The sequence below is a fragment of the Miscanthus floridulus genome, chromosome 3 (assembly GCF_019320115.1).
Source record: "Miscanthus floridulus cultivar M001 chromosome 3, ASM1932011v1, whole genome shotgun sequence".
NCBI classification, from domain to species: Eukaryota; Viridiplantae; Streptophyta; class Magnoliopsida; order Poales; family Poaceae; genus Miscanthus; species Miscanthus floridulus.
In genome coordinates, this window is record NC_089582.1 from 77,347,263 (window position 1) to 77,411,531 (window position 64,269).

At 47.5% G+C, this 64,269-nt stretch overlaps 1 protein-coding gene and 1 pseudogene across 1 annotated transcript; both read right to left on the reverse strand.

Annotated features, from left to right (window-relative positions):
* Positions 1 to 18,762: 18,762 nt before the first annotated feature.
* On the reverse strand, positions 18,763 to 43,334 carry LOC136543918 (uncharacterized). Its single transcript, XM_066536235.1, has 11 exons — positions 43,233 to 43,334; positions 41,434 to 41,580; positions 41,090 to 41,317; positions 40,861 to 41,007; positions 40,614 to 40,706; positions 28,112 to 28,150; positions 24,905 to 25,045; positions 24,711 to 24,793; positions 24,488 to 24,603; positions 24,343 to 24,397; positions 18,763 to 18,999 (listed from the first exon to the last, which is right to left on the reverse strand). The coding sequence occupies exons 2-11, from the start codon at positions 41,537 to 41,539 to the stop codon at positions 18,763 to 18,765; spliced, it is 1,245 nt and encodes a 414-aa protein (XP_066392332.1). The 5' UTR covers positions 41,540 to 41,580; positions 43,233 to 43,334.
* Positions 43,335 to 58,430: 15,096 nt separating this feature from the next.
* LOC136543919 (uncharacterized) lies at positions 58,431 to 59,720 on the reverse strand (annotated as a pseudogene).
* Positions 59,721 to 64,269: the final 4,549 nt, after the last annotated feature.

The following is a 64,269-nucleotide window of genomic DNA, read 5'->3' on the forward strand; positions in this document are numbered from 1 at the left end:
AAATGCGCACTCTAACAGAGCGGGGCCCGGCCTGAGTTGAGCTACTCGGCTTCACGGTCGGAACGAGTTATCCGGCCAGCTAAGTGATAGGCATGCGTTCAATCTTATCAGAAGGTCCAACAACGGTATGGTCCTTAATCGGCGTAGACGGAATCACATGAGTCAACCTACACATAGACTCTGCCCGACCTCTATTTACATTACCCAAAGTTCTTTTCCACGACAGCAAATATAGCCAACCGTGCTTTGGTATCCACCTATATCTCGCAGGTGATAGAAAATTACCCAACTTCTAACGGTCTAAGCATGGCTAAACATATATTCGATCCTGGACCTACATAGGGTTAAATGTATATTTCTGGACAAGGAAATTATATGCATCAAGTGGTTCTAATAAACTATTATAACTTAATGCATCAAACATAAAAGGACTCAAGTGATATTTTTAAAAACATAGGAGGCGTATAATGCTCCGAGGCTTGCCTGTGATCCAACACTAGGTTAGTGTTTGTTAGAAGACACTTGCTTGGTGAGCATCTCCTGTTCAGGCATGTACTCCAGTCCTTCCATCTTCGGGATAGGTCCACCATATACCGTCTTCGGGTTCAGCTCCAACATCACGTTCTTCACGTGGCTCATATAGCGTACCTAGATAAAATGCAAGATGCAAGTGCATGAATATGAAGAATGGTAATATGAGATGCATCACATAATAGCATTGAAGGCAAACATAAGATCATGAAAGACATAGGCACCTAGAGTTATTTAACTAAACATCACACAACTTATTATAGAGGGATAACAAGCATATTAGACATGGCACATAAGTGAACTTAAGTTCAGATATTGCACCCATGCATCGATCAAGAACTAACCAACATGTTTAGCCAAAACAAGAGCAAGCTAAAGCAATCACCTAGCACAAGTATAGAAATCTAAACAGCAGCACAACAGTCATTTGCTTTAACCATAACTAGAGATATAAGAATCCAACAAGGGTGACCCTAGACTTTCTGTAAAACTAATAAAATTTCCAACAACATTGTTATTATCATCACCAGATGATTCGACAATTAACAAGGTCAATCAAGCACAATTGAGCACCTCTATCTAGACTTGGACAGATTCTGCCATGCAACTTCACAAGCTTATAACTGAAGATTTAGACCACCAAAATGTGCGATCTTTAATAATTTGGAAAGCTCATGGCAATCACTACACTTCTTATATTATCTCCAAGACATGATTCAAAGCTTAGCTAAGTCAAACTATACAATCATTCAGATCTATACAGAGAGCATTCGAAATCTAACAATGAATTTATAAAATCCATAGGTCCTAAATTATCAGGCCTATGGTCATGAAAATGTATAACGAGCTATATTATGAAATTATCTACAACTTTGGTATTCACTACAACCACAGAAAACATCATTTACACCATAAAAATAATTGCACAAGCAAAACTGCACATGCACTCCAAACAGCTGTGGTACAGAAAACTGATAGGAACTTCAGAGAAGCATAACTGGAGTTCTAGAACTCCTATAAATATGAATCATAACTTTTTCAAAAGCTTATTAAGTTACCTACAACTTTATTATTATAATCTTAAGATTATTCTACAGCTAATAAGGTTAATTAATCTAATAAATGCATCTCTGTCCAAAACATGGACAGAATCTGACATGCCACTTTAAACAGCTATAAATAGAGTTCTACATGTCCAATAAATATGGTTCTAGACTTTTTAGAAATCTTAGCAAATTCTAAACAACTTTGTTATAAACACCTAGCAGCTAATTATACTATTAACAAGGTCCAACAGTACCAGCAAGGCAACCCTGTCTGGGTTTGGACAGAAACAACCACATAAATTTAAGCAACTATAACTAAAAATCTACATAACAAAAAATTATGCTATTTAGATTTTTGAAAATCTTAAGAAAATTACTCCAACTCCTTTATTGTCATCAAGACATGATTCATAACTTAACTAATCCAATTAATACAAACATGCGGGCCTATTCAGAATAGGAGCAAAGCAACACAGGACATTTGTTATTTTTATACCTCTTAAAATATCAAGCCTAATCTCCTGAACTTTTTACCACAGCATAAACATAGCATCAGTAGCCTATCCTAAAAATTTCACATTTATTTGAGCCGAACAATTGTAGTTATGAAAAAGACAAGACATAACTAGTATTAAAAACCTAACTGCATAAATTGATTTTTACAGAAAAAGCTTTAAACTAAATCATGCCATATTATAGATCTACTCATAGATAATTGCACAAGGATTCCAAAAAGTCCTCATTTGCTAGTTTTGATTTTTTTCTACAATTTACTACGAATTTGCAAAGTTGATCATCCAAATCTGCAAAAAACTAAAGAAAAGGAATGTAGATCTTGCATCAGGGACCCTACAGTTTTCACAAATTAAAATTGAACAAAAAGATCCTTTCTGGCACTATTCAACTGAGTCAAGGCTTCGAACTTAGATCCCTTCCTTTTCCCTTATCCAAGCTCGCGGTCCTTTGTCTTCTCTACATCATGGTAATGCAGCAGAGCACAGCTCAGGCCGGCCAGGTTTGGCCAGCGGGAGCTGGCAGCAGTGGGGAGGGGTCAGCCGGGCTTGGACATGGCCACACCTGGCCAATGGCATAGATAGCAGCAGCCCATGGCCCTCCTGGCCATGGCATAGGAACCCGTGGCGAAGGCAAGGACGTCAGCACCGTAGGGCAAAGAGGCAGGGTCGAGCGGGTCACGACCAAGGTGAGCTGCGGCCGATAGGACAGAGCGGTTGCATGCCGTGGCCATCTTGCTGAGGCAGCAGGGTAGCATAGAGGAGGGAGTCCAGCAGCGCTAGTAGTAGCGGCGTTCATGGTCGTGGAGGCGAGGCACAGCCGACCGGCGGGGCCACGGTCGACTGTGACGGCTGCTAGACACAAAGAGAAGGCAGGGAGGTGGCCGAGGCGTCGGCAAGCAGCGGTGCTCAGATAGATGGGCATGGTGAGGGAGCAGCAGTGGCAAGGGAGCTCAGCAGCGGCGTCCATGGCGGCCGCGCTCTAGGACGCGCGCGCATGGCACCGAGAGCGAGAGAGCGCAGAGGGAGTGAGGGCGAGCACACTGGGTTTGGTGCCCACTTTAGGAGGGCATAGGGACGAAACAGGGAGGCAGGCCATGCGGCAATGGTGGGAGCACGCTCTTGCGAATGGATGATGCGTTGGCCTTCCACCGAACACTTGGCGTGTAGTGAGGTGGGCAAGGTGGGAGCCAAATTGGGCCAGATCTAGGCCGAATAAGACATTAGGCCCAAAATGAAGTTTGATCTACACTGACTGCTCTACAATCTTCATTTAGGGACCATGGTCATTAGGGCAGTAGATTAGCGGTTAATGACACTCCAAGATGGCATTACCAATGCATTAACGGCGATTAACAAACTCCAAAAAATTGATGGTCAAAATGAAGTCAACTGAGTGCCATCTTTATACGTGCTCTTCTCCATCATATATACTCCAACTTTTATTTTAGGACCCAATCACGTTGCTTAACAAAATCATGAGAATGTGAGATGCCAAGGTCGATGACGATGAATTCTAGACTTGGCAAAATTTTAAGTATTGAAAACAGCTGCAGATTCAAAGTTTGAGCCTTGGTTTGACTTGCTTACAAACTTATCTAGCTCTTGGTCCAAAAACAAAGTTTGTTCTACTCCACTCAAACTTCAACTTTGATTAAAGGTGCAACTCCATGTAAGCATTGTAAGCACTGTAAGCAATTGGTCAACACAGGTCAAAATAGCATCACGATAAAGCTTAAATTAGAGTTTTTGACCGATTGAGGCATTTTATTGACCTTAGCTCAACACGAATCATTTATGACTTTGGTTGTAGAGTTCATTTAGAGTCATTTGGGAAAGGTAGCAAGGTTTGGTTGATGACCTATAATTCCATTCACTTAATAGTGCAATTCAAGCAAGAATGTAACTCATCATTTCATGTGACTTCTTGATTCTAAACTTCATGAAACTTTTCCACTGGTCTAGATGGATGCATGTTGATGTAATGTACATGAAATGAGCATGCTTAACATTACTATTGCATAACCTTGACAAGGGTACACATGTACGTAAAGGTGTGTTGTCCAAATTTAAGTTGGAGCTCACTCTTGTAGATTGGATCTTGACACCTTCATCACCACTTAACATGTCATGTTTGAGCTCAAACCCATTGCTTAACTGGTGACAAATACTTGGGGTGTTATAGCCCTCCCCTCTTATAAGAATCTCACCCCGAGATTCGATGCGAAAGACCTTTAAGGGAAGAGAAGCATGTCATCCATTTTCCAACATCAGTGATAGCCTTAGGCTACTTAACTTCGGAGTATGAGAGAGGCTAATTTGGTCAAGACATTTTTTATACTTGCTCTTCGTAGTATGTTTTGTCTGAAGAATTTCTTTCGTTGGTTTTCATGAAGTATTGTTACTTTGGGAGGAATCCAAGACAACATAATACTTCACTCTCGGGATCCGGAGAGTACTATAGAGCATAAACTAATCACCCACAATCTCTAATTCCCTATTGAATATAGGATGGACCATGTGAACTTAGCACTAGACTGCAAGCTTTAGAAAGCTACTCATTATAATGGTTCCATACTCATTCACAAAGCTCAAAAAGTAGTTCTCTACTAAAGTAGCTTGAGTACGACCTTTCATAAGGGATGAGATCATAGACGGGGTAATCCTCCTCCAAGGCTGTAAGAAACTGACTAACCAATAAACAATGTCTATGTCGGTCATAACTGTTCAATCACTCAGATTGCAACCGATGGAAACTACATAATGTTCCATGTGTGCAGTTCTCTTTCTCTAATGATAACACTGTATTATCTAAGTCCGTTGAGTGAGCGGTAAATGTAATAGCTGACTCTGTTGACTTAATGTTTTTGACAAGCATTATTTTGGGGGATCCTTGTATCCAAGCGGCAACAATTATTTGGGTTGAATATGAGGCAACCTCTTGGGTAAAAACACATGGAAGGTACCAAAGAACAAGTCTGCCTTGGAAAACATTGCTGAAGAAGGATGACAGCGAGGTCTAAAGGTCAACGAAAGTTGCAAGTATACACCAACTAGAAAAACAGTACACTACTAAGCAGGTTGAGCACAATTTGCCTTCATGGTGCAGTAGCGCCGTAAGTTGGGTTGACTTACACTATCGCAAAATTAGCTTTGTGGGACTACTTTTGACATTGAGGCTTTCTTTCTAATGTCCATCAACAACTCATAAGCAAAATCTGAAATCTGTTGTTTGACACTTTTCACATTGTTTTCGACTTGCAAAAGCACAAATTGACTTGTAGAACACCTTGATGGTGCAGTGGCGCAGTAAGTTGGGTTGACTTACACTGTCGCAAAATTAGCTTTGTGGGACTACTTTTGACATTGAGGCTTCCTTTCTAATGTCCATCAACAACTCATAAGCAAAATCTGAAATCTGTTGTTTGACACTTTTCACATTGTTTTCGACTCGCAAAAGCATAAATTGACTTGTAGAACACCTTGACTGCTCACGCATTGTTGATATGAGAGGGCAAAAGCAAGGCACAAAGGGGTGTAAGGAGTCTTCTCTAGGGTATCTAAAGTATTAACAATCATCAGATTGCCAACATGACTTGAACTACAACACAATCTACTACTATGAGGGATGCAAGTAGTCAGCAAAGAAATCATAGATTCTGTACCTCTTGGTAATCAGTTCAGATCCTGCTAACTACTGCTCCATTGTGCATAAATTTTGGTAGTCATTTTGATCCAAGAGTCCTTTAACTACTAACAAGAATTTAGCTCAAACGAACACCATTTGACTATCCAAACAAATAATCTACCAGAACTGCTTTGTTCTGAAATTTGGTGACCGAACTATCAAAACATCTGTCAAATCTGATACTTTACTCAACCAATACTCAAGCTAACTTAAGACATCAAAGTACCTTAAGCAAGGAATGAGTTTGCCAAGTGTTGTCACATTCCAACCATGTTTGAGCCTCTAATCACCGGCTTAAGGATAACCAGTTTAGTGCCATGAAATCTCGATAGATTTATGCTCTTCTTCTCTTTTGCTTCATGAGTTGTGGAGTGTGTTCTACACTCTAATCCTCTTGATAACTATAGTAGCTTTCTCACTGAGGATGGAGGCTAGGGATTTCCTCACATGCCTCTTAGGAAACAACTTCAACCGTTGATGTAGGCACCAGCTCGACGATACACAAGCATTGAACTGGTGGGATGTTCTTACAGGGCACAATGCATACTTCACGTGGAGTGACAGTCCTACAAAAATAAGGGGATGTCTCTGATTATCCTTTTGTGCTTTATCCAATAGAGTCCTAAACAAATCCTTTGATAGCACCATATACATAATGATGCTGACTGAGACTAGGGACGTGCTTTCTCTAGCTCTTTACTTAGTTGATACAGCATCTTGCACTATCTATGTGATGGTCCAAAATGGAATTGACTTGGCGACATAGGGCTTGGAGAAGAAAGCAGTACTGGCATCGCTGATCGGCTTTGCTGTTTCTTCGTCTAACATTGCTTGGTGAGACATAGCCTTTGAAGCGACCAAAGAATTGTTACCTAGCTAGAGATTAACCTTCCTACTGGTAACTAATTGGTTATCTCTCAACACAAAAAGGTTCCAAATCTTCACTGTTGACAATAAGAATTGTGGTCGAAGCATAAACAGATGGTCGCCATTGAAGTCAGTAGAAAGGGTCACACCGAAGAAGGTCGGTTGAGCATCTTGCACCTATAGATCAAGGCTAAGATAGAAAGTTCATAAGCACCAGGTGACCTATTATAGGACATAATATCCTGGTCCATTTATCATCCAACTGATAACTTGTCCAACTTTAAATATTGTGTAGCCTTATGATCCAACGGGGATGACATAAGCTGTTCACTAGATGACCAATGTCATTATAGGGACAATCAAGTAGAGTCACTTGTCTACCATCTCTTACAGACTGATGATGTTCATGTTGGTAACCTATTCTTCAAAGGTTATCCTCTTGGCAACTTTAGAAGGAAGCTCTACTACTTTTGGTCTGATATAAGGATCTTTTGATTAGATATGGAGAGATAACCAAGGAAGAGCTCACGTGAAAATAACACATTGGTGTAGTTCTGCAATAGATCATGACTAGGAACCTTGATACCAGCGCGTGCTGAGCAGCACAACCTTGTGTCGCGTGCCACAGGTGGCTCTCAGTTTTGTTGTGGCATCGTAGTTGCTACTCATAACACCATTACTGATCACACACCCAAAGTGAAATTTCAAGTTGCACAGATTGGGTCATATGAACCAGCACTATGCAAAGGAGGAATAGCAAGCAAAGGTAGTCACAAGATTAGGAGTCAGCAAGGAGGTGATCCAAAGATCAAAACATAGCGCAAGAGAACATAGCTTAAGTGCTGAAGACAACTGAGCAGGGGACTCTTGCTTAATTTCCATATATGCCTTGTGTCCACCAAGGTGATTACTAGATAAAGATTAATATGGGATTTGGTCTTGCCAAGCAGCAACATGAGATTAAGACTGATAAACATCCATAAACTTGAAAGAGTTGGAGACAAAACAAACGAGATTTGAGAGACAGAGCCAATGCACTGACTAGGGATTCAGTTGATAAAGCAATGACATGATCTACGAGGAAAAGGTTCCAAAGCCAAGGTAGATAGCGATTAGCGTTGCACCAGATCATCAGTAGGAGAAGGAGCAATGAGGCCCGACAAGGATTTTTGAGCAAGGTCCTCCCACACAGGAGTGGGACAACCATGACGCATGCAAGCATTCAAGGAAACTAAGCTTGGGCCTAAGGTCAATCAAAGGCATGGATAAAGGTCTTCGTAGCGCAACGTTCAAGGGATAGCAACCATGCATATAGGCTCAGGCTCCTAAGAAAGAACTTAATTGGAGACAACAACCATGAGATTATCATAACTTGGACGCTGTTCTAGGATAGCACTCTTCAACACCCGTATGCTTACCGAGGATAAAAGGGGTGACAGCTACGGCACTACCTAGATAATGAGCATCCACACCTACATCATGGTCTGAAGCGAGCATTTCGAAACACTCAATCCAATTAGCTTAAGCGACTATTACTAAGCACAAAGCTTGCACATAACAAGCAGTCACCTACAGCAACACCACTACACATATCATGCAAAAATGGTGATAAGGTACTATTATCTTCTATTTCCTTTTTACTGAGTAGGTGAATATCTCTTCCAAACAAGTTTTACCTACATTTAGCAATTTAGTTTTCAAAGGGGTGGAGTTTTTGCTAACTATTAACTTGTCATCTATTTCCTTTGGGATCAAACATACAAGGCGAAGCTAATCACACACTATCTTCAAGCATAGCTATTCAAGTGGCATGGAACATGGCATTTTGCCCAGCTTCACACAGGAAAGATAGTACATCACATTGATCATGAGTTACTTAGTATTAGAACAAAGTGAGTGAAGCATATTTATGCACAAGCACAATCATGATGCATGCACGTCCTATTTGTCCTCATGAAATTGCTAGCCTAAGGTGGCAATCACGTTCTATGTCGGTGGCATAACACGTACTCTCTCGACATATAGCTAGTCGTCAACTACATTCGATCTACGCATTCGTGGTTAGCGTACCTGTAGAAAGATTCATTTCAGCACAACCCCACAATTATATATGCAGAAATGAAAATTTAGGATCTAGGTTGCAAGCTAAATACTTCCATATATATATATATACCCATATATATACACTTCCATATCAAAGCTACCCGATCATTAAATTTACTACCCACAATTAAATACGCACCATACACACATGCAAGCATGCGTATACAGTCATATCAAAGCTAGCTCTCTCCGACCACACGCTCACACTTGTTGTCATGCCACTCATCAACTTACCTTCTTACCTAGGCATAGAGGTATAGTGATCCATACATTACCATTCAAGCGAATGACATCCATACAATAGCACGCCGTATGGATGACGAAATAAAAATTGAAAGAAGCAAACCCCCCCATAGTTAGTGTTAGTTTACTTATTGCCACCTAGTAGTCTTTAATTGGGCATAAAGGAGGATGTCGCTAGCATAGTGTTGCAAATTAGTTTTGACAAATTTGCTTGTAGCTAAAGTTTTAGTCAAAATAGTCTTTTTAAAACAAAACTTTGTTGTTAAAACTATATATATGGCAGTATTATGCTTAATCTTGCTCTGATACTAGCTATGACGGAACTACCCAATTTATACAAGATCAAGTACGGTTGTCCCCGCTAACACGTTGACACGCGCATACTTTCACTTATATAAACCCGATAGTCTGCCGAGTGTCACGAAGGACCTTGGTAAATCAACATCACAACCAAGATCATATGATTAAGTAAATACACATCACATACATAGAGTTGCAGCAGAAATAATGTTACAAATGGGTTCATAAATAATAGTACAAGTTTGGGTTTCAAAACCAAATAGTGAAAACAACATAGCTTTTAAATGATTACATTAATATGAGTTCCAAATACATTGCTATCCTAAGATACATCCTCTGATAAAAGCATATAGATGTGAAGTAAATATAGAGTCACTGAGCCCACCGATAGTTAGCCACCATCTTCAGTAGGCCGAGAACTTCACCTGTAACATGGTGGGATAAACCTTAAGTACTCGAATGTACTCAGCTAGACTTACCCGTCATTAACCAAAAATAAAGTGACACCAAAGAATATGCAAGGCTTTATAAGTGGAGGTTGCTTGACAACATTTTGCATAAAACATGACTAATTTAGTTGTACAATTATACTTTGGTCATCAAGTTAATTATAGCTATTTATCTCTAGATTAGCAACTAACCTATGCCAAACATGTGATATATCATTTAAGAGCATACAATAGTAACCATAGTAGGTGTAGTAATTCCATGTTTATCCGAACCATCACATTCCATAATACAATTACTACGATGTTGGAGCTAGCCAAGTTTCTCACTATCCGGGAGAGATAGTGATTTGAATTGATTTCAATTAGCTGGGAATTTATTCCTAACACAAACCTAGGTCTACCAGCCATGGTAGCCTTAGGTCACCTTTGGTACAACTCAGGTCCATATTTCGTGGGTTCGCCCAGCGCCGCACAATTAGGGATGACCAACTGCCTGGACGATCAGGACTACCCTGCCCTTGGGCTCATGTCTGGCTCCCCGCACATCCTTACTACCATCCAGAGTGCGCACTCTAACAGAGTGGGGCCCAACCTATGTTGAGCTACTTGACTTCGCGGTTGGAACGAGTTATCCGACCAGCTAAGTGATAGGCACACGTTCAATCTTGTTAGAAGGTCCAACAACAGTACGGTTCTTAATTGGCACAGACGAAATCACATGAGTCGACCTACACATAGACTCCGCCCAGCCTCTATTTACATTACCCCATGGTTGTTTTCCACGATAGCAAATATAGCCAGCCGTGCTTTGGTATCCACCTATATCTCATAGGTGATAAGAAATCACCCGATTTCTACCGGTCTAAGCATGGCTAAGCATATATTCGATCCTAGACCTACATACGGTTAAAGGTATATTTCTGGATAAGGAAATATATATGCATCAAGTGGTTCCAATCAACTCTTATAACCTAATACATCAAACATAAAAGGACTCAAGTGATATTTTTAAAAATATAGGAGGCTTAAAATGCTCTGGGAATTGCCTGTGATCCAACACTAGGTTAGTGTTTGTTAGACGACACTCGCTTGGTGAGCATCTCCTGTTCAGGCATGTACTCCAATCCTTCCATCTTCGGGATAGGTCCACCATACACTGTCTTCGAGTTCGGCTCCAACATCACGTTCTACACGTAGTTCATCTAGCGTACCTAGATGAAATGCAAGATGCAAGTGCATGAATACGAAGAATGGTAATATGAGATGCATCACATAATAGCATTCAAGGCAAAGATAAGATCATACAAGACATAGGCACCTAGAGTTATTTAACTAAACATCACACAACCTATTATAGATGGATAGCAAGCATATTAGACATGGCACACAAGTGAACTTAAGTTCAGATATTGCACCCATGCATCGATCAAGAACTAACCAACATGTTTAGCCAAAATAAGAGCACGCTAAAGCAATCACCTAGCACAAGTATAGAAATTTGAACAGCAGCACAACAGTCACTTGTTTTAACCATAACTGGAGATATAAGCATCCAACAAGGGTGACCCTAGACTTTTTGTAAAGCTAATGAAATTTCCTACAACATTGTTATTATCATCACCAGGTGATTCGATAATTAACAAGGTCAATCAAGCATAATTGAGCACCTCTGTCCAGACTTGAACAGATTCTGCCATGCAACCTCACAAGCTTATAACTGGAGATTTAGACCAGCAAATGATGTGATTTTTAATAATTTGGAAAGCTCATGAAAATCACTACACTTCTTATATTATCTCCAAGACATGATTCAAAGCTTAGCTAAGTCAAACTACACAATCATTCAGATCTGTATAGAGAGCATTCGAAATCTAACAATGAATTTATAAAATCCATAGGTCCTAAATTATCAGGCCTATGGTCATGAAAATGTATAACAAGCTATATTATAAAATTATCTACAACTTTGGTGTTCACTACAACCACAGAAAACATCATTTACACCATAAAAATAATTGCACAAGCAAAACTGCACATGCAGCCCAAACAACAGTGGTACAGAAAACTGATAGGAACTTCAGAGAAGCATAACTGGAGTTCTAGAACTCCTACAAACATGAATCATAACTTTTTGAAACTATTATGAAGTTACTTACAACTTTATTATTATCATCTTAAGATGATTCTATAGCTAACAAGGTCAATTAATCCAATGAATGCATCTCAGTCCAAAACATGGACAGAATCTGACATGCCACTTTAAACATCTATAAATAGAGTTTTACATGTCCAATAAATGTGGTTCTAGACTTTTTAGAAATCTTAGCAAATTCTAAACAACTTTTTTATAAACACCTAGAGCTAATTATACTATTAACAAGGCCCCACAGTACCAACAATGCAACTCTGTCTGGGTTTGGGCAGAAACAGCCACAGGAATTTAACCAACTATAACTAAAAATCTACTTAACCAAAAATTATGCTATTTAGATTTTTGAAAATCTTAAGAAAAGTACTCCAACTCCTTTATTGTGATCAAGACATAATTCATAACTTAACTGATCCAATTAATACAAACATGCAGGCCTATTCAGAATAGGAGCAAAGCAGCACAGGGCATTTGTTATTTTTATCTCAAACTATCAAGCCTAAACTCCTAAAATTTTTACCGCAGCAGAAACATAGCATCAGTACACTATCCTAAAAATTTCACATTTATTTAAGGAAAACAACTGCAGTTATGAAAAAGACAAGACATAACTAGTATTAAAAACCTAACTGCATAAATTGATTTTTACAACAAAAAACTTTAAACTAAATCATGCCATATTATAGATCTACTGAATAGATAATTTCACAAGTATTCCAAAAAGTCAACATTTGCTATTTTTGGATTTTTCTATAATTTACTACAAATTTGTAAATTTGATCATCCAAATCTAAAAAAACCAAAGAAAAGGAATGTAGATCTTGCATCAGGGACCCTGCAGTTTTCACAAATTAAACTCAAACAAAAAGATCCTTTCTAGCACTATTCAACTGAGTCATGGCTTCGCACTTAGACCCCTTCCTTTTCCCTTATTCTAGCCCGTTGTCCTTTGTCTTCTCTACATCACGGTAATGTAGCATGGCATAGGAACCCGTGGCGGAGGCGAGGACGTTGACGCCGCAGGGCAAAGAGGCAGGGCCGAGCGGGTCTCGGGCAAGGTGAGCTACGACCGGTAGGACAGAGCAGTTGCATGCCATGGCCATCTTGGTGAGGCAGTAGGGCAGCGTAGAGGAGGGAGTCCAGCAGTGGCGTTCATGGTCATGGAGGCGAGGCATAGCTAGCCAGCGAGGCCGTGGTAGACTACGATAGCTGCTGGACACAAAGAGAAGGCAGGGAGGTGGCCAGGGCATCGACAAGCAGCGGTGCTCATACTGACGGGCATGGAGAGGGAGCAGCGGCAGCAAGGGAGCTCGGTGGCGGTGTCCATGGTGGTCACGCTGTGGCACGTGCGCACTCACGACACCGAGAGCGAGAGAGCACAGAGGGAGGGCAGAGGGAGTGAGGGCGAGCATGCTGGGGTTCGATGTCCACTTCAGGAGGGTGCAGGGACGCGACAGGGAGGAAGGTCATGCGATAGCGGCGCACGGCAATGGTGTGAGCGCGCTCTCACGCATGGACGACGCGTCGACCTTCCACCGAACACGTGGCGTGCAATGAGGTGGGTAAGGTGGCAGCCGAATTGGGCCAGATCTGGGCCGAATAAGACATTGGGTCCAAAATGAAGTTTGATCTACACTGACTGCTCTACAATCTTCATTTAGGGACCATGGTCATTAGGGCAGTAGATTAGCGGTTAATGACACTCCAAGATGGCATTGTCAATGCATTAACTATGATTAACAAACTCCAAAAATTGATGGTCAAAATGAAGTCAACTGATTGCCATCTTTATACATGCTCTTCTCCATCATGTATACTCCAACTTTTATTTTAGGACCCGATCATGCTGCTTAACAAAATCACGAGAACATGAGATGCCAAGGTCAATGATGATGAATTCTAGACTTAGCAAAATTTTAAGTACTGAAAATAGCTGTAGATTCAAAGTTTGAGCCTCAAGCAAGAATGTAACTCATCATTTCATGTGACTTCTTAATTCCAAACTTCATGAAACTTTTCCACTGGTCTAGATGGATGCATGTTGATGTAATGTACATGAAATGAGCATGTTTAACATTACTCTTGCATAACCTTGACAAGGGTACACATGTACGTAAAGGTGTGTTGTCCAAATTTAAGTTGGAGCTCACTCTTGTAGATTTGATCTTGACACCTTCATCACCACTTAACATGTCATGTTTGTGCTCAAACCCATTGCTTAACTGGTGACAAACACTTGGAGTGTCATAGTAGGGACATTCTACCTGAACCAGTATAATCCTTGTGTCCTCTTAGCACACCATCCGAGCCAGATGCGCAATATTACAAATTTACTAGTCGGTGGCAACTCGAAACACCGACAGTTGGCACGCGAGGTTGGGGCCTTTTGCACATCTCGACATGCACACCAGGACTCGGATGGCTAGTCACAACCTCAGTTAGGTCCTAGGCGTGCACGTACGCCTCAAGGACCTAGACATCATCGTCATGATGGAGGGAGAGTTGGCGATGGCTCCTGCCGTCATCTGAGCTCTCCACTCCGCCGGCCTCAACGCAATCACCAAGGCACTTGAGGAGTTGCAGTTGCATGCACCGGAGGCTTGCACCCCCGAAAGCGACCAGCTCCTCGACTTCGACTAAGGAAGGTTAGAGCACCAGCTCGGTGCCTTCCTGGGACCCCGACCGTCCTAGGAGGACCTACTCTACCTCACCTTCTCATTTGCCAACATCATGGCGCAACTTGCCAGAGGGGAGCCGCTTTCTCTAGAATACCTCATCCAGAGCGCCCCAATAGCGCTCTTGTTCAGTCTCCACAACACCGCAGAGATCGATGGCTACCCTAGGACGCAGCACATGCCTCCATCCCTTGCGAACGACGAGTTCATAGGGATGACCGAATATGTCATGGAGTCTTTCCACGACCTCCTCATGGGAGAATCAGAGTCACCCTCTAGCTCTGACTCCAGAAAGGGGAGCCATCACCCCTCTAGTGAGTGTTTCATGACAGGTACCCCTGAGGGACACTTCAAAAGTATCCATGAGGAAGTGGCTACCACAACGAATGACCTCGACGATGATGTCAAGAGGGATGCAGGGGCCCTACCTTGCCTACAAGTGGAGCAGCTAAAAGCTCGACACCAAGAGCTCGAGGAAGCGTGACTCTAGCTTGAGCAGGAATGTGCGGAGCTCGATCAAGAGATCGAGTGCCATGGAGACGGTGGGCATGCACACGCCATGGCCCGTGACGTGAACCAGAGGATCATCGATGACGATGAAGCACTCCCGCACTTCACCCGGGCAAGCTATAAAATCGCCGCTACAGCGTCCTTGCTCTAGGGGCTTCTGGGGCCTGCAACGCTCCAGGATCATCTGGCCCATCATGAGATTTGCACGTTACTCGAACATATGGCAGTGCATCAAGTCGAAAGCTCATTGTCTCAATTATGCGAGCTCGATGCTAGCCAGCGCACGCCTTCGGAGCAACCCGACAAGGATGCATCAGTCCACCAGGCATCGCAAGGTGGCAGGCTACGCACCATGGTCCTAGTGCATGAGCCTCTCGTCCGCAACCGTGACACGCGCGACACCCTCGACACCCGTAGACGTACCCATGGCGATGTGAGGGAGGGGGCTAGCCATGGCTACCACCCTCTCCATGGCGAATGCTATGATAGCGGTGAGGACTGAAGCTTGAGCCACAGCCTGCCGAGACCTTAGGCCTTCGGCCGACACATCCTTAATGCCGCCTTCCTGCCACGGTACCGACCACCAACCAACATCCTGAAATACTCTTAGGAAATGAACCCTAAACTATGGCTCGAGGATTATTGGCTTGCTTGTTAGGCCGGTGGAGCAGATAATGATGATTTCATTATCCACAACCTTCCATTGTTCCTGGCGATTCGGCACGAACATGGTTGGAACACCTTCCACCCAACAGAATCCAAAGTTGGGCGGACCTAAAAGAGATCTTCGTGGGCAACTTCAAGGCAACGTACAAGTGTCCTAGGAACCCATGGGGTCTCAAAAACTACGAACAGAAGGCTAGAGAAACCATCCATGGGTAAATTCGGCGCTTCTCTCAGCAGTGCAATGAGCTACCTAACGTCGCCGATGCCGACGTTATAGGAGCTTTCCTATCTGGGACCACCTACGAGTCCTTGGTTCATAAGCTAGGACATAAGGGCCCATGAACCACCAAGGAGCTCCTCAACATCACCACCAGGCATGCCTCGGGCGAGGAGGTGGTTAGAGCAATCTTCGACCGCCTCAAAGGCAAGGCGAAGCGGGATGAGGACGCCGGTGAAGGCGCCTCTAACCGTCCCATCAAGAAGAAGAACAAGCAGTGATGCAAGGGCTTGCTCGTGGTAGCCGTTGACCGCAAGGGGGGCCAGAAGCCCATGGAGGGTACCCCAGACCACTTTGAGAAGCTGCTCGAAGGGCCATGCCCGAACCATTCCTTCCCCATCAAGCATCTATACAAGGACTGCGGCCTTATGAAGCGGTTCTTGTTTGGAGGCTTCAATAGGGGGAGCATGGGAATGACCCCAAGCCAACCACAGATGATGCCGAGGGGATGGATAGTAGCTTTTCGACGCCAAATGGCTGCCTCATGATCTTCGGAGGGTCGGTGGCCTATGACTCCAAGCGCTACTAAAAGCTCACGCACCGCGAGGTATATACGGTCAAGCCAGCCATGCCTACCTTCCTCCGATGGTCGGAGTCCGCCATAACCTTTGATCAAACCAACCATCCAAAGAGCGTCTTGCAACCGGGGAGATATCCGCTCATGGTCGACCCGATCCTCGACACAAAGTGGCTCACTAAGGTAATGATGGATGGAGGTAGCGGCCTCAACATCATGTACGCCGAAACGCTCAACGCCATGGGCATCGACCGATCACGCGTCCGACCGACCAGAGTGCCTTTCCATAGCATCGTGCCTAGAAAGCAGGTCGTGCCACTTGGATAGATCATCTGCCTGTCACCTTTGGGGATCCGTCCAATAATAGGATAGAGACCCTCACATTCGAGGTGGTTGGGTTCCATGGAACCTTCCACACCATCCTAGGACGTCCATGCTACACGAAGTTCATGGCCATCCCTAACTACACCTATCTAAAGCTGAAGATGCTGGGACCGTGTGGGGTCATCACCATCGGCACCTCCTTCTAGTGCACCTATGAATGCAAGGTCGAATGCTACTATCACGCTGTGGCAATCATCGCCTCCAAGGAGCTTGCAGCCATCGGAATGGAGGTCGCTAAAGAAGCACCCGACCCCAAGCGGTCGGTTGGGTCTTTCAAGCCAATGGAGAGTGCCAAGGAGGTCCTCATAGAACCTAGTGGCTCCATGGGCAAAGTGGTGCGCATTGGCACCATGCTTTCCTTCAAATTGGAAAGCACGCTCATTGGCTTCCTCCATGCCAACAGCGACATTTTTGCGTGGAAACCCTCGGACATACCGGGCATTCCGAGAGAAGTCACCGAGCATGCCTTGAAGATTAGGCCAAGCTCCAAGCTAGTGAAGCAGCGCCTATGTCACTTCAACAAGGGGAAACATAGGGCCATCGACGAGGAGATCGTGAAGCTATTGGCGGTAGGGTTCATCAGGGAAGTATACCACCCAGAGTGGTTAGCCAATCCTATCCTTGTACGAAAGAAGAGCGGGAAATGAAGAATGTGTGTTGACTACATGGGTCTCAACAAAGCATGTCTAAAGGATATGTTTCCTTTGCCACGCATAAACCAAGTAGTCGACTCTACCTCAGGGTGCGAAACCCTTTGCTTCCTTGATGCGTACTCCGGGTACCATCAAATCGTGATGAAAGAGTTTGACCAGCTCGCAACATCTTTCATCACCCCGTTCAGATCGTTCTGCTATGTCACAATGTCGTTCGGTCTAAAGAACGCTGGGGCTACATACCAGTGTTGCATGCTTAAGTGTTCTAGAGACCTCATCAGGCGAATAGTTAAGGCCTACATGGACAACAATGTGGTCAAGTCCAAATGGGCCGATCAGGTCATAGCTGACCTTGAGCAGAACTTTGCAAAACTCCGAGCAAATGACATTAAGCTCAACCCTAAGAAGAGCATTTTTGAGGTCCCTAGGGGTATGCTGCTTGGTTTCATCGTCTTCGAGCATGGCATCGAAGCCAACCCAGAGAAGATCTCGGCCATCACAAGGATGGGCCTGATTCAGAACAAGAAGGGGGTACAACGAGTTACAGGGTGCCTTACCGCGCTCAGTCACTTCATCTCACACCTCGGCGAATGAGGTCTCCCCCTCTATCGGCTTTTGAAGAAGGCCAACCATTTCGAATGGATGCCCAAGATCCTAGAGGCGCTTGACATGGTCAAACAGCTCCTAACAAAAGTGCTGATCCTGGTTCCTCTAACCGACGAAGAACTACTTCTGCTCTACATTGCGGCCACCATGCAAGTGGTCAGCGCCGCCTTAGTGGTGGAGCGAGAAGAAGTGGGACACGCCCTCAAAGTACAGTACCCCATGTACTTCATTAGCAAGGTCCTGTCCGATTCTAGGACCCGCTACCCCCAAATCTAGAAGCTCTTGTACACCATCCTCATCGCTAAGAGGAAGTTGCACCACTACTTCAAGTCACATCTAGTGATGGTCGTGATGTCCTTCCCCCTCGGTAAGGTCATCCAAAACCAGGATGCCATAGGAAGAATCATGAGGTGGGCACTCGAGCTAATGGGCCAAGGCATCTCGTATGCCTCCTGGACGGCCATCAAGCGTGGCTGATTTTATTGTAGAGTAGATCGAGGTCCAAATGCCACCAGCAGTCATCGACTAGGAGTACTGGATGATGTACTTTGACAGATCACTAATGAAGAAAGGCACCGGCGCAGGGCTAGTCTTCATTTTGCCCCTTGCGATACACATGAGGTACATGGTTCGCATCCATTTCCCCTCGTCCAACAATGTGACCAAATATGAGGCGCTCATCAATGGCATGTGCATCACCATCAAGTTGGGTATCCGATGCCTCGACATCTAGGACGACTCCCAGCTGGTCATTGACCAAGTCATGAAGGAGTTGAGCTACCACGACACCAAGATGACTGCATATTGCCGAGAAGTCTGCCAGCTAGAGGACACATTCGACAGCCTCAGGGTCAATCATATCTCGAGGCATCTCAGTGAGGTGGCCGACGTGCTGGCGAAGGCGGCGTCTGGCTAAGAGCTGGTGCCGATAGGCGTCTTTACTAGCGATCAGCACAAACCCTTGGTCCGCTATGAGGAACCAGAACAAGCCAGTGACAGGCCACCTGCCCTAGGCTCGGGGGCTAACTAGCCATTGGCTCCATCCAACCCTGAAGTCATGGAGGTTGACGAGAATCCAGTGATAGAGCCTGACCCTCTGGCCGACTGGAGGATGCCTTATCATGACTACCTTCTCCGTGAGGTGCTGCCGATGGACAAGATAGAGGCTTGATGGCTCACGTGTCGCGCCAAGCCTTTTGTCCTTGATGAGGGTGAACTCTACAAGCGAAGCCACATCAGAATCCTATAATGCTGCATCCCCATCAAATAAGGGAAGTGGTTGCTGAGCGATATTCACGGTGGGATCTGTGGTCACCATGCCGCGCCTAAAACCCTGGTCGAAAACGCATTCCATCAAGGATTCTACTAGCCAACCACAGTAGCCAACGCCGAACAGATTGTCTGCACCTATGAAGGGTGTCAGTACTACGCTCAGTAGACCCACCTGCTGTCCCAAGCACTCCAGACGATCCCCATCACATGGCCATTTGTGGTCTAGGGGCTCGATCTGGTTGGACCTCTCAAAAGAGCGCCTGAGGGCTATACCCACTTACTTGTCACCGTAGACAAGTTTACAAAGTGGATAGAGGCCCGACCGATCTCCGCAATCAAGTCTGAGCAAACCATGCTATTCTTCCTTGATATCGTCCATCACTTTGGAGTACCGAACTCCATTATCGTGAACAACGACACGCAGTTCACCGGGAAGAAGTTCCTCCAATTCTACGATGAATATCACATCCTCATCGATTGGGCCACCGTAGCGCACCCCTGCACGAACGGGCAGGTCAAGCACATAAATGGCATGGTCCTACAGGGCCTAACCGGTTGAACAAGTTTGGCGAATGATGGGTCACAGAGCTTCCCGTGGTGCTCTGGAGCATGAGGACGACTGCCAACTAGGCCACCGGCTACACACCATTCTTCATGGTCTATGGTTCTGAGGCTATACTCTCGACCAACCTCGACTATGGAGCGCCAAGGGTCAGGGCGTACAATGAACAAGGAGCTGAGGCGTCCCTCGAGGACACCACGGACCAGCTAGATGAAGCATGCGACATTGCCCTCCTCCGCTCAGCCAAGTACCAGCAAGCGTTGCGCTGGTACCATAGCCATCGAGTGTGGGGTTGGACCTTCAACATTGGAGACCTGGTCCTCCACCTCATCTAGAGCAGCAAGGACCGCCAAAAGCTCTCTCCACCATGGGACGGTCCATATGTCATTGCGGAGGTGCTCTGATCGGGCGCCTACAAGCTCAAGACCATCAACGGCAAAGTCTTCATCAATGCCTAAAACATCGACCAGCTACATCGCTTTTACCCTTAATAAATGCACACTTTATCTTATCAATTTCGCTATCAAACTCCCCGACCTTTAGTGACACCCGACCCTAGCCACGGCGGGGGGTCGGGCCTCACTTGGGGGCTAATAAGAGCGTACCTATCCGGTAGACATTCTCTATGCCCAACCCTCTCTCACGCTAAGGGCCAGAAGTGAAGTTTGCGAAAATGAATGCTGAGTAAAACTGGTCGGACTGCGAGAGACCTACGCTTCGGTGGCTACAGCGCCTTTGCTCACCAGCGTGATCAGAGTTTCTTCCACACCCCGGGCTTTTTTGGCCTTAGTCACAAAAAGTGTCGGTGCGTGTCTAAGAGTTTATCCACCTAGCCAACTTTATCCATGCCCGACCTCCTATCACGTTAAGACCTAGAAGCTAGGGTTGCGGGAACAAGCTCTAAGTATAACTAGTCAGACTGTGAGAAACCTATGCCCCAACGGCTATGGCGCCTTTGCTCACCAGCATGATCAGAATTTCCTCACCCATACCCCAAGCTTTACAACCTTAACAACAAAAAGGGTCAGAATGCACTAACCTTTTTATACAAAAAGGGAGAAGGGCTAAAAAGCTATTTGGCTATAGCGAAATTTAAGGGCTTGTCCATTTATTACAAGTCCATCGCCTGGCTTATCTGCCTAACTAAATTCTTGTGCGGGATGTTCTCATCCTCTATCTCCGTAGGTAAGTCATATCCTAGCGGGGCAATACAAGTCGACTGGACGGCTTAGCCACTGCCGAGGGACGGTTAGTGAGCAGCAGGATGCCCCATGCAGGTTATGCCAACCCATTATGAACAACAAACCTAGATTCCGCTTGAACATATCCAGTAAGAGCTCCCTGAACCCGTCACTCGTGCCATCGAGGTAAGTCCTGTGCCAACAGGTCACCCAAGTCAATCGAACGATTCAGGCCGCTGCCAAGAGACGGGTCACCCTTACTTTATGCGTATTAATTTTGCTATCAAGCCCCCAACCCCTTTCTCGCGCTAAAACCTAAAGGCAAGGTGTGTGGAAACAAACACTGGGTCAAATTGGTTAGACTACAAGAAACCTGCGCCCTGGTGGCTATGGCATTTTTTGCTCACCAGCATGATCGGAGTTTGTTGCCCGCACTCTAAGCTTTAGCCTCCACCTTCCCAGGAAGGATTTAGAGGGGCCCACCTGCGGAATCTACATCGAGGAGAGACCAGCAGATCACCCAAAGTCGACTGGATAGCTTGGGTCATGACTGAGAGATAGGTAAGGAGCAGTGGGGTACCCCATACAGATTATGCCAACTTCGTCACGAATGATGGATCCAGACCCCACATAGACATATCTGGTAAGAGCTCCTCGAACCCATCACTCGAGCCATCGAGGTAACTTTACCAACCCCCACTTTTCTTTTCCATTGCATGATCATTCATTCATCAATTCTCATGCATGCATTCATACATTCATTCATCCATTCATCCATACATTCATCCCATACATCCAAGCATTGCATATGCAATTGCTGCATCACAATGCTTCGCGTCACATCACGAAGTGGTAGTCGTCTCATTCAATATGAGCAACGACCGACCGAGGTTCGAAGGCCAGCCCACGAAGGGCTCAAGGCCACCTTGCGTCAAACAAAGCCAGGGGAGAAAAACGTAGATGAGCCCCAGTGGCCTTGCTCAACCACGCTTAGAAGCGGATAGGGACATCTAGACCTTTCTCGTTTGATCCTAACCTCGAGCCAAACCTACAAAATCTCCATCGAGGAGAGGCCACTGGGCCACCTGAGTCGCTCTCTAGAGTGACATAGGCATCTGCTAGGAGGTGGGTTAAGGAGCAGTGGAATGCCACATGAGGGCTATGCTGGCCCCATCAACGAATGACGGATCTAGATTCCACTCAAACATGCTTGTTAGCAAGCTCGCCGAGCGTGACACTCGAGCCATCGAGGCAAGTGTCGTTAGCTCAGCCCCTCCGGTTGTGAAAACCATGGACAAGGTGATGAATGAAACATGGCTAACCCCCACCGAGTCCCACGGGGCTCGGAGGCTCGAGCCGCCCGACCAAAACTCAGGAATCCAACTAACTGGGGTTTGAAGGATGACCTACGAAGGGCTCAAGGCCACCTCGTGTCAAATAGAGCTAGGGGAGAAAACACAGATGAGCCCTAGCGGCCTTTGCCCGACCCGCTCAGAAGCGGACAGGGTCATCTCGACCTTCTTGTTCGATCCTAACCTCGAGCCGAGCCCATATAATCTCCATCAAGGAGTTGTCAGCAGGCCACCTGAGTTGCTCTCCGGAGCAACACGGGCATCTTCTGGGAGGTGAGTTAAGGAGCAGTGGAATGCCACATGAGGGCTATGTCGACCCCATCACGAACGACGGACCCAAATTCCACTCGAACATGCCCGATAGCGAGCTCACCGAGCGCATCACTCAAGCCATCGAGGCAAGTGACGTTAGTTCAACTCCTCTGGTTGTGGAAACCTCGGACGGGGCGACGATCACAAAGATGAGCCGATCCTCGACCGGACCCCTGCTACGCGCGGGGGCTCAAGGAAAGTTGGACTCACAAGGAGACCGAACGTGCGGTCGTAGAAACATTGCTCAGATCCTATGGAGGGAGTACGCACGAAAACAAGAGATGCTTTTCTCCTACTAGTTTCGCTATCCTCTCCTCGATCTTTAGTGGCACCCGACCCCAGCAACAGCAAGGGGTTAGGTCTCTGTCGACACAGAATTTTTGCCTCCGTGCCGAGGACACACGCAGCAAGCCAGAAGGGTCCGCTCGATGGAGCAAATTCGCCTGGCTTCAGCGCAAGGGTGGTCGATCCTACGCAATCCTCCCGAGACGTGTTAGTCAATTTGACCCTGCAATTGACAAGAAGAGAAAGCTTATCAGTAATTAAGGGCAAAACGTGCCGGTGTTGCCAGATAGCCCCGAATGTGCGGCTCTGAGAGCCGATATGAGAGAAAATCGACTAAATAGCCGGTCCCAGCATGTTCACAAAAATGAATCGATTAAAGCTCATAGGGTTGTATAAGAAGGATCGGTTATCATTCAGGATAAATATTATTTAAGCAAATATTAATCAATGGCAATAAGATATCAATGATGATTGGTTTATACTGAGCCAATGATTACAAGTAACCGAACTCCTTTTATTTAAAAAACAACTCAACACCTCTTAACCATTTAATAAAGGTAAATCTAATGAATATGTTAGATCTCATCTATCGCCATGACCAGTGGGGCATGACGTAGAATCATGCAGGCCGTAGAAACAACAATAGACTCGACGACCCTAACTCATTACTAATATCAGTGGGGCATGAGACAGAATCATGCAGGCTGTAATACCATAACAAGATCATGGGGCTAACGCATCTTTCAACTTATCTCTACTTCAGTAATCTCGTAATGTGAACTGTTCGTGAAAGCATTCGATATCGGCTAAACAGCCGATTCAGGCATAGCGCACAGTTAAGGTCATGCCTTCTCAGGAACAGGTCTACTAACTAACGATCACCACTCCACGGTGCCAACAGTGGGGTGAGAGGCAGAATCCCACAGGCCGTGATGACGAGCCATGGAACGGTTTTTATTAACTAATAGATCTACTCAAGATCGGACATGCCTTAACCGCACGCTATGCACGATTAAGATTGACGTAAAACAGCCGATAAAAAACATAACTCATCGCTTAAGATGTAGATTAGATCAGTTTTAGATTAGCAAACGATGAGTTGAACAAGATATAAGGCCGATCCAACTCAATCTCAATCGGGTAGAGTGATATTGCTGTAATTTGATAAACAATAAAAGCAATAAGCAATATCGGTAACTTACTGGCTTAGGATTATTAGGTGCCCTTGCATCAAATCTTCCTTTTGATCTCCATTCGCTTAATTTCAAGGCAGAAATTTAGAATGCTGGAAAGAAGACAAATTTGTGGATAGGCATCGATGAAGTAAAGGGGATATTATTATGCTACCATATGCTGCGAGTAAAATCATCATTGTACATCCTGTTTAATAGCTGCCTATGTTCTTCGTCAGATACCCTTAGCTCCTCCCTAAGCCTAAGTTCTGTTATGAGACCTTCTTTCTCCTGAAAAATGGTAAAGTTAACCTCAGGTCAATTTTGAGGGGTGGGGGGGTGTTGATCTAACATCATCACCAAAACTAAATGTGTTGAAATAGGTTAATGGTCCCAACCCATGTAATGGTATCAGATTGTGCTTTAAATGCACGAAGAACCGAACAATACGCTTCTTGCTCAAGCTGATGAATTAAACAGCCTGTTCGGGAGGCCGTATCGTATCGTGGATTATTTACTGCTGGCTGGTTTGGTGTGAGAGAAAAACACTGTTCCTGGCTGAAAATTTACGATCGTTTACGAGCAAGCGAACAGGCTATTTGTGCTTCCATAGCTGTCTGTGCCGTATCATATGAACTAGTAGGAGTAATTGCTCTTCCATTACCACCAACATTCTCAGTGCCCCTCATATCCGTACTGTTCAAGTTTGGTGGTGGAAGATCATCATCAATTCCTGCAACCAGCACAAAATGAGAAACCTCAACAATTTACCGACTATATCTGCTCTAGAAAAGAACTATCAATGCTACTAGGAGAGCAGATGAAATAGTTCAGTGATCTATCTTATGAGGTAATAAATAAACAGAAACACCAACACACACTTCAATGATGAAAGAAGGTATAGTTATTTAGTTCATAATGAGCATATTTTATCAATTACCTAGAGTAATCTTTATTATTAATCAAAACGCGACAATAGAAATGTTTGTGACCATGTCTAAGCACATTTTTCATTAAGAGGAAGAGAAAGTTATAACAAACAATACTAGTAAGCCTAGGGTTACCAAGACCAACACGATCCTTGCAAGACTAGTCTCACAAGGATCACTAACGAAGTTCACAATTGGGTACTTATGTGAAAACAATCGGTGACCAAACGCTGCTGAGCACTAAGAGAAGAAACTAGTAAAGCAACACGACCCTCAACTAAAAGCTCCACTCCTAACTCCTAAGAAGCAAAGACTACCACGTAGCCCACCAATTGAAGCGAGCTCAAGGAATGCAGTAATCACATCCTCATGACCATGGTGTTTCACGACTGGTCGACGACACCGACAGTCGACGGCACGAACTCATCTAGAAACAAAATTTCTTGTACAGCTTATAATCCTTTTTCTCCAACAAAAGCCCACATAAAACACATAAAAACGTTGCATCCCAACATTGTTTTCATATACCCCTCTGATGGGTACAAGCCCTAGCATCCTGAAAAATTCATACTAATACTAACACATAAAACACCAACTGCTTTCTGTCAGAACATCCACCAATATTAATTGTACACAGAATTATCTTATTCATCAGATCAATTTTGTCAAATGACTCAGGAGGATTCAGTGTTCTGTGTTCTGTCTTCCTCCAATGATCAATTGCCATAGTACCAGTTACTAGTCAAAGACAGAAACAGGGTACATTCTTATACCAAATACCTGACCTATTAAAGCAGGCCTAAGAAAATCTTGAAAGTTTATTCAGTTTTTAATGTTAGGCACAGCTAATACTGCACATAGGCCAACTCCACAATGTTAAAAAAGGAAAGAATCTGAAATCCTCAAGAAAAAAAAACTCAATAGTTAAAACCTGTGCACCTAGTGAATAATTGCAAAGACCAAACGACTTGGACAAGATTGAAGGCAAAATCTTGAAAAAGAAAAGGTAATCATTCTTGTGATCTTATAATATTTGTACCAACACCAAAATCAAAGAGCGGGCCTGGTGCAAGTGGTAGAGTCTTACCGCCTGTGACCGGAAGGTCCCGGGTTCGAGTCGCGGTCTCCTCGCATTGCACAGACGAGGGTAAGGCTTGCTACTGACACCCTTCCCCAGACCCCACACAGAGCGGGAGCTCTCTGCACTGGGTACACCCTTTTTTGGCCAAGAAATCATAAAGCTGTGCACACTGTATAAGCCAAGAATGAAAGATAAAGCTTAGCAGCAACAACCAAGAGAATTTCCAACAATGTACGAACAAGCAGCAAGATCACAACCTGCCAATAGTTACATATCAAGGTTCTACCTATGCAATAAACAATGCTAACCACTGGACAAATATGCAGTAGTATGAATGCGTGATCTGGTACCATTAATTGGTCTCCCGCTAAAAGCAGAACTAGCTCAGCAAATATTTCTGACCTGGGACATTGGCAAATGTAGTGGTGTCTGAAGCATCTTATATCATGTAGAAACAAACTCATGGATTTCACATATAAGTGCAAAGTCAATGTTTGAAGTACCGATCAGAAAGTTGTTATTTTTCACCTTCCACATTTGGCACCTATGTTACACGGATACGTCCCTGAAGCCGCGTATCGCGTATCCGATATCGGATACAGATACGTGTCCGATACGCCCAGGATATATATCCTGCGAGTATCTTTTTATTATTATTTTTGTGAAAATCGGATATGCCGTCGGACACATATCTTGCGTGCCGATACGGCCCAGCCCAGTAGAAGCCCAGGAAGACTGACCTTATCCTCTGCCTCGACGCCCTAGCGTCCGCTGTCCGTTGTCCGCGTCGCGCCGCATCCCCGCGCAACGCCGCAACCCAGCTCACCAGCCGCCGGCCACCGGCGACAAGCCTCCGCCTCCGCTCGCCGGCGACGAGCCTCCGTCCCTACTCGCCGGCCGCCAGCGACGAGCCTCTGCCTCTGCCCGCCGGCCGCCAGCGACGTGGATCCGCCTTCGCTCGCCTCCGTCCCTACACGCCTCCACCCTGCGACGTGGATCCCATGAGGTAATCCCCTTCCCTCTTCTTCTCCATCTACTTGCTGCTTGATTTCTTTGCTCCCCACGCCGCATCCCCACTGGGCGACGCAGAAGCGGATCGCGGTGGGCGCCGCGCGCGGGCTGCTGTACCTGCACGAGCAGTGCGACCCCAAGATCATCCACCGCGACGTCAAGGCCGCCAACGTGCTGCTGGACGAGCACCACGAGGCCGTGGTGGGGGACTTCGGCCTGGCCAAGCTGCTGGACCACGGCGACTCGCACGTCACCACAGCGGTGTGCGGCACCGTGGGCCACATCGCGCCCGAGTACCTCTCCACGGGGCAGTCGTCGGAGAAGACGGACGTGTTCGGTTTCGGGATCCTGCTGTTGGAGCTCGTCACGGGGCAGCGTGCACTCGAGCTCGGCAAGGCCTCCGGCGCCTTGCACAGACACAAGGGCGTCATCATGCTGGATTGGGTACGTACTCCTATCCGAAATAAAGCTTTTGAAATCTATATATGTCGCTTAGGAAAGATTCATTTTAATATGCGCTATTATCTATTTTTATTTAAAAAATAGTAAAACGTATCCGCGTATCGGGTTTTTTAGGAAATTGCCATATCCGCGTGTCCGTATCCTTCTGATACCGATACGGGCGTATGCGTATCCGTGCTGCATAGTTTGGCACAACCCAGAAGCTCATGATTTAAAGCAATCAGTCAGGTCACAAGAACGTGCCATCATTATAAATTGAAGGTGCTACGGCTACCTACACAACAAACCAGCTTACCCCTGTACAAGTATGCAGTACCATCAACTTGTGGACTTGCAACACTTGCTGATTTCCCACCTGTTGATGCAAAAGTGATCTGCAAACACAAAGGGCTAATACCCGAATCGATATCCAAAGCGTGCCAGTCGATTTGACCTGCTAATCGACAAGGATGAAGAAACGAACACTTTGGTCCTGACAACAGCGATACGCCCGGAAGTCACGGCCAAGAGGTGCTCACGCGGAACTCGAGAATCGCCGAAGATCGCACTGAAGCGATGCAGCTCGCCGAATCAATGAGAACTCGTAAAAAGAAAAATATGCAAATTGACGAAGTCGCCGAAAAGTAGATGCAAATAGGAGTAAAAGTTGGTTTTGATATTGATTGATATATTGCCTATTACATTGCCCCTTACTCCATATTTATACCCTGATCTAAAGAGACACAACCAAACACAACTAAGACACCAATCCCATATCTAAGGAAACACGTGACTCTTACACGAATCATAACCTAACAAATACAGAAAAGGAAATCAACTCCTATCTATTTCCCTGTCCGCCTCAATTACGATGGAAATCTCACTGTCCTCCTTCCCATCGGCATACTCCCTATTTCATCGGCAGTAGGCTTCAAGTCTTCCTTCATCGGCACACTCCCTGCTTCATCGGCAGTAGTCTTCAAGTCTTCCTTCATCGGCATACTCCCTATTTCATCGGCAGTAGGCTTCAAGTCTTCCTTCATCGGCATACTCCCTGCTTCATTGGCAACGCCCGAGTCCAAATCAACCTTTCCATTGATCATCACCAACTATCGGCAACCATTTTTACAAACTGGCTTTCATTGGCTATCAAAGTATTCAATAACTTTCCCCTTGCCGATTGGTCCACTCCGATTATTTTGACACGTGCAAAAAACGGTGTCAACACATGCCCCCCAATTTCGGAGTATAAAACCATTAATGCTCCGAAATTTACTCCAGATAACGCTTGCCTTTGCCCAATTACCGTAACTCATTCTCCAAGCCAAAACTTGATTTGTTATCAAAATCAATCAAATCTAATCTTGATCCACGCACTTCAGTAAATATCGCACAATCGCCAACCACTCTTGCCTTGATTGAGATACCAAAACAACAACCCATCGGCAAGATCTTAACATGATAATGCTGCCATTTTAAGAATTAAAATATCATGTATCAATATCCCTTCCAAGTCATGATTATTCGTTATCAACTCATCTGTACAATCCCCTGATTATCGCGCGAATAGTTACCATATCCCCCTGCACCGCCTTGACCTATATGCGCGCGTCATAGAGATAAGTCCAAAATACCCTTATTCTGGCCGGCTTATAAATAGATTTCTCCGGAACCCTCATTTCCTATCTTCAGCCTCCAATCCTTGGCATTCTCTCTCTCCGGCGGCGACTCCGACGAACAACCGCGCGACCTCAACCAACAAGAACCCTTTTCCGGCGCTAACTTCAAGTTCCCGGCTCGTATCTCCACCTTCCTCAAGACAATGGCCATCAACTTCGACGTCCCCGCGGTTCGCTCTACTTCCATTACCTTTTACTTTGATCTTTTTGCAAATTTACTCAGTTGGTGATTTTTCCTTTCTTCTGTCTTCTGGATTCCATAACCTTAGGAACTGCGCAACAAATTAATTATCCCAACCGATCAGCCACACGTCCAATGCCTTGGACCAATGGGCAACCCAGATCCAACCGATCTGATCAACGCAGAGGTTAACAGAATCCCCTTTAGAGCCCAAAATTTCTCTCTGAACTTGTGGAAAGACACATTCCGATCTTGGCCCAAAACCACCAAAGGGTGGAAAGATTGGTATTTGAGGGTCAATAGATCGATGCAAGTATACTGGGCAGAACGAAAGTTAGACCAATGTATCAGGCTCTCTATTGCCGATATGCAGAAAAATGAATCAATGATAATTGCAGCTGCTTATTTCTGGTCAGATACAACCAATACTTTTATGTTTGGACATGGCCCAGCTACCCCTACCCTTGCCGATGTCCACATGCTTACTGGCTTGGACATCTCAACTGCCGACGAAGGCTCCATCTATGGTAGAAAGCCTGAATATAGAGTGAATACCCGTAACATCGGCGGTTGGACAGGATATATTCAAGAATACCAGAAAACCGGGACACCTAGCCAGAGGGAACATGCCACATTCCTGAATATGTGGTTAGAAAAATTTATCTTCTGTGGTCGATCAGTAGGACCAACCAACGCCTTCCTCCCTGCAGCTGAACTTCTAGCTAATGGCGTAAGGTTTCCTCTTGGCCGATACCTTCTGAGCTCCACTTATCATCTTCTTCACCAAGTGTCTCAGAAGCTTCTGCTTGGCGAACCCATCGGCAACCTGGGAGGCCCGTGGTGGTTCATCAACATGTGGCTGAATGCCCATATGCACAAACGTTTGCAATGGGACTTTTTTGCTCAACAATTCCCACGAGAAATTGCTGAAGATTATGTGCTCGGGGATGATGAATCGGCAACACGCTCACCCCTCAATTTTGGTGAAGCCATAATCGTCCTCCCTGGAACAGAAGCCAACGAAGACCAAATCGGCAGATTCTTTCAAAGCTTCTATAATGGTCTTTCTCGTGATCATAGGGCCTGGGTGCCTTATATCGACGAAGAAAATAGATTCCCCCTTCTTTTCAACTTTGCCGATGACACTCTGAATCAAGATAATGAGCTTATGATGGCTATCATCACTCCCAGGGCAATTCCAGTAAACACATTCGGCAGCGGGAAAAACACCAACATTACATATGAATTTTACAACCCATCGGCAGTATCCCGCCAATTGGCTTTTGGGCAACTGCCAATCAAACTCTGCTTTGCCGATGTGATCAAACCCAGGGAAACAATCACCTGCGGAACAGACTGGAACAAGGTAGTACAACTTTCTCCTGATGCCGATACCACAGATGTCGATATATCCACCTGGACACCAATATCTTTCATCACCGAGTCATACAAGCAATGGTGGCGAGAGTGGAAAGAGCAACTGTTCGCGACTTCTGTTCACACATATCGGCACATGATCGATTCTGAATATGCCATCCCTGACGACGCGGTAAGTTTCCTTGAACTCCCTTCTGCTTTTCCTTTCATTTATCAGTAACTGATTCCCTTGTAACAGGTTAACAACCCAGCACCATCGGTGAGCAAAAGTGGGAAACCCTTCAACCTCCGGCCTGTTTCCCCAACATCGCCGATCGGCTACAACGCTCCCACCTTAGCCGCTTTGACCCACCAGAAGATTCGTACTAAGACCATCACTTCTAAGTCCAAATTGGCTACATCCAGGGCTACCCCATCGGCCGCTGCTACAACCTTGGTCAAAGCCTTTAAGGTAACAACCTTGTTTATTTTCACTTATGCCGATCACAAACTATATTAACCTTAATCATCAGGGGGTAAGAGCTGCTACGGGATCGTCATCGGCAATTCCGCCGATATCAAGCACCACTCCTTCAGAGGTAGCTTCTTGACTTTACATTTTATCTGTTAAATATCATATCTTACACTTGTTTTGCAGCAACAATTGGGTACATCGGCAAACATACCAGATGCCCAAGCTTCACAATCAAGTGTCGATGCCCCCCAGCCAATCGTTGCCGATGTCCAAGCAAAGCGCAAAGCTTCAACAGATACTGAAGCACAGCCAAAACGACAAAGGTCTATGCCGATCCCTACATCTGCCCCAATGTCATCGGTCATCATACCTCAAGAGCCCACCACCGATGAAGTCACAGAGGATATCCCATCGGCAAGCTCAGCCGATCCACACGACATACTCCAGGTTGCTTCCTCCAGTCAAGCACAGGAAATTGCCTTGAAACAGGTAAACCGATTAACCTATCTGATTTTACAATACTCATACTTACCCCTGATTGATCTCCTTGTCTTTCTTTCAGGAACAAGATTCCCCGAACAGCCTATTTTCCTTTGCCATTGACATTTCTGACGACGATGGAGAGGAAACAAGTTCTTCCCTTGCACTGGGAACAATATCGGCAGAGACTAAATCCAAGTTGGAAACCCTCCTGAACTTGCTACAGCAAAGTACCGCCCAACTGGTAGATGACTTGGACCCCGCAAAGGCAATTTTCAAAACAATTCGTGGCCAGGTCCCTGCCGATGTTGAAGAAATACTCTTCCCAGCAGCTCACTTAGAAAGCCGTCAACTGCAATATCAACGGGCTGCTCAGCGCATTGCCGATAGAGCAGCTCAAGCTCAACTTAAAGGAGAGATGCTACAACTGAAACAAATCGCTGATGAGAAGCACAAGGGCATCGTCAACTTGCAGACTTCGGGTGCTGCACTTAAGCAGAAAATCTTGGATCTATCGGCAAGGAAGGCAGCTCTATTGGCTGAATTGAAAGAAATCGATGCAGCCTTAACTCATGCTCAACAAGAAGAAAGCCAGCTACCCAATGCCGTCAAAGCCCTTCAGCAAGAAAGAGATATCCAAGCTCACAAAGCTTTAGCCATGAAGAAGAAACTCAAGCCTGTGGAGGGTGCTGCCGATGACGATATCAAAGAAATGGAAGAAGCCGACCAGATTCGCCTGCGTGCGATATTAGCTATCCAATCCTTGCTGAACGTGTAATCTTATTTATTGTATCAGCATTTTATGAGACATTGATACTCTTGCATAATTCCAGCCGATAGTACTGTTATCGGCACTTATACTCTTATGCATCTGTCCAGATACTAGGGTAATATTTCTTTAAATATTTTCCATTTAACGCTCTGGGAAACACAACCCCTTCGAGGGTTTCTAAAATATATGCATTACCAGGAATAGACTGATTTATCCGATATGGACCTTCCCAATTAGGAGACCACTTTCCAAACTTTGAACTTTTAGTCCCAATCGGTAAAATCAATTTCCAGACCAGATCTCCATCGGCAAACTCTTTTACTTTCACCTTCTTGTCATACCATCTAGCTACTCTTTTCTTATTTTCTTCAATACTAACTAAAGCCCTTAACCGATGACCCGCCACATCTTCCAACTCATCTTTCATAAGAGTATTATACTCATCGGCTGTCAGCTGATTTTGAGAACGTATTCGTCTAGAGCCAACCTTAATTTCCTAAGGCAACACTGCATCGTGTCCATATACTAACTGATAAGGCGTTACTTTGGTTGCACCATGGCATGACATCCGATATGACCACAAGGCTTCATTTAATACTGTATGCCACCTCCTAGGATTTTCTTCAATTTTGCGCTTAATGAGTTTGATGATCCCTTTGTTAGAAGCCTCAGCTTGACCATTAGCTTGAGCATAATATGGAGAAGAATTTAAAATTTTAATTCCCATACCTACAGCAAACTCATCAAATTCTCCTGATGTAAACATAGTACCCTGATCGGTAGTGATAGTCTGAGGAATACCAAATCGGTAAACAATATGCTCTTTCACAAAATCAATCATATTGACTGATGTCACCTTTTTTAGAGGAATTGCCTCAACCCACTTTGTGAAATAATCGGTAGCAACCAGAATAAATTTATGTCCTTTACTCGATGGCGGATAAATCTGACCAATGAGATCAATAGCCCATCCCCGGAACGGCCATGGTTTGATTATAGGATTCATAGCCGATGCAGGCGCTCTTTGAATATTACCAAACTTTTGACACCCCTGGCATCCCTTAAAATATTTAAAACAATCTTCAAGAATAGTCGGCCAATAGTACCCATTCCTTCTGATCATCCATTTCATCTTGAAAGCCGATTGATGTGCCCCACATACTCCTTCATGAATTTCACCCATCAAGCTTTTCGATTCATCATTGTTAACACATCTGAGTAAAACTCCATCTATAGTTCGATAATATAATTCATCATCGAGGAGCACATATTTGGTAGCTTGGAACCTTATACGTCTCTCAACCTTTCTACCTGGATCCTTTAAATAATCGACAATCTCTTTCCTCCAGTCATCGGTATCAACTGCCGATGTTAGCACTTCCTGAATAGGCTGATACCCTGAAGCATGCTGAGCTAGTCGATTAGCTTCCTCATTATGCAATCGAGAGATATGTTCAAGACGAAAATCTCTAAATCCTTTCAATAATTGCAAACACCTTTCATAATACGAAATCAAGGCTTCACTTCGGCATTCATAAATTCCAGCCAATTGATTTATAACTAGCATAGAGTCACCAAAGATTTCAACAACATCGGCACGTATCTCCTTCAGCAATTCTAACCCCTTTATCAAGGCTTGGTATTCAGCTTGATTATTTGTCGCTGTAGCAACAATCGGCAATGAAAACTCATACTTCTTTCCTTGAGGTGAAATTAACACAATGCCGATACCTGCTCCTTCACCACATGTGGACCCATCGAAGAAAAGTGTCCAGGGAGCAATCCCCAGAGAATCCACCGTGTTACAATGCTGAGTGACAAAATCAGCCATCACTTGCCCTTTAACTGCCTTAGTTGATTTGTAGCGTAGTTCAAATTCTGATAATGCTAAAATCCACTTGCCGATTCTACCACTTAATATCGGCATCGACAACATATACTTGACCACATCGTCTTTGCATATGACCGTACATTCGGCAGATAACAAATAATGCCTTAATTTGATACAAGAAAAGTATAAGCACAGACACAATTTCTCGATAGCCGAATACCTCGTCTCAGCATCCACTAATCTTCTGCTCAAATAATAAATAACACGTTCTTTCCCTTCAAATTCTTGAATAAGAGCTGAACCGATAACTGCATCATCAGCTGACAAATATAACCTGAAAGGCTTCCCATGTTGAGGTGGAACTAGCACTGGAGGATTTGATAAATATTTCTTAATTTCATCAAGGGCTAATTGCTGTTCAACTCCCCATACAAATTCCTGATCAGCTTTCAATCTAAGTAGTGGGCTGAAAGCCTTGATCTTACCCGACAGATTAGATATGAATCTTCTAATGAAATTAATCTTACCGATCAAAGATTGTAATTCAGTCTTATTGGCAGGAGCAATCACCTTGTTAATTGCATCAATAGACTTCCTACTGATTTCAATGCCCCGCTGATGCACCATAAAACCCAAGAATTGTCCTGCCGATACACCGAATGCACATTTATTAGGATTCATCTTCAATCCATGCTTCCTTGTGCACTCCAGTATCTTTCGCAGATCGGCTAAATGTGCTGTGATATCTCCAGACTTAATTACTACATCATCAATGTAGATCTCCACTAATGTGCCGATGTACTCATGAAAAATAAAGTTCATAGCCCTTTGATAAGTAGCACCGGCATTTTTCAAACCAAACGTCATGACTATCCACTCGAACAACCCCACATGTCCTGGACATCTGAAAGCAGTCTTGGGAATATCCTCCTCAGCCATGAATATTTGATTGTAACCTGCATTACCATCCATGAAGCTAATAATTTGATGTCCAGCCGCAGCATCAATCAACAAATCAGCAATCGGCATTGGATAACCATCCATCGGTGTGGCTTTGTTGAGATTCCTGAAATCAATACAAACACGAAGTTTCCCATTTTTCTTATAAACAGGAACCACATTAGAGATCCACTCTGCGTATCGACATTGCCGAATAAACTTTGCTTCAATTAATTTAGTTATTTCGGCCTTAATGTCAGGAAGTACATTAGGGTTACATCGGCGCGCTGGCTGCTGATGTGGCCGAAATCCAGATTTGATAGGTAACCGATGTTCAACTATCGATCGGTCTAATCCAGGCATCTCAGTATAATCCCAAGCAAAACAATCTTTATATTCTTTTAACAAATCTGTTATTCGCTGCTTACACTTGGAATTTAACTTAGCACTAATAAAAGTAGGTCTTAACCTATCACCATCACCGATATCTACTTCTACTAAATCATCTGCCGATGTGAACCCTTGACCTAATTTTCCATCATCGGCAAACCTATCCATTAAAACTCCTCTTCAGAACCGACTGCTTGGATCGGTGGAACTTCATAATCAGCAACTCTAAGGAACTCTTTTTCCCAAGCTTCTCCTGATATGCATTTAGTTCGCTCATAAGTATCTGATTCTGCCGATGCAATGATATAAGAAGAATCACCAGGGACGACCTCAATCTTATCCCCAATCCACTGTACGAGGCATTGATGCATTGTAGAAGGAACACAACAATTAGCATGAATCCAATCCCTCCCTAGAAGCAGATTATATGCACCCTTGCCGTTGATAACAAAGAACGTCGTTGGCAAGGTTTTGCTGCCGATGGTCAATTCAACGCACACTGCCCCTTTAGCCGGTGACACATTGCCTTCAAAATCTTTCAACATCATATCGGTTTTGGTCAAGTCTTGATCTCCCTTACCAAGTTTCCGATACATCACGTAAGGCATAATATTAATCGCAGCCCCTCCATCAATAAGTACCTTAGACACAGGCTGCCCATCAACTCTGCCCTTCACAAATAAAGCCTTAAGATGCTGTCTCTCGTCATCGGTAGGTTTCTCAAAAACAGCCATCATTGGATCTAGTGTTAGCTGAGCCACTTGATCAGAGAGAACAACTTCTTCCTCATTATTAGATAGTGCCAGGAACTCCATCGGCAACATGAATACCATATTAACATCTGCCGATGGACCCTTATTTTTGTGTTTTACCTGCCACTGCTGATGACCAGGCCTTTCATTGGAGGAATTTTCCTCCTGGTATAAATCCTCCTGACGCTCACGTTGCATCCTCCTCCTCTGCGTCTTTGTCAGACCCTCTGGGCACCATCGAGGAAACTTGGTTTTCCAAACCGGCTGATAACAAGTCCTAGTTAGTTCTACGCGACGTATATTAGGGTCCCTGTAGAATATCTCCTCATCGGGAACTCTTGCGTTTGTCATCTCCTCAAGCTCCTCTTGATTCCTTGGAAAATATCCAGCGCGTTTACCAAGCCTCTCATGTACACTAAGTCTGCCCCCCAGCCGATCATGCACTGATGCTCTGCCTCTGATCGGCTCGTTGATAGACAAACCCTGATTACCATGTTGAAACATCCTTTCTGAACGATTGACTCCGTAATAACCATTACACTCAGGGCAATTTTCAACAGTTGGCAATTTAATACCTTCTTCCCAGCAATGGATGAAGAACGGACATCTCCAATGATCTTTATGTCGATTCCACTCTTCCTGACGTCTCATTTCTTGCTGTTGCCGATATCGGTCATTACGTTGACGCCAACCCTCCTGCTGCCTTCGATGAGTAATCACAATGCCAGGTCGAGGAGGTTTTTTGGAACTACTGCTTTCCCCTAGCAAACCCTTACTCTTTGCATCATCGGTAGTTATCCGATGTTGGGGGTCTACTGACGCGTTTTTCTCAGCAGCTTCTGATGTCAATACCTTGGTCTTTCCTTTGGCATCCAACATATTTGCTGGAAAAGGGTGTTGATCAATTTTCATCGGCTTCTGGGTCTTGGAAGTACCAAACTTAATTCTCCCAGATTCAATAGCCGATTGTAACTGTTGCCTGAATACCTTGCACTCATTTGTACTGTGTGAAGTTGCATTGTGCCATTTGCAGTACAAAATCTTCTTCAACTCTTCTGCCGATGGAATCACGTGATTAGGTGACAGCTTAATTTGGCCCTCTTGAAGCAGAAGATCAAATATTTTATCGGCCTTGGTGATATCAAAGGTAAACTTTTCTGGCTCTTTTTGACCAAAGGGACATGATATCGGCTTTTTATTCTTAACCCACTCAGCTAAGCCGATAACTGGTTCTTCATCAGAGTCAGAATCTCCTACCTCTTCAACAAATGATACCTTTTTACTCCAGTTCTTTTTAGGTTCAAAAACCCTAGTGTCCTGATCAGAGATCCTTTGCACAAGATGACTGAGGCTTTCAAACTCCTGAGAAGCATATCTGTCCTTAAGATGTGGCAATAACCCTTGGAAAGTCAGATCGGCAAGCTGCCGATCATCCAGCACCAGGCTGTAGCACTTATTTTTTACATCTCGTAGCCTTTGTACAAAGCTCTCTACCGATTCATCATTACGCTGTCTCAATTTTACTAAATCGGTAAGCTTCTTTTCATGGATTCCAGCAAAGAAATACTTATGGAACTGTTTTTCTAGATCAACCCAAGTAATAATAGAATTTGGTGGTAATGAAATGAACCATGTAAATGCTGATCCAGACAAAGATGATGAAAATAAACGAACTCTTAATTCATCTCTGTTAGCTGCCTCTCCACATTGAATAATGAAGCGATTGACATGCTCCATTGTTGATGTATCATCTTGCCCAGAGAATTTAGTGAAATCCGGTACCTTGTACCGATTTGGGAGAGGAATTAAATCGTAAGCAGGAGGGTATGGAGTTTGATAAGAATAAGTATTGACCTTGGGCTTTATCCCAAACTGATCCTTCACAATTTCTGCTATCTTATCGGCCCAAAAAGCATCAGCCTCCTGCTGACGAACTGGTTGAATTTCTACAGGAGGTGCCTGCTGACATCCCTCCACATATCTTTGTAGCCCACGATCTCCAGCAATCGGCATATTTGCCGCTACTTGTGGTCCATTAGCCTGTTGGAAAGGATTCATCGGCTGGACTGCCGATGCTTGATTCTGGAAACCAGCTTGCATATGACCTTGTTGAATCCCTGCAACCTGCTGATTTCGCTGAACTGTATGTTGAACAGGTAACTGTCCTGACCAATCATTATTAGAACTCATCGGTACAAAACTTACCAATGGCTGGTAATTTGCTGATATTGTTGGATAATTATAACCGGTTTGAGGCATGAACTGAACCCCAATTTGACTCATAGCAGGGGCTTTCTGCTGCATCGGCAGTACGCTCGCCGATGGACTTGAATTGAATGTTTGAATCATAGGCATCTGGAAACCTCCTGGAGTTGGTTGTACAGAAGTAGTTGCGGCATATTGAGGCACTTGAGCCATCGGCGAAACGGCCGATGATATAGGCGCTCTTCCTGCTGCATCAAATACTTGAGGTAATCTAGGATTGAAAGCAGATGACTCTGGAGGCATGCCATATCCCCACCAATTAGTAGGAATCTGGTTATTCTGAGACACAGGGCCTGACATAGCTGATGTCGATAGATCTGTATTAAGCTGAACTCGCCCTCCTGGTAACACCTGATCTGATTGTATCGGTGTAGATTGTATATTAGGTGAGCCTGCCAATACTGGAGGGGAAGTAACTTCTGTACCCACAACGGCCGAAGGAGCCGATGGAGTTTTGACAGATGCCGGCTCTGGTTGATGATAGGCAGGCCCAACGTAATGTGGTGCCGCTTGTCCTTCTTTGAGAGTTCGAACCACAGCATTATGAACAGTGTTGGATAGCACATTGGAATGATTAATCAAAGCATGATTTACTGCAGAATTAACCATCTCTTGAAGTTTACCAGGATTAGAGTCAAAGGTAACCTGCCGAGGTAACGGCAAATCTTGCTTCTGGATGACTTGTCCACTCTTGTTCAAGCTAAACGATCTCAGACAAAGCTGCTTGTATTCTTCTACAGCCTTTTCCATAGCCTGCCTCTGTTCTTCCTTGAGATCTTCTTCTGATACTGCGATGATGTTCCCTGGATCGATCTCGGAATTGAACATATTGATTGATTGGTCCCACCGAGCGTGCCAAAAGATGTGTTGATGCAAAAGTGATCTGCAAACACAAAGGGCTAATACCCGAATCGATATCCAAAGCGTGCCAGTCGATTTGACCTGCTAATCGACAAGGATGAAGAAACGAACACTTTGGTCCTGACAACAGCGATACGCCCGGAAGTCACGGCCAAGAGGTGCTCACGCGGAACTCGAGAATCGCCGAAGATCGCACTGAAGCGATGCAGCTCGCCGAATCAATGAGAACTCGTAAAAAGAAAAATATGCAAATTGACGAAGTCGCCGAAAAGTAGATGCAAATAGGAGTAAAAGTTGGTTTTGATATTGATTGATATATTGCCTATTACATTGCCCCTTACTCCATATTTATACCCTGATCTAAAGAGACACAACCAAACACAACTAAGACACCAATCCCATATCTAAGGAAACACGTGACTCTTACACGAATCATAACCTAACAAATACAGAAAAGGAAATCAACTCCTATCTATTTCCCTGTCCGCCTCAATTACGATGGAAATCTCACTGTCCTCCTTCCCATCGGCATACTCCCTATTTCATCGGCAGTAGGCTTCAAGTCTTCCTTCATCGGCACACTCCCTGCTTCATCGGCAGTAGTCTTCAAGTCTTCCTTCATCGGCATACTCCCTATTTCATCGGCAGTAGGCTTCAAGTCTTCCTTCATCGGCATACTCCCTGCTTCATTGGCAACGCCCGAGTCCAAATCAACCTTTCCATTGATCATCACCAACTATCGGCAACCATTTTTACAAACTGGCTTTCATTGGCTATCAAAGTATTCAATAACTTTCCCCTTGCCGATTGGTCCACTCCGATTATTTTGACACGTGCAAAAAACGGTGTCAACACCACCATAAGTGGAACCAGGCAAATTTGCTGGGCAAACATTTCTGCTCTGGGACATCAGCATCTCCAACTCCAATGGCGTCTGAACCATCTTGTGTGCTGTGGAAAGATGAAATGTGCCCATTTTTTATTTCACATGTAAGTGTGCAGTTAATAGTTAAAATAATATCATAGTTTTCCGAAAGATCACAGAAGAGAAGAGTTCAGCACTAATTATCAAAATGAAGGTGCTACCTATCCAACTCATGCTTACCGTCAGATGGCTGCGCAATACCATGAACTTGTGAATTTGTAACCTTGTTCAGTTCCCCACCATAAGTGGAATCAGGCAAATTTGGTGGGTGGACTTTTCTGCTTCGGGACATCAGCAGCTCCAGTGACGTCCGCATCATCTTGTATACTGTGGAAACACAACAATGGATGTCACATGATGCACAGGATAAACATTTAAGGGCACCGATCAGAATGATGTTGTTTTTCACCTTCTGGGTTTGCAACAAGCCAGGAATGGGCACCTCTCGAATCGACTATGTTCTTTGCAGTACGAGCATTGTATCTGCAATTCAGTTCAGATGGCTCTGCACTCCCTTGCATTTCCAAACGCTTTATGTGAGGCCTGTGTTGGTTCCCCATTACATTAGCTGCAAGCTGTGCTTCAGAATCTGCAGTGTGCATTCGGCAGCCATCATCACCACGTTTGTAACTTCCAACTGAAGTTAAAAAAAAACAGAGAGGCGTGCAGAGCAGAAGTTGTTTTGGCAACCATATACATAACACCTGCATTAAGGATATTGATCGAGGTTCATCAGCATCAAGGCACATTTACCTTGTGGACGCGGTGAGTAACTGTAGTTCACATGCTGATGCTGGCCACTTCGATTGGTAATATCTGACAGAGCAGCCCTATCATAGGGCCTTCCGAATGCTGACATTTGCAAATGCTTGTGACTTGTGAGACAAAAATCACTTGATCCTACAAGTGACCAAAGGACAGAGTTATGTACATATGTGAAGCAAAATTCACTTGTTCCTGCAAGTTGCCCAAGGGTAAACTTATGTTTGACTGTTTCGGCACAAACTTGCTTGAGTGTTACCCGGCTACATTTGGAACACGACCAAAACAACCGAGAAACTGGAAGAATAAATTTCAGGTCACTAGTAAATTGTCGTCATCAGAAGGCGAGAAGTTATTGTTGGTGCTGTTCACATTAGTCCAAAGTGGTTATCTAATGTATTAGTCCCGCAACTATTTGAATGGATCATAATGGAAGCGTAATAAAAAATAGGGAATATGGCGTTTCTACCCCTACTCTAGGGTCCAATGATGATTTTACCCCTCTTTTTTTAACTTTGTGATTTTATCCTTATGATTTTGAAATGAACCAGCCGTTTACCCCTACTTTGCGCCGGCGTTAAATATCGAGGAATTAAATGGCGAAAAAATAGAAAAAGAAAAGCAACCCACATGAAAAGACCACACTGGCCCCCTCTTATCCCTTCTCCCATTAGAGGCAGACTCGCTCACTTTTCCCCAATCGAGCAAACCCTAATCGGGCAGCAGGGCATCGCGCGCAGGCAGCAGGGCACGAGTGGCGGCTGCGCAGGGCACGGGCGTTGGGTGCGCCAGCCACGAACCTCGGGCACTGAGAACACGGCGGCCGCGCAAGGCCGGGTGTCGGGTGCGCAGGGCCAGGTGTCGAACACGTCGGCCGCAAAGAGCACAGGCGTCGGCCGCGCCGGCCGCGTAGGGCACGGGCGTCGGGCACTCGGGCTCGGGCGAGCCTGCGCGGGCCCCTGGATGGAATTGGCCCATCGCAGCCTCTAGAGTTTCCCCAAGCTCGCGGAGGGGCTGTCCTCCGTGCATCGGTGTTGGTCTGCGCCGACGCTGGTGCTTGTCCACTGCTGAGGTCGGCCCCGACCGGAATCAACCTGTCGCGCGGTGCTGGCCATCTTTCCCGAGATCACAGAGGCGCCGTCCATCCATCCATTTGTGTGCTTGCGTCCGAACTAGGATTGTGTGTCGTCCGTCCATGCATTTGGTTTTTTGCGTCCATCCTTCTGGTGTGCTTGCAGTCGTCTGTTCTAAGTATCAATAGACTGGGGTGGTGGTTAAAAATTGGATCGGGATGAGCGTGATGAATAGGTGGCACTGCCCTCGCTGCGATTTTTATCTGAAATTTTTGGTGCATTCGGATCTATGTTTTGTTGAGTTTTGAATTTGAATTTAAATTTTAAATATGAATTTAAAATAATGTTGAATCATGTATGTGGTTGAATTCTAAAGTTTAGATTTAGAATTTGTTGTGTGATATTAATGCAATATGTGTGATATTAATTTCTGTCTCATAATAGGTGTAAAAACACAAATATTAAATTAAAATAGAGGTAAAAATGCATGGGCAAAGTTGTACTTTGGTCCAGAACTTAACACCGTTAGAGAGACTTAACAGAGCAGGGTAAAGTCTACCTTTGTTTAGAAATCGCAGGGGTAAAATCACAAAGTTAAAAAAAACAGGGGCAAAATCACCGTTTCGCTTTAAAAGCCTCTAAAAATAATATAACTAGTGGGAATACATTAGTCTGCTGATTTATTGACGTAACCGTAGAACTGGCATGAAAACTCACAAGTTATGGAGCCCAGCAGTGGCGCGGCGACATTAGTGGCTGAAATTCGCTGGACCGGACGGGAATTGGCAAAATTGCCGTCGATCAGTTAGGGTTAGGGCACTAGGCACCGTCGGCGGCGTCGAGTGCGGCGCGCCTGAGATAAATGCTTGCGAGTGTCGTGGTGGATCGGACTACGGAGAGAGGGAAATGGCGAGGCGGCCGAACTGAGGAGCGAGGAGAGACCGCCGTCGGCGAGGGCAATGCTCAGGCGCCAAGCAGAGCGCGGTGGCCTCCGAGAGCAAGGGGGAGAGAGAGAGAGGAGTGATCGAGGGAAGAAACTGCACACGATGCATGTGCCCTTCAAAACCGCAGTTGGCAGTTGAGGATAAACACTGAGGGCACGCCGCGCCACGCGCTCACGCCCGTTTTGATTTTTGAGATTTGAAATTCAAACTCCACTTTTCCTTTTCCTCACGTATGCATCCGGTTAATGCAGCGGTAAATATGTCCCTTTTTGACCCGCTCGCTGGAACGTTTTGGCATTTCTCCAACTGCCTCTGAACCTAAACTCTACTCCGATGACCATCAAAAGTAAAGGTGAGTTAGCTCTGGTTTAGTTTCCACACTAAAACTTTACACCCTATCATATCAAATGTTTGACATATACATGGAGTATTAAATATAGACTAAAAAATAATTAATTGTACAGTTTACGATTAATTTGTGAGACGAATCTTTTAAGCCTAATTTGCCCTTAATTTGACAATAAAGTGCTACAGTAACACATGTGCTACAGTACGCACGTGTGCTACTTAGCCTTAATAAATTCGTCCCGTAGTTTACTGATGGATTTCTGTAATTTGTTTTTTTATTAGTATCCGAACATCCTATGCAACGTCTTATTTAACATCCGATGTGATACCCTAAAACTTTACAGGCTGGATCTAGACAAAGCCTGATTCTCCTCTGTCTCTGTCTGTACACCTAGCTAGGCTCCGGTGCTTCACCGGAGTTTCTCGGTGAGTGCAAGATGATCTAACCTATCCTTTCTTTTTTTTTTACGGCAAAGACCGCAGGGGAGATCCCCACAGTGTGAAAACATTTTATAAAAGTAAAAATGGGGAGCAGGTACTTACAAAACAAAATTAACTAAAAGCATCTGACCAGAAGTAAAAGGATGACATAAGGTCCTCCAAGTATACATTCATTCTTAAAATTACAGAGCCAAATGGATCGACTTGGCTGTTTCCTCTGGAAGATCTTGTCATTCCTTAGCTTCCTTAGTTCCCAGGCTACAATTAGAGTGGCTTCTATGAAAAAACCCAGATTGTGAACTTGCCTTGCCGTGCTGAATCTGTCATGAGATCAATGGACATGTCCCAGTTAATATGAATTGATTGCCAACAGTCCAAAGCAAAGGGACAGGTGAAGAACAGATGCTCGATGGTTTCTTCCTCTCCTGAGCCACACATCATCTAACCGATCCCTTGTCCACTGCTCTATACTTTCCTTGTGGCCGGGAAAGTAAATGTGAATAGAGAGGTTTCTTAAGCTCTAATAAGTGTAGATGTTAGTTTAGGGTGCTAAGAGAGCTTACTTTCCTGGCCACACACTATATTTATAGGCCCACTTAAGAAACTAGCCATTACGTCTTTCATGGACAGTCTGGAAAGGTCACCGGAGACCTCCCGTGGTAGCATGGAGTGTACCACCAGAGCTTCCCAACTATAACTTTCCATCGGCTCTCAAAGCTAGTCATTAGAACTCCGATCTGCTGTTAGGTGCACCATCAGAGAGCTCTGGTGCTCTATGGAGCCGGCTGTGAGTCACTCTCCGATGCACCACTAGAGAGCTCTGGTGAGCTCTTTTGAATTCCACGCTCCTAATTGTCACTATACTTAATCTCCAGTGCTCACAACTCCGGTGGCACCAGAAGATAAGGTGCTCACACTGAAAACGTGGGCTAAGAAACGCTCCGGTGAATGTAAAAACGCTCCACTGAGCTTTTCTCTTAAACCTTTTTCAAGCGGCTAACTTCAATAGGTCTTCCATGGGACTACCATCAACTTTAGCACTGAGTTAGCATTTTCAAAATATTTTTCAAAGGTTTTCACTTGCACCTGGCCACGCCACTCAATCTAATACAAATATATTGTTAGATCTCACCTAATGGCGCTAGATAACCGTATTAACCAAAGATTTTACTCTATTTATAGTACGACTATATATCCTAAACTCGGCCAATTCACTTCTCCAATCACATTAGGGCGACGAGAACAAACCCTATGATATACCTTTCCCTTGGGTTTTGCTTTCATCTCCATCTGTCGGGTTCATAAACCTGTGGTCCCCAATGGCCAAGACCACGATCCGGTCCCCGACCGGATCCTCCGACTAGGGCCTCCCCGAACGGGCCACTACCCGTCACAGGTAAGGGGGTACGAAGCTGAAGACGCTCCACCGGTCCGTCTAGGCCTAGGAGTTCGAAGGTTGGCCCACCAACGGTTTCGACAACCGCTCCGGACACCTTTAGAGTGAGGGGTGGAAAGGCCCGACCTCTGGGGGCAGGCCCCGCACTCGTCCGACCTCTGGGTCAGGGGCTCCACCTCGCGCCGACCTCTGGGGGCGGGCCCTGCACTCGTCCGACCTCTAGGTCGGGGGCTCCGCCTCACCCGACCTCTGGAGGCGGGCCCCGCACTCATCCGACCTCAAGGTTAGGGGCTTCGCCTTGCCCGACCTCTAGGGGTGGCCCTGCACTCGTCCGACCACTGGGTCAAGGGCTCCGCCTCGCCCGACCTCTGGGTGAGCCCCGACCAGAAGGCCTGGCCGTGGTGGAACTGCAGTCCGACTTCGACCCTTTTTCTTCGATCGAGGAAACGCCGGACCTCTGCTTGCTGCTCTTTCCCTACCAACACGGTCGGGGCCAACTAGGAGCAACCGACTGGGGACGCCCGCTCGGTGTGGGCCTAGGGAGCCAGCGGAGCAGATAAGATAAGGCGCTCAAGTCAACCGCAATACCAAGGATCGTACCCTGCCATGCCCTGTGTACCTGCAGGACGGTGTTGTCGGGGCATGACAAGCGAACACAGTAGAGCCTGTTAGACGCGTCAGAGCATAAACAGTTTTGTGGGTGTCGTCGTTTGCCGTACTAGGCGAACACTGTAGAGCCTATCAGACGCATCTGGGTATAAACAATATTGTGGGCGCTGTCAGCCATCCCATACCTGATGGCGTGAGCAACAAAACTAGGCAGCACATGTATACACTTTGTCTCTTTCTCTTTGACTTGTAATGCCATCCCTTTCAACTATAAAAGGTGATACACTCTCTCCCAACAAAGGGGCATGAGACGACTCGAGGACTCGATGACCTGAGGACTCAAATAGCTCAATAGCTCTAGAACTCGACCGCTACACAGAGCATATGCTCCAATACTTAGCGCGCATTAGAGCACCCGTCACTCTCTTCCATTCGGTTCAGAGTCCGATCGGGCCCTTAACACCCCGCTTCTCATTCTTTACTCGTTTATAACCCCACAACAAACTTCTAGCACCTAGGCTCAGGAATAAAGTCATCGACCGACTGAAACTGGACGTAGGGCATGTTGCCTAAACCAGTATAAATCCTGTGTCATTGAGTGCTAAGCCACATCCGATCATAACGTATGGCAAAACTACAAATATTTACTTGTTGGCCACATTTTGCACCGACAGTTGGCACCATCCGTGGGGAGGATGTCATGCGTTCACGCTTTTGATCATCAGATGGCCCACCTTTCCACCATCTTCGGCATGGCGGGCTCGAGCGATACAATTCGCTTCGGTTCACTGGAGTTTCCCATGCTCCCACCTATTGGAATGTGGGTTCCTCCCATCTTTGAGCCGCTCTAGACTTTCCTCTTCGGAAGCCTGGACTTCGTCGTTGACCAGCTCGACGTACTCCGCCTCCACGATGAGGTGCTCATCTTGGCGTCCACTGGAGCAGGAGCGCCCTCCACTGGCCTGGGCCACTCGACAGCCTCAATGTCGAGACACTCGCGCTTCGCCTCAAGCCCATGTTGGGCTCAAACCCATGGTGAGTGATGTATATATTGTTCTTTACTCACTATTTAACACCTTCCACTGACTCTTTGAAGGGACCCCGTTGTCCCCACCGCGATCGCCATGTGACTGGTTCCCCTATGGCTTCGCGTCCCCTATGGACGTGTGCGTGCGGGGGCTCCAAAGGATGCTGATGCTGCCCTCTCTCATGTCTGAGTTCGTGGGGATGGCGGGCTATGCTCCCGCCTCCTTTCATGACCTCGTTGATGATGAGGTCGAAAGCAACGGCTCTAGCATCGGCGACATCGTGGCATCTGGCCACCCTCTATCCTGGGAGTGTGCTATGGCAGACATCCTAGGATAGCCACCGGTGGTAGTGGAGTCTCTGCAGACTCACACCCCTCTAGAACCCCATGCGAAGGCCCTAGTGCGTGCGTAGGAGCACGATGAGGAGTTACGACAAAGATGGCAGAGCTAGCTGCCACTTGTGCTGGCACGCACGGCGTAGCTTGCTGCGCCACATACGTGTAACCCGGCGAGCAGTGCTCGGGGTCACACCTGTCAGGTCTAGCATAACATCCTAGACAAAGGGGACAACCCCCCTCAGTTTGCTCGGGTTGGCTAGAATATCACTGCTGCGGCGATGCTTCTATGCTGCCTCCCCGAGCCTACCGACGCCTAGGAACAGACAATCCACCGTAACCTCCGGGCGCTAGTGGAGACCGCCACCGTTCAGCTGGTAGAGAGCTCCATGTCACGACACTGGCTCGCGGCCTCTTGCCCAACTGGGGGACTAGGGCCGCACCAGTCGAATTGCTCCGTCCACTCAGCACAGTAGTTGCTAGCCGTGGAGCAGGAAGCCGCGCTTGCACCACAGCCCAACCCAACACTTGCTCCACACCGACCACCTATGCGTGAACGGCTTGGGCCAAACCATGATGCTTGCAGCGTCATCAACAATCGACGCCACGCCCAGCATGATGATGACGTCCATCCAGTGGTGGTGAGAGCAGGCGGCGTGGGTGCTGGACTAACCATCGAGGAATGCGAGGACACACACCCCAAGCATGGTGGCCGGCCAAACAATCGAAACCCCAGCCATGGGCTAGGGCCACGGGCCTTTGGTCATCGCATCCAGAAAGCGTCGTTCCCATAGCGCTTCCGACCGCCCACCAACATCGCTAAGTACACCGGGGAGACGAACCCCGGTATATGGCTCGAAGACTTTTGGCTCGCCTACCAAGCCAGAGGAGTGTAGATGATTACTTCATCATCTAGTACATCCCCATCTACATGGAGGAGCATGTTCGAGCATGGCTTGAATTCCTTCTACCCGACAGCATCCGTGACTGGGCGGATCTCAAGAGGGTCTTCGTTGGAAATTTCCAGGGGATGTATGTCCATCCTAGGAATTCCTAGAACCTCAAGAGCTGCCAACAGGAGCCCAATGAGTCCCTATAGGATTATATCCATAGGTTCTCAAAGCAGTGCAACTCCCTGCCTAATGTCGTCGATGCGGACATCGTCAGCGTGTTCCTCTCTGGGACAACCTGCAAGTCCCTAATCCACAAGCTTGACTATGTGAAGCCCCGTACCACCTGTGACCTACTCGACATTGCCATGAATCATGCCTCTAGCGAGGAGGTGGTCAGGATGGTCTTTAGCGGCGGTCAGGACAAGGGCAAGGCTAAGCGCAAGGACCAAGGCGAGGGCCCCTCCACACAAAAGGGCAAGAAGAACAAGAGGGATCGGCACCGACTGACCAACCCAGCTTTGGTCGTCGTGGCCGACCATGCGGGCAAGCTGTCGTAGCAGGGCCAGCTCGACCACTTTGACAAGCTCATGGAGAGTCCATGCACCAACCACACCTATCCCATCAAACACATCTACAAGGACTGCGAGCTCCTCAAGCACTTTATGCGGTGAGCCGGCAAGCCAAAGGAAGGGAAAGGTAAGGAGGAGGCAGACAAGAAAGGAGGCATGGCGGGCAAGGATGAAGATGGCTTCCCTGACCCCAAGGAATGCCTCATGATCTTTGGGGGATCCGATGCTATCCACTCCAAGCGCTAGCACAAGGTACACTATAGAGAGGCATGCGTTGCCGAGTCGGCCATCCCCTCTTCCCTTAGCTGGTCGGACTCCTCGATCACTTTTGATCAGAGAGACCATCCTTCCCATGTCGCTCGACTAGGTCGCTACCCACTCGTCGTCGACCCCATCGTCCACAAGAAGCGCTTCACCAAGGTGCTGACGGACGAAGGCAGTGGCCTCAACATTCTCTATGTCAACACACTCGACGCCATGTGCATCCCTCGGTCGGAGCTCCACCCAATGAGCTCTCCCTTCCAAGGTGTGATCCTAGGGATGCAGGCATACCCACTCGGGCAGATTGACCTATCCGTCATGTTTGGTGATCATGCTAACTTCCGCTTGGAGGTCCTAACCTTTGAGGTAGTGGACTTTTCGGGGTCCTACCACGCCATCTTGGGGCAGCCATGCTATGCCAAGTTCATGGCAATCCCCAACTACACCTACCTCAAGCTAAATATGCCGAGACTGAACGGCATCATCACCGTGGGTAGCACCTTTTCACATGCCTACATGTGCGATCGTGAGCATTACGAGCTCACCACTGCCATCATCAACTCCACCGAGCTCCCGGAGCTTAGGAATTTGGCGACTCTAGCAGTCCTCGGCTGCAATGAGCCGACCTCCTTAAGTGCCTTCCATCCAATCGAGGAAACCAAGGCGGTGAGGATCGACCCTACCGACCCAACCAAGTCAGTGCGGATCAGGACCAAGCTCTTGGCCAAATGGGAAAGCGAGCTCACTGACTTCCTACGCACAATCGCGATGTTTTCACGTGGAAACCATCTGACACGCCAAGCATATCGAGGGAGGTCACCAAGCATGCACTACGCGTCGTCCTAGGCTCAAAGCCTGCCAAGCAATGCCTGCGTTGCTTTAATGATGAGAGGCGCAGGGCCATAAGCGAGGAGATCACTAAACTCTTGGCAGCCAAATTCATCAAAGAGGTATACCACTCTGACTGGCTAGCTAATCATGTTCTTGTGAAAAAGAAGAATGAGAAATGGAGAATGTGTGTTGATTATACTGGCCTCAACAAGGTGTGTCCAAAGGACCATTTTCCTTTGCCACACATAGACCAGATAGTCGACTCCACCTCCGGGTACGAAATCCTCTCCTTCCTGGATGCCTACTCAGGCTACCACCAGATCACGATGAAAGAGTCCGACCAGGTCGTGACTTTATTCATCACCCCATATGGTTCATACTATTACGTAACCATGCCTTTCGGTCTAAAGAACGCATGCGCCACCTATCAACGGTGCATGCAGCAATGCTTCACCGACCAAATCGACCCGCCCGACCAACCTGACCAAGTCGAGCGGCCAAAACCAATAATCATTGTCTATGTAGATGACATAGTGGTAAAAACAGCTCAAGCTAGTGACCTGATCACAAACTTGGCTGCCACTTTCGTGAACCTCTGAAGGTTCAGCGTCAAATTGAATCTCGAAAAATGTGTTTTTGGGGTTCCGAAGGGGAAGCTACTCAGATACATTGTGTCCGAGCATGGCATCGAAGCCAACCCAAAAAAATCATGGCCATCTCCAACATAGGTCCTATATGCAATGTTAAGGGCATACAGAGGCTCACCGGCTGTTTGGCTGCCCTAAGCTGTTTTATCTCCCGACTAGGCGAACGGGGGATGCCTCTCTACAAACTTCTCAAGAAGATAGATGCATTCGTCTAGAAAGAGGAGGCGCAACAGGCTTTGGAAAGCCTTAAAGCATCACTGACATTGGCCCCAATCCTCATCGCTCCTGGATGGGAAGAATCCCTACTCCTCTACATCGCGGCAAGCAACCACGTTGTGAGCGCCGCCCTCATCATCGAGAGGGAGGAGCTGGGACATCCCCTGAAGGTTCAGCGACCAGTGTACTTCATCAGTGAGGTACTTACCAATGCTAAGGTTTGCTACCCCTAGGTCTAGAAGCTTCTATACACCATTTTGATGGCAACCTAGAAGCTCTTGCACTACTTCACCGATCATGAGATCATCGTCGTCACTTCGTACCCGCTAGGAGACATCGTCCGCAACCGCGACGCCACGAGACGAATCTCCAAATGGGCACTCTAGCTCATGGGCCATGACATTAGGTATGACCCCTACACTGCTATTAAGTCTTAGACTCTCACTGACTTTATCGCCGAATGGATAGAAATCCAGCTCTTGACCTTGGACGTCACCCACAAGTACTGGATGATGTATATCGATTGGTTGGTCATGGCACCTAGCTCGGGGGCTAGAGTAGTTCTAATCTCTCCGGATGGGAGCAGGCTCCGCTACGCAATCCATCTCCATTTTTTTGCCTCGAACAATGCCACAGAGTACGAGGCCCTCATCAATGGGTTGCGCATCGCCATAGAGCTCGGCGCAATGTGGCTATATGTCCACGATGACTCAGAGTTGGTCATCGACCAAGTCATGAAGGAGTCCTCCTACAAGAGCCCTCTTATGGTGGCGTAGTGCTAGGAGGTGCGCAAGCTCAAGGACAAGTTCTAAGGGATCGAACTGCACCATGCCCCTCGAAAGGACAATGATGTTGCCGACTTCCTCGCAAAATTGGCGGCCAGATGGGAATCGCCCATCGACGGGGTCTTTGTAAATGACCTCCATGAGCCGTCTATCCACATCCGAGAGGATCCAACCCAGACACGCTCCAACATCAATCTGGCACTCGGGGGCTCTGACCCCTCGATGTGCCTCGACCTCGATCGAGCACTCAGGGGCTCTGACCTTGGCACCTCAATGGTAATGTCGCCTGCCAACATTACCGTGATGGCACTCAATCTGGTCAACTAGAGAGCACCACTACTCGCCTACCTCCTGGAGGAGGTTCTCCGTCTAAAAAGGACTAAAGCGCAACAAATTGCTCGATGCGCCAAGACATTCATTGCCATCGGTGACAAACTTTACAAATGGAGTTCATCGAGAGTACTTATGAAGTGCATCCCGACCATCAGCTACTCCTCGAAGTCCATGCTAGAATCTATGGACATCACGCGGCCCCAAGGTCGCTGATTGGGAAAGCCTTTTGCCAAGGTTTCTACTAGCCCACTGTGCTATGAGATGTAGAGGTGGTGGTCCGCAGGTGTGAAGGATGCCAGTTCTATGCTTAGCAAACTCACCTACCGGTGTAGGAGCTTTAGACCATCCCCATCACCTGGCCATTCATGGTCTAGGGCCTCAACATGGTCGAACCCCTCAAAAAGGCCCCGGGTGGCTTCACTCACCTACTTGTGGCAGTGGACAAGTTCACCAAGTGGATAGAGGTGAAGCCCATCACCAATATCCGCTCAGAAGAGGCGGTCAAGTTCTTCCTCGACATCATCTATCGATTTGGTGTTCCTAACTATATCATCACCGACCATGGAACAAACTTCACCATGAAGAAGTTCCTAGACTTTTGTGATGGATACGACATCAGGATCGATTGGGCCTCGGTCGAACACCCGCGGACTAATGGTCAGGTCGAACGGGCCAATGGCATGCTCCTCCAAGGACTCAAGCCTCGCATCTTTGACCGACTCAAAAAGTATGTCAGGCGTCGGGTTGTAGAGGTCCCAGTGACCCTCTGGAGCCTAAGAATGACCCCAAACCGATCCACAAGGTATACCCCCTTCTTCCTAGCATATGGAGCCAAAGTAGTGTTGCCATCCGACCTCGATCATAACGCCCCAAGAGTAAAGGCCTTCGACCAAGACCGAGCCATGGAGGCTCAGTGGGACGCGGTCGACCTACTCAAGAAGGCTCGTGAGACGACTATCATCTGCTTCGCTCCTTACTAGCAAACTCTCCACAGGTACCATAAAAGAAAAATCAGGGGGAAGATCCTCAAGGTCGGTGATTTCGTACTCAGGAGGACCGAGTCCACTAAGGACAAACATAAGCTCTCTCCACCATGGGAAGGACCGTACACGGTGGTCGAGGTGATCCGATAGGGCGCCGACCAGCTGAAGGACGACAACGGCAACGTTCTCACCAACACATGGAACATCGAACAGTTACGTCGTTTCTTTTCCTAAAGCTCGGTCTTACCATTTATTTCCATTCAACGTTTGCTCCTACAGCGCCCTAGCTCGAGCACTCTCACCCAGGGTCACTTGGGGGCTCCACGGGGTGCGATAACACCTCCCTTTTTTACTATCATGTAGTAATACCTTTCGCTCAAACGAAAGGGCATTCTGTTCCTTTGATTACCCTACGTAACTTGTGCTTTAACCTCCCAACCGATCACACGCCGCCACGACCTATGGTTACGAGCAGCTGAGCCTCGCAGGCCACGCCTGGGTTCTTAAGGTTGCAGCCTATGGGTCAACAGGTAGGTGAGAAAAAGAAAGGACAAAAAATAAAGCTACGCAAGGGTAAAAACAAGGGTGGACGGGACAAGCTTCCCTTCATGAGTAATTTCATCACAAAACAAACTTAAAATATTCATGAATGTAAAACTGTTCACATGGGGGCTCCCCCACGAATTCATCTTTTACATAAACTGACTATTTCTAATCCAATTCCATTATGCCCCCTGGCTACATCGGCTAATGGTGCGATTGACAAGGACGAAGGCAGCTCGGCTACGCTCAGAACGACATTTGGCTCGGTTGGGGGTGGGATGATGCTCGCCTCTGACCCAGCCTCTGCTGCCTCCGCAGGCTGGACAACATCTTCCCCATGCACATTTGCAGCCATGGTCAAATGGCGAGCCTCCATCACCCACTGCGTGGTGACCTGCTCTGTCTCGCCCGACCCCTTGGGTTCGTGGCCCTAGCTTACGGGATGTGGCCTAGCCGACAAAACGTCACCTGGCTAACAAAATGTGGCCTGGGCGAGGCCCACCACTACCACAACCTGAGCACAAGAAACGAGGTGCAACCACACGTAAATGACCCTCCACCTTCCCAAGCAGGGTTTGGAGGGGCCCACCGATGGAATCTCCATCGAGGAGAGGCCAACTGGTCCCCTGAGTCAATCGGATGGCTTGGGCGGCTGCTGAGAGACAGGTAAGAAGCAGTGGTATGCCCCATGCGGGTCACGAATAATGGACCTAGATTCCACTTGGACATATCCGATAGGAGCTCCCTGAACCCGTCACTCGAGCCATCGAGGTAACTTTACCAACCCCCGTTCTACCTTTCCAGTGCATGATCATTCATTTATCCAATCTCACGCAAGCATTCATACATTCATACAATACATCCAAGCATTACATATGCAATTGTTGCATCACAACGCTTCACATCACGTCACGAAGCGGTAGTCGTCTCATTCGATATGAGAGGCGACCGACCAGGGTTCAAAGGTCGACCGGTGAAGGGCTTGAGGCTGCCTCATGCCAAACAGAGCCAGGGGAGAACACACAGATGAGCCCCAGCAGCCTTCGCCTAATCTGCTCAGAAGCGGACAGGGTCATCTTGACCTTCTAGTTTGATCCTAACCTCGAGCCATGCCCATAGAATCTCCATCGAGGTCGGGCCAACGAGCCACCTGAGTTAGTCTTTGGAACAACTCGGGTATCTACTGGGAGGTGGGTTAAGGAGCAGTGGAATGCCACATGAGGGCTATGCCGACCTAGTTATGAACGATGAACCCAGATTCCACTCGGACATGCCCGTTAGTAAGCTCACCAAGCGCGTCACTCGAGCCATCGAGGCAAGCGATGTTAGCTCAACCCCTCTGGTTACGGAAATGGTGGATGGGGTGACACATGAAACTTGACCAACCCCTACCAAGCCCAATGAGGCTCGAGGGCTCAGGCCACCCAACCCTGACTCGAGAGTCTAGCCGACCACACAGGTTGTGGTCGGAACGGACACGAGCGAACACCCCGACTAGAAGAGACACAAGAGTCCATAGCCCCAAAAAGAGTACCAAGGTGCTCAACCTCTGATCGACTCCCTAGTCGGCCTCAGGCTCGGGGCTACACCCACCGGGTGCGCTCACATGCACCCGTTGAAAAATGGATTACCAGCGAGTCTCCTCCTCTAGGGTTGGGCGCCTATGTCTGCACAACGCGCATCCGCGGCCTTCGCCAGTCCCTTCCTCAGGGGTTGGGTGCCAATATCCCTCTAGGGCGCCTCCACGGCCTTTGCTAGTCCTCCCCACAGAGGCTGGGCACCCGTAGTCACTTTGCATGCCTCCTCGGCCTTTGCCAGTCCTCCACATGGAGGTTGGGTGCCTAAATCATACTCGGTTACCCTATGCGGTACAACAAACCAAGGGGAAAACAATAGAGTTCCAATAACAACCCCTTCACAACTTCACAGAAGTCCCAAAGGGGCTCGTGGGCTCCTGTTGGATTCATAAACCTAGGGTCCCCAATGGACTCCACTTCTCTACAAAACTTGGCCTAGCAAGAGATGCAATGACAGCACACGCCTGGGCCAGCCTAGATACACAATAACAGGCCAAGACCACGATCTGATCCCTAACTGGATCCTCCAACCAGGGCCTCCCCGAACGGGCCATGACCCATCATAGGTAAGGGGGATACAAAGTTGAAGACGCTCCTACGACCCATCTAGGCCTAGGAGTTCGAAGGTTGGCCCACCAACGGGTTCGACAACCACTTCGGACACCTTTAGAGTGAGGGGTGGAAAGGCCCAACCTCTAGAGGCGGGCGCCACACTCATCTGACCTCTAGGTTGTGGGCTCCACCTTGCCCGACCTCTGGGGGCAGGCCTTGCACTCGTCTGACCTATGGGTCAGGGCTCCACCTCACCTGACCTCTAGGGGTGGGCCACATACTCGTTTGACCTCTATGGGTGGGCCCCACACTTGTCTGACCTCTAGGTCAGGGGCTCCTCCTCGCCCGACCTCTAAGGGCGGGCTTTGCCTCGCCCGACCTCTGGGTGAGCCCCGACCGGAAGGCCCGGCCATGGTGGAACCGTAGTCCAACTCTGACCCTTTTTCTCTGATCGAGGATATGCCAAACCTCTGCTCGCTGCTCTTTCCCTACCGACATGGTCAGGGCCAACTGGGAGCAACCAACCAGGGATGCCCACTCAGTGTGGGCCCAGGGAGCCAGTGGAGCAGATAAGATAAGGCGCTCAAGTCAACTGCAATACCGAGGACCGTACCCTACCATGCCCTGTGCACCTATAGGATGGTGCCGTCGGGGCATGATAGATGAACACAGTAGAGCCTGTTAGACACGTCAGAGCATAGACAGTGTTGTGGGCGTTGTCGTTTGCCGTACTAGGCGAACACGGAAGAGCCTGCCAGACACGTCTAGGCATAAACAGTATTGTGGGCGCTAGTGGCCATCCCATACCCGATGGCGTGAGCAACAAAACTAGGCAGCACACGTATATACTTTCTCTCTTTCTCTCTAACTTGTAAGGCCATCCCTTTTAACTATAAAAGGGGATGCGCTCTCTCCCAACAAAGGGGCACGAGATAACTCGAGGACTCGATGACCTGAGGACTCGAACAACTTAATAGCTCTAGAACTCTACAGCTACACAGAGCATAGCTCCAATACTTAGCGCACGTTAGAGCACCCGTCACTCTCTTCCATTCGATTCAGAGAACGACCAAACCCTTAATATCCCCTTCTCATTCCTTACTCGTTTGTAACCCCACAGCAAACTTTAAGCACCTAGACTCAGGAATAAAGTCATCGATCGACTGAAACTGGATGTAGGGCTTGTTGCCTGAACCAATATAAATCATGTGTCATTGAGTGCTAGGCCACATCTGATCATAACGCATGACAAAACTATAAATATTTACTTGTTGGCCACATTTCGCACCAACACCATCCATCCATCATTGGTCCTTGTCATCTCCTCTCCAAGACTAGTGTTGCTAACCTTAGATGCCACTGAACTATCATTCCTCTCATATCAATCTTTGGCAACAACCTCCACAGCAATGTGAGCCACCCTTTCATCCCATTTATCCTTCATCATTACCTACCATTGATCATCCCTTCTAATTTTCCATTTGGAGCCAATATCAGCGTCCAAAACCCAAATTGACAATGTCTGGCTAGGTCTCTAGATAATCTTTGTAGCAACATCATCATAAAACTAAGCTAGACTGTACCAAGTGCTCTTATCCAGCCACAACTCATGCTCTTGCTCAGCCATTTCTACCACACCACCATACTAACCATTAGTGCTATACTTAGCAAGCTTAAAAACTACTCTAAATGCATTGCCAGGTTCAATCCTAGAATGAATATAAACATTCCACAATTAGACATACACCTAGGTCATGCAATCTGCTACCCGTATTGGCGAGAACTTGACTTACCAAGGGGGCAACCGGCAGGATCCATGTGATGGATAAGTCTCTGTGGTTTTTTTGTGGGGCTACAGCTGTGCTCCTTGTGGCTGCATGGTGAAGGACAACATCCTTGACTGGTCCTTGTGGTCTTGCTGCCCAAGGACAGCACAGCACCCTTGACTAGCATCTTAGCATCTAGGACTAGCATCTAGGACAACATCTAGGATAGCATCTAGGACTAGCATCTAGGACAGCATCTTAGACTAGTATCTTGGCATATGCTTGGCTGGCTAGCAGCCTATAAATATGTATCCCCAACCCCTCAGGTTGGCATGGCATTTGGAAATAAACCAGAAAATTACCCCAACTCCTAGTGTCATCCTCACTTGATGAGAGTAAGAATTCTACTACTACCAAGAGTAAGAATTCAGCGACTAACAACTGGTATCAGATCCATACTATCCTGTAGCCTGAGCATCTCCTGCTCATCTCCTTTTCCAGCCACACAACAGCCCCAGCTAGGAGCAGCAGCAGCTCTGGCCGCTCCTGCTCACTCCTCTCCCTCTACACAGATGAGCAGTAGCTCATCTAAAGCAGCCCTCTCCCCATGTAGCAACCCCCTGGTAGCGCGTAATGTCCGTAGGGTAGTCTCAGCGCTCAGTCGCCTTGAGCATGCGGCATCAGCAGGAGGCCAAACTTGCCACAGCAGAGGAACATGAGCGAGTGGCGGTAGAGACCGCTACGACGGTGGCAAGGGCATCAAGGCTGGCAGTGGCGGAGCTAGCAGCAGCTAGAGCAGAGGCGGAAGCAGCGGCGGCGGTGGATGCAGCGTGTGTGGCGGTAGCAGAGGTCAAGGCCCTACGCGGCAGTATCAGTAGCTCCGTTTTTGCTGATGACAGCACCGACATGGACCTCGAGTTGCTGGGGAGGGAGGCAGGATGAGCGCGGGTGGCGCAGTGGGCAGCCGCGTATGCCCACAAGCGCGGCAATAGCCCCGACAGGCGTAGACACGCCGGTGGTGCTCCTAGAGGAGGCGCGCACGGTGGTGGCGCTCCTAGAGGAGGCGTGCATGGTGGTGGCGCTCCTAGAGGAGGCGCGCATGGTGGCAGCGCTCCTAGAGGAGGCGTGCACGGTGGTGGCGCTCTTAGAGGAGACACACACGGTGGCGGTGCTCCTGGAGGAGGCGCGCATGGCAGTGGCGCTCCTAGAGGAGGCGCGCATGACAACAGTGGTGGACGGGTCGATGGAGAGCACGGCCTTCACAGGCAGTGTGGCTCTCTCTCCCTGGATTGGTACCGTGGTTACCACGGGCTCTAGGCTATTGTCAGGGACGTCGGCCCTGGCGGTGGGTGGCCTACCCTCACCAAGACCAACTACGTTGAGTGGGCTACGGTGATGAGGGTAAAGCTCTAGGTGCGGCACATGTGGGAGGCAGTCCGGTATGACAACGTCGACTACAACCTAGATCAACGGGCGTTGGATGCCCTCATCGCTGCAGTCTCGCCTGAGATGCAGTTCTCTCTTACCAACAAGTGGACTGCCAAGGAGGCTTGGGACGCCATCACTGTGGCACGCATCGGCAGCGACCGCGTCCGCAAGTCCACACTGTAGGCACTTCGCAAGGAGTGGGAGAACCTGGCCTTCAAGCCAGGTGAGGATGTTGATGACTTTGCTCTCCGTCTCAACACTCTATTGTAGAAGATGGTGTAGTTCGGTGATGACACCTATGGCGAGGAGAGAGCTATCGAAAAGCTCTTCCGCTGTGTCCCCGAGAAGTACAAGTAGATGGCTCGCTCGATCAGGTCTCTGCTAGATCTCTCCACGATGTCGATCGAGGAGGCGATAGGTCGCCTCAAGGTCATCGATAGCGATGAGCCATAGGCTCTCTCAGGGCCCATCACCACTGGCGGGAAGCTCCTTCTTACTCAGGAGCATTGGCTTGCTAGCCAAGGTGACCGGAAGAAGGGGGAGCCTTCTTCTATGACAGGCGGCCGCAAGCGTGGCAAGCCACGCAAGGCGCGTAGAGATGCCTAGGCCAGGGCGTGAGGATGTGCCGAGGGTGATGCCCGAGACGATGCCTGCTGCAACTGTGGCCAGCTTGGCCATTGGGCCAAGGACTGCCGACAGCCACGACATGGCTAGGCCCATGTCGCATAGGCGAAGGAGGAGGAGCCAGCTCTGTTCATGGCACATGCAAGCATCGAGCTACCTCTAGCGGCACTAGCCGTAGTGGCTCTCCTCCACCTTGACGAGCCAAAAGCACACGCCCTCCTTGGCGATGGCTCCAGCAACGACAAGACTGATGGGTGGTACCTCGACACCGTCGCCACCCATCACATGACTGGTCAACTAGAGTTCTTCACCGAGCTTGACTCTAGCGTCTGAGGCTCCATTAAGTTTGGGGATGCCGCCAGTGTGGAGATCAAGGGCGTCGGCTCCGTCATCTTCACCTCTGTGTCTAGTGAGCATAGGCTGCTCACCGGAGTCTACTACATCCTCGCGTTGAGGAACTCCATCATCAGCTTGGGACAACTAAATGAGAATGGTTCGCACATGGTGGTTGAGGATGAAGTCATGAGGATTTGGGATCGCCATCATCGCCTTCTTACCAAGGTATCCAGAAGCGCAAATTAACTCTACATCCTTAACGTGCAGGTGGCACAACACCTCTATCTCGCTACTCGTTGGGACGACAAGGCGTGGCAGTGGCATGAGCGCTTTGGGCACCTTCACTTCGGGCCCTGAAGTGGCTCAGTGCCACGAAGATGGTGCGAGGCCTGCCATGCCTCGACCATGTGGAGCAGCTCTGCGATGTCTGCATGTTGACAAAGCAGAGGTGACTCCCCTTTCCCCAGCGTGCGAGCTTTCGATCCAAGGAGAGGCTCGAGCTTGTGCATAGGGACTTGTGTGGCCCGGTGACACTAGCCACACCAGGAGGATGATGCCACTTCCTGCTGCTCATCGATGACCTCTCCCACTACATGTGGGTGATGGTCCTCGATAGCAAGGGAGAGGCTGCGGACACCATCAGGCGCTTGCAGGCTGCTACGGAGGCAGAGTGCGTCCGCAAGCTGCGCGTGCTGTGCGTGCTGCGCACCGACAATGGCGGCGAATTCACGGTGGCTGAATTTGTGTTGTACTATGCTGCTGAGGGCATTCAGCGCCACTACTCCACGCCGTATAGCCCACAGCAGAATGGCGTCATCGAGCGGCATAACCAGACGGTTGTGGGGATGGCTCGGGCCCTTCTCAAGCAGAGGGGGATGCCGGTAGTCTTCTGGGGGGAGGCGGTGGTGGCAGCCGTCTACATCCTCAACCGCTCACCTACCAAGGCGCTCGATGGTAGGACACCGTACGAGGCTTGGCATGGGAGTAAGCCGGCGGTCTCCCACTTACGGGTCTTCGGCTGCCTCACGTTTGCCAAGGAGCTTGGCCACATCAGCAAGCTCGATGACAGGAGCACTCCAGGAGTGTTCATTGACTACATGGAGGGCTCGAAGGCCTACTGCATCCTTGACCTAAAGACACAGAATGTGCGCACGGTGCATGACGTTGTGTTCGACGAAGGGCGAGGATGGGCATGGGGCAAGGTGGTCGACGACGGCTCGACTTCAACATACAATGACTTCACTATCGAGTACGTCCACTTCGAGGGAGCTAGGGGAGTAAGCAGCTCTTCTTCGGCGAGCGTGTCTACCCCAGTCCTCGAGCCTCCACCGACCCCAACGCCTGCTACTCCGACAGCACCACGCTCTCCAGCTAGGACCTCGGCTGCAATGAGTCCTTCGTCGGCTCCACCACAGCCGGCACCGCCACACACTCCAGCACCGACAGGCACCTCTCTAGGCATGTCTACTCCAACACTAGCTCATGTCGAGCATAGCCCGATTGAGCTCGCTACTCCGCTCGCTCATGACGAGGAGCGCATCGACGCATACCATGATGGCGAGCCATTGCGGTACCATACGATGGAGAACCTTCTCGGTGACCAGCCGGTGCTGGGACTGGTGCCTCACGACCTGGAGGCGCAGTTGCACCTTGCGTGTGACGATGGCGAGCCTCGGTCATTTGCAGAGGCCGAGATACACATGGCATGGCGCGCTGCGATGCAGTTGGAGATGGATGCGGTTGAGAAGAACCGCATCTAGGAGCTTGCTGACCTTCCTCGTGGTCACCACGTGATCACCCTTAAGTGGGTGTACAAGCTGAAGAGGGATAAAGCTGGCGCCATTATCAAGCACAAGGCTCGCTTGGTGGCATGAGGTTTTGTGCAGCAGGAGGGGGTCGACTTCAATGACGCCTTTGCTCCCGTGGCACGGATGGAGTCCGTGGGACTCCTCCTTGTGCTAGCTACCTAGGAGGGCTGGCATGTTCATCACATAAACGTCAAGTCGATGTTTCTTAACGGCAACTTGAAGGAGGAGTTCTATGTGCACCAGCCGCTGGGATTTGCGATCCTCGGCAAGGAGGGCAAGGTGCTCCGTTGCGCAAGGCCCTCTATGGCTTGCGGTAGGCACCGAGGGCGTGGAATGCCAAGTTGGATTGCACGCTAAAGGGGATGGACTTTGAGCAAAGCTCGCACAAGGCGGCCATCTATCAACAGGGCAGCGAAGGAAATGCTCTGCTGGTGGCTGTCTACGTCGATGACTTGGTGATCACCAGCACCAAGGATGCAGAGGTGGTGGCATTCAAGGAAGAGATGAAGGCCACCTTTTAGATGAGTGACCTGGGGCCTCTCTCCTTCTACCTGGGAATCGAGGTGCACCAGGATGACTCTGGGATCACGCTTTGACAGACCGCCTACGCCAAGCACGTTGTTGAGCTAGCTGGGCTCACCGACTGCAACCTAGCTCTCACTCTGATGGAGGAGAGGCTGAAGCTGAACTACGACAGCATGACAGAGGAGGTGGACGCTACGCAGTACCGGCATCTTGTGGGGAGCCTTCACTACCTCACCCACACACGGCCAGACTTAGCATTCTCCATCGGCTACGTCAGTCGGTTCATGCAGCGACCGACGACGGAGCACTAGCAGGCTGTGAAGAGGATCATCTGCTATGTTGCGGGGACTCTTGACCATGGCCTCTACTACCCTAGGTGCCCTAGGGCGGTACACTTTATTGGGTACAGCGATAGCGACCACGCCGACGACATCGACATCAGCAAGAGCACAAGCGGGATCCTCTTCTTCCTCGGTAAGTGCCTCGTTAGCTGGCAGTCGGTCAAGCAGCAGGTGGTGGCCCTGTCCAGCTGCGAGGCCGAGTACATAGTGGCCTCTACTGCTTCGACTTAGGCGCTCTGGCTCGCTCGATGGCTTGGTGATCTTCTCGGCAGAGACACTAGAGCGGTGGAGCTCAGGGTGGACAGCAAGTCCGCTCTGGCCCTGGCAAAGAACCCCGTTTTCCATGAACGGAGTAAGCACATCCGGGTGAGGTATCACTTCATCCGAGGCTATTTGGAGGAAGGGAGCATCAAGGCGAGCTACATCAACACCAACGACCAGCTTGCGGACATGCTTACCAAGCCTCTTGGGAGGATCAAGTTCCTTGAGCTCTGCTCCAGGACCAGGATGGTTCAACTTTCCCACAAGACGACGCACAAGACTTAGGGAGAGAATGATGGATAAGTCTATGTGGTTTTTTTTGTGGGGCTGTAGCTGTGCTCCTTATGGCTGCATGGTGAAGGACAACATCCTTGGCTGGTCCTTGTGGTCTTGCTGCCCAAGGACAGCACGACACCCTTGACTAGCATCTTAGCATCTAGGACTAGCATCTAGGACAGTATCTAGGACTAGCATCTAGGACAGCATCTTAGACTAGCATTTTGGCATATGCTTGGCTGGCTAGCAGCCTATAAATATATAACCCAACCTCTCAGGTTGGCATGGCATTTGGAAATAAACCATAAGATTGCCCTAACTCTTAGTGTCATCCTGTCTCGATGAGAGTAAGAATTCTACTACTACCGAAAGTAAGAATTCAGCGGCTAACACCATGCTCACAGGTCCGGATCAAGCGCGTCCTACATCAGCCACCTACAAATGAACAACAAACCGACAAGTTCAGGCCAATCCCCCCAAATTCCCATCGAACCCTAACCTTAGTTCGCCAATGCTACATGCATAATACGGGGCAATGGCTTCACTAACCTTCCTTGCGTCGGGAGCACCTGTGGGAACTGCGGATACGTTGGGTTAGAACGAGAACGGGGCACTGTCGTCACCAGAGGCCGGAGTCACCGCGGAGCGGGAGGAGAACGAGGAAGAGGGAGAGAATGGGTGGAGAATGAATGGAATAAACTAAGCGAGGGGGCCTGTCGACAGGATAAAGCGGTAGGGGCAGCAACATCTTTACCCCTGCCTATCCACGCTGGCAGGGTGATCCGGACTACCACGATGAAAAAAATGGTAAAAATAACACAAAGAGAACTGTTTATGTGACAAATATGTAATTGCCAAGGTCAACAGCTAGATGAGTGCCTCTGGCATCTATGCCAAAAATTTAATTTTACGGAAAAAAGGGTGAAAATGCCTGCGTTTGTTTCGCTGTCTTCTCACTTTTGCTCTCAGCCCTATTCTCCTCTTCGCGGCCTTACAAACCTAGAATCGTCTAATCTTGTTCGTACCTACACATGGATCCGTGCGGCACAAGTTTTTGGGATGGTTTCCTGGCACGGGTAGGCGCTTCCCTGCAGGAGC

Excerpts from the sequence above, each read along its gene's own strand:
- LOC136543918 (XM_066536235.1), bottom strand. The coding sequence starts at position 41,539 with ATGTCAGCATTCGGAAGGCCCTATGATAGGGCTGCTCTGTCAGATATT. Across the intron at positions 41,008-41,089 it reads GCTTGTTGCAAACCCAGAAG|TATACAAGATGATGCGGACG; the intron begins GTGAAAAACAAC and ends GTGTTTCCACAG. Across the intron at positions 24,398-24,487 it reads GATTTTACTCGCAGCATATG|CGAATGGAGATCAAAAGGAA; the intron begins GTAGCATAATAA and ends CTTGAAATTAAG.